Source organism: Echiichthys vipera (genome assembly GCF_963691815.1).
Source record: "Echiichthys vipera genome assembly, chromosome: 20".
NCBI classification, from domain to species: domain Eukaryota; kingdom Metazoa; phylum Chordata; class Actinopteri; order Perciformes; family Trachinidae; genus Echiichthys; species Echiichthys vipera.
The window spans coordinates 22449987-22521234 of NC_139845.1; the positions used below are offsets into that span (position 1 = coordinate 22449987).

The window sequence follows — 71248 nt, forward strand, 5'->3', positions numbered from 1 at the left end:
AGAGAGCAGCCCTGCCTCACCCCTCTCTGGATCTCAAACGGTGCGCCCAGTCCGCCGTTAATTTTCAGAACACTTGCAATGTCACTATAGAGAACCCGGACCATGGCTATGAAACCAGGGTTGAACCCAAAAGCAGCCAGAGTCTGCCACAGGTACTGGTGTTCAACCCGGTCAAAAGCCTTTTCCTGGTCTATTGAAATCAGACCAGTCTCTATACCCAATGAACTGGAGAGCTCCAAAATGTCTCGAATTAAAGTGACGTTGTCACTGATGAGCCTGCCGGGCACACAGTAGGTCTGGTCAGGGTGGATGATGGACGCCATCACCTCCCTCAGTCTAAGGGCCAGAGCTTTGGACAGGATCTTATAATCCGTGCACAGCAGCGAGACCGGCCTCCAGTTTTTAAGCTCCTGCAGGTCTCCCTTTTTTGGCAGCAGGGTTATTGCGGCCCTCCTGCAGCTCAGAGGCAGTCTGCCGGTCTTTAGACTTTCGTTTAGGACCTCTAGCAGATCTGGTCCTAGGGTGGACCAGAAGGACTTGTAAAAATCTGCAGGAAGGCCGTCCATGCCTGGAGCTCTGCCGCTCTGCAGGCTCATGGTGGCAGTGTGGAGCTCCTGCAGCGTCACCTCTGCTGCCAACTCCCTGTTGTCAGCCTCGCTGACCTGAGGGAGACCGCTGAGGAAGCTGCTGCACACATTTGGATTATTTGTCCACTCACTCTTAAAGAGGTCTCTGTAGAAACCGGCAGCATACTTCCTAATCTCAGATGAGTCTGAGACTTGGGAGCAGCTACCCGTACGTAAAGAGTGAATGGTCTTCCTTTGTCCATTTTTCCGCTCCAGCCCAAAGAAGAAGCGAGATGGGGCGTCCATCTGTGTGATGTTCATGAACCTAGATCTGACCAGAGCCCCCTGTGCTGAGACTCCCAGCAGGTTGGCTATGGCCGACTTTTTTGACTTGAGGGAGTCTAAAAGCCCTCGGTTTGCTGTGGAGTCTGCTAAGGTCTGCAGCTCCACCACCTGCGACTCCAGATCTTTCATGGACCGGGTTAAGTCTGTAGTGACACCACAAGTGAACTGCTGGCAGAGCTGCTTTATCTGGGTCTTACCAAAGTCCCACCACTGTTGTATGTTAGTGAAGGCAGGCCTGCTCTCTCTGTGGGACTCCCAAAAAAACTTAAAAGCAGTTCTAAAAGCCTGGTCATCTAAAAGGGCCGTGTTAAAATGCCAATAGGCGCTCTTAAAACGGATGTTTTTGATAAAAACATGACAGGAGACTAAAAAATGATCACTAAAACCCACAGGCTGAATAAAACACCTCTTAAAAATATTTAAATGGTGTTTAAAACAATAAAAGCGGTCCAGTCTGGCTAGAGATAAAACCCCCTCCCTACTGTGGCTCCAGGTGAACTGTCTGTGCTGACTGTTAAAAGCCCTCCACACATCACTCAGCTCATGGTTCTCCATAAGTTGTCTGAGTGTGCGAGATGAAGGAGGGTGTGGCTCAGGATGGTTCCTGTCCAGGGTTGGATTTATTGTGCAATTAAAATCCCCCCCTAAAAACATAAAACCATCATCCTCACAATTTTTAACACAGTCACTTAAAATGTTTAAAAACGCTACCCTGTCCACTGCATTAGTGGGAGTGTAGACATTTAAAAACACAAGTTTTACGTTTTCAAAGACAGCTTTAACTTTCAATAAAACACCTGGAACGACTTCATCAATAGTAAAAGAAAAAGGTAAAAAGGTCTGAGCAAATAAAATCCCCACTCCTCCACTCAGACTGGACCTGTGACTTAAAACCACCTCCCCTTTAAAAGCCCTCTTCCAGTCACTTTCATTGTCTACAGTGCTGTGAGTTTCTTGAACAAACATGACATCAATTCTTTTAGTCTCCATCAGTTTAAAAAGGGTGGCTCTTTTAAAATCAGACCTGGCACCGTTCAGGTTTAAGGTGCTGATGTTAAAATCACACATGGATAAAAAAAGAACAACAGTAAAAAGAGCAGTCAGTAAAAGATAAAAACATCTAACAATCCTCTTCATCATTGACGATTTGAGCTCTCACCTTCAGTATTAACTTTTTTAATCTGAATATCTCTTGCTCTGTTAAAATTTCCTCTCCATAGCTCTTCCTGGTGAGCGGCTTGGCTGAACTAATAAAAAGGTGCAGGTCGGGAAAGAACTCACCTACATTAGTCAGCCTGGCTCCTTTCGTTTGCTCCAGGAAGGCTTTAATTTTCTCGGGAGAGTAGTGAGACTGAGGGTCCAGCTGAGTCAGGAGGAGATCACTCTCTGACTCAGTGGACCTCTGGGAACTCGTTTTCTTTACTTTACTGTTTATTTTTCCACTTTCAATATTCTTTCTTTTCTGTGACATTTTGAGGAGATCGTCTTCTGACAGATCCTCCTCCATCATTTCTTCACACATATCGTTTGTCGTATTGTTCATTGATTCGTTAGTCGCAACCACGGGGACCGGCGCCGCGGGAGGATTCCCCGCGACGGACGGCCCCACCGGAGCAGAAAAAACCGGCCTTGCGACAACAACTGGGGTGCCCCACACGGTAACCGGGGCAGGGGTGACATCCGCGGGTGGATCTCCCCCCGGAGCCGCAGCCGCAGCAGCAACGGGCGGATCCCCACCCGGAGCCGCAGCAGCAACGGGCGGCCCTCCACCCGGAGCCGTAGCCGCAGCAACGGGTGGACCTCCACCCGGAGCCGCCGCCGCAGCAACGGGCGGACCCCCACCCGGAGCCGCAGCCGCAGCAACGGGCGGATCTCCACCCGGAGCCGCAGCAGCAGCAACGGCCGGACCCCCACCCGGAGCCGCAGCAGCAGCACCGGGCGGACCACCCGCCGGAGCCGCAGCAGCAGCACCGGGCGGACCGCCCGCCGGAGCCGCAGCAGCGGCACCGGGCGGATCTCCCCCCGCAGCAGCCCGCTGCGCTCCGCAGTCCTTCGGACAGGACCGGACCAAGTGCCCCTCGCCCCCACAACCAAAACATTTCATCGTTTCCGATGAAACAAAGACGACATAATTAAAACCATCAATTTTGAAAGAAAAAGACAGGTTCAGATCGGTGTTTCTTTCTTTTAAAACCATATAAACCTGTCTCCTGTGACAAACAACATGTTTTAATTTAAGGGATTTACATCCCAGCGACACCATTCTGATGGGTGAGACTATCTGTCCGTATTTTGACAGTTCTCTCCCCAACAATTCATTTTTTATGAACGGGGGAGCGTTTGAAATCATGATTTTCGTGGCCGGGTTGACGAGAGGGGAGACGGGAGTGAAGGTGTCTCTGATAACCACTCCCCTCTCCACCACCTCGCCAACCTTAGCCGTGCTATCTAAAAACATGACAATGGCCCCGTTCATGCGTGAGGCAGACCTAACACTGTCGTACCCCACCACCTCACCTACAGCCAGTCCAGCTTCCTCCACTGAACACTGCACTGCGGGGAAAAGCTTAATCGCATGTCTGCGAGTAAGCTTTTCAAAGTCGGCAGCCAGAGCCTCAGCGGCCGGCATTATGCCGCAGGCAGCACGCTGCCCCTCCAAACAATTACACACACACGTTCACACACAAACACAAAAACACCCCTTACACCCAAAAAAGACAAACAAACAACTCATAAACACACTCACACCGACGAAAAAGGAAATGTTTTTTTACAAACTTACGAAATTTGAAACAAAAACCAAACGCTCTCAGCTCCACCATTCACTCGCACCCAGCACACTCACTCCCAGCATGCACTCCGAGAGAGAGAGAGATTTTTGATTGATTTTTAAAATCTACTTTATTTGGCATTCATTTTTCAACTGTAAACAATGTACAAGTTAAAAAATTAAAATGCAACCTTGATAAATAAATAAATAAATAAATAAAACATTTAAATGAGGAAATCTGCAAACAATAGTTCTCCAGCTGTGACCGAACACAACACATTTTGGAAACACCATATATCTTTAAAAGAGTCTAGGTCCCCTGCGGTTTTATAAAAACTAAAATCCACCAGCAGTCTGGCCTTAATCATGTTCACACACACAGGGACCGACTCCACCTGCAGGTTTTCCTCCACCATTCTCTTCCTGGTCACATACACTGCCATCTTAGCCTGCCCTAAAACAAAGTTTAAAAGCTGGCTCTTGTGTTTTTGCTGGCGAGTGTATTTAAAACCACAAATAAAAACCTGCTTACTAAAACTCTCTTTAAAACTGGTAAAAACAACTTGTAAAAACAGAAACAGTGCTGACAGACGGTGACACTCATAAAAACAGTGGAAAATTGTCTCTCTTAAGCCACAGAACGGGCATTTGTCCTCCACAGCATCATTTATCATGGACACAAAGGCATTTACCGCTATGATGCCGTGGAGCAGCCTCCACTGTAAGTCTCCGTGTTTTTTGCACAGTGGAGGCTTATAGAGAGACCTCCACTGAGGCCTGGATCCCAGGTCCAGCTCTAAAAAAGTCCTCCAAGGAGTGTCTGTTTGTCCATCGAGTTTATTCCGGTTAAGTGTCTTTACCAATAGTTTATAAAGCGTTTTTCCCGGTGCTCCCTCCAGGGAAACCGGGTGTGCTGCCTGCAACAGAGGCCCCGAGCAGTCTTTTAAGTCCAAAGCCAGAAAGGTGGCAGGAAAAGGGTCCTCCATGCTGGGGGGGGGGGGGGATCTGTGTGTGATATTTTTTAAAAGCAGGGTGTCTTGACTGGTCAGTTTGTTTCTCCAGTGGTCAAGAACTTTTTGTATTACCCTGGTGGATCTCAGGCCCAGCTTAACAGCCAGCCCAGTAGGGTCCTCCAGCTGGGGCCCAGCTAGCTCCACCACCTGACCCAACGTGGAGACGCCTGCAGTCTGCAGCAGCCTGGTCAGGGAGGGTCCTGCCCAGCTTGGGTGGTCCAGCACCGCCCCATACAGGATGGGCTCCTGCAGTAGCCAATAAAGGGAGTCCGCCTGCTGCTGCCTCTCTTTTTTAAGCAGGTTCCAAACACTAAAAACACTTTTATAAAAACCAGGAAGAGATGGTGAAAGGACCTTTCCATCATTCATTAAAAACAAATTAAAATCAAGACCCAGGCTGTTAAAATGTCTCAGGATGCACCGGGATAAAGGTCTCCACAGAGTATCCTCTGGCCCAGTCAGTAACCTTTGTATGAACTGTTGTCTGAAGGCAGCGCCTCTGCTGGCCAGATGGACCAGGCCCTGGCCACCCTCCTCTTTTGGAAGGAAGAGGACACTCTGTGGGACCCAGTGCATCCTGTCCCAAAAGAAATCAACTAAAACACGTTGTACCTCTGCCAGGAGAGAAACTGGGGGATCGACACAGGACAGCCGGTGCCACAGGGCAGACGAGACCAGGTTGTTCAGGATCAGGGTGCGACCTCTGTATGACATTTTTGGTAAAAGCCATTTCCACTTGTTGAGGCGCCCCTTCACCTTCATGACAAGGTTCTCCCAGTTTTTCTTTTTATGGGTCTCGTCTCCCAGAAAGACCCCAAGATACTTGAGTCCTCCTCTTTTCCAGTGTAGGCCCCCGGGCAGCCTGAGCCGACCCCCCAGCTCCTCCCCAACCATCAGAGCCTCGCTCTTCCCCCAGTTCACCTTTGCAGAAGAAATAAAACCAAAATCATTCACAGTATCAGTTAAAACATCAATGTCTCTTTGTGTATTGACCAACACGATAAGGTCATCAGCATAAACAGACAGTTTAAAAGACACATCACACTGGGGGAAACACACACCGTTTAAATTATTCCTAAGTTTATGGAGCAGAGGCTCGATGGCCAGAGAGTACAACATCCCAGAGAGAGAGCAGCCCTGCCTCACCCCTCTCTGGACGCCAAACGGAGCACTCAACCCGCCATTTATCTTCAGGACACTCGCAATGTCATTATAGAGAACCCGGATCATGGCTATAAAGCCTTGGTTGAACCCAAAGGCAGCCAGAGTCTGCCATAAATACTGGTGTTCAACCCGGTCAAAAGCCTTTTCCTGGTCTATGGAAATAAGACCAGTTTCTACAGCCAATGAACTGGAGAGGTCCAAAACATCCCGAATTAAAGTGACATTATCACTTATGAGCCTGCTTGGCACACAGTAAGTCTGGTCAGGGTGGATGATGGACGCCATCACCTCCCTCAGTCTCAGTGCCAGAGCTTTGGACAGGATTTTATAATCCGTGCACAGCAGCGAGACCGGCCTCCAGTTTTTCAGGTCCTGTAGGTCTCCCTTCTTCGGCAGTAGGGTGATGACGGCCCTCCTGCAGCTCAGAGGGAGTCTTCCAGTCAGGAGACTTTTGTTTATAACCTCCAGCAGGTCCTGTCCTATAATGGACCAAAAAGACTTATAAAAGTCAACAGGAAGGCCGTCCATCCCCGGTGCTCTGCCATTTTGTAAGCTGGTCAGCGCAGTGAGGAGCTCCTGCAGAGTCATCTCTGCTGCCAGCTGGGAGTTTGTGTCAGCACTGACCTGAGGGAGACCACTGAGGAAGCTGGTGTGCACATCTGGATTATTTGTCCACTCACTCTTAAATAGGTCTCTGTAGAAACCGGCAGCAAACTTCCTGATCTCAGAAGAGTCTGAGACTTCAGAGCTGCCACCCGTGCGTAAAGAATGAATGGTCTTCCTTTGTCCGTTTTTTTGCTCCAGCCCAAAGAAAAACTGGGAGGGCGCGTCCATCTGTGAGATGTTCATGAAGCGAGACCTGACCAGAGCTCCCTGTGCTGAGACACCCAGCAGGTTGGCTATGGCCGATTTTTTTAACTTGAGGGAGTCTAAATGCCCTCGATCTCCTGTAGAAGCTGCTAAAGACTGCAGTTCTCCGACCTGTCTCTCCAGATCCTTCATTGACCGGGTTAAATCTCTCGTGACATTGCGAGTGAACTGCTGGCAAAGTTGTTTGATTTGGGTTTTCCCAAAGTCCCACCACTGCTGAATGCTGGGGAAGGCAGGCCTGCTCTCTCTGTGGGAAAACCAGAACAACTTAAAAGCAGTTCTAAAAGCCTGGTCTTTTAAAAGGTTCGTGTTAAAATGCCAATAGGCGCTCTTTAAACGAACATTTTTAATAAGAACAGAGCAGGAGACAAGACAGTGATCAGTAAAACCCACAGGCTGAATAAAACACCTTTTAAAAATATTAAAATGGTGTTTAAAACAATAGAGGCGGTCCAGTCTGGCCAGAGATAAAAGGTTTCCCCTTGTGTGACTCCAGGTATACTGTCTGTGATTACTGTTAAAAACCCTCCACAGGTCAGACAGCTCGTGCTCTTCTATCAGCTGTCTGAACCTGTGGGATAAAGCAGGGTGTGGTTCCGGATGATTCCTGTCTAAGGTTGGATTAACCTACAGATAAAATCCCCCCTTAAAATCATAAAATCATCACTACCACCAGCTCTAACAGTATCGCTTAAAATGTTTAAAAATGCCACCCTATCCACCCCACTGGTGGGCGCGTAGACATTTAAAAACACAAGCTTCACACTATCAAAAACAGCAGTGACCTTTAATAAAACACCTGGGATGATTTCCTCAGTCACACACGAAACAGGTAAAAAACTTCTGGCAAATAAAATCCCCACCCCTCCACTAAGACTGGACTTATGACTTAAAATCACCTCCCCATTAAAAGCCATCCTCCAGTCACTCTCGTTATCTGCTGTGCTGTGGGTTTCCTGTACAAGCATCACATCAATTCTCCTCATCTCCATCAGTTTAAAAAGAGCAGCTCTTTTAAAATCAGCCCTGGCTCCGTTCAGGTTTAAAATGCTGATGTTAAAATCACACATTGGTGGAGAAAAGTTTAAAAAGAACAAAACTGTGATAAAAAACGTCAAGTAAAAGCACCTATGTTTAAAAATCATCTTCATCATCAATGATTTTTGCTTTCACTCTGACTAATAATTTTCTTAAACGATAGATTTCCTTGTCTGTGAGCACTTCTTCCGACTTTCCAGACTTCCTGGTGAGAGGCCGAGCTGACTGAATGAACAGTCTCAGGTCATCAAAGTGATCCTCCACTGCAGGAAGTCTGGCACCTTTTGTAATCTCTAAAAACTTTTTTATATTGTCAGGAGTGTACAGGTGAGTGTGCTCCTCCTCCTGAGTGAGGCAGAAGTCACTCTCTGCCTCTGCTGCAGCCTTCACCTCCTTCCCCACTCTCCTGTTCTTTGATGCAGAGGCTACACACTCAAGACTTTTTCTTTTTTGTGAGATTTTAAAAATCTCCTCATCAGACATTTCCTCATCATTAAATTCCATAATTGTTGTGTCATTATCACTGTTTTCAATACAACTATCAGTTTGTTTGTTTTCTTCACTTGTTATTTGTTTTTCACTTTCGGACTTTTCATTTGAAGCAAGATCAGCGCTCATGGAGTCCACCTCGACCGGGGCAGCCTCCGCGGGCGTCGGGGCAGACTCCGCTACCGCCGCGGGCAGCGGAGCGCCCCCCGGCTCCCCGGTAGCCACCGCGGCCGGCGCCGCCGTCTCAGACGGCGGAGCACTCGGCGCGGCAGCCCCGGGTGCCGGCCGGCGCTCCGCTCCCGCAGCGGCAGCCGCAGGCCGCCGCCCCGCCCCTCCAGCCGGACAAGAGCGGACTAAATGCCCCTCCGCTCCGCAACCAAAACATTTCATGGTCTCCGACGAAGCGAAGACCATGTAGTTAAAGCCCTCCACTTTAAAAGAAAAGCTCAGGTTGAGATCACTTGTCGTGTCTTTGAGGATCATGTACACCTGTCTCCGGTGACACACGACATGCTTCAGCTGCGGTGACTTGCAGCCCAAAGACACCATTTTTATCGGGGAGACGAGCTGGCCATAGCGAGACAACTCTTTAGCCAGCACTTCATTCTTAATGAACGGCGGAGCATTGGAGATTGTTATCTTCGTGGACGGACTAACGAGGGGGAGAACGGGAGTGAAGGTGTCGTGTAACACTACACCGTTCTCCACCACTTCGCTAACCTTAGCGGTGCTATCCAGGAAGATAACAATGGCTCCGTTCATGCGGGAGGCAGACTTAATACTACTATATCCCACCACTTCTCCCACTGCAAGCCCAGCTTCCTCCACAGAACATTGCACAGCCGGGATGAGTTTGACGGCATGACGACGGGTCAGCCGTTCAAACTCCGAGGCAGCCGTAGCTACCACCGGCATTATATTAAACAAAAATACACCACCACCAAACCACCAAACACCACAAAAAACACCTCTAACTAAAGACAAACTGTGAACACATAAACACACCAAACAAAAAGAAGGAATAAAGTTAGAAAAACTCACTCACACCGCTGAAAAAGTTCAGCACGCACCACGCTCTCAGCACTCACCACGCTCCCAGCACTCCGTCCTCCATTCACACAGAGAGAGAGAGAGAGAGAGAGAGAGAGAGAGAGAGATTCCATGGGAGACAGCAGCAAACAACATGAGCTCCTGAAGATTATCTCTTCTTTTTGTCTTGAAATTAGATAAACTTTCAACTTTTTCTCAAATTCTGAAGAGGAAACACTTCTGGAGGAATTACCTCCCAGAAAGAAGAAAAACTGAACAGGAAAACACCAAAGAAAACTTGAAAAAGCCATCTGAACAGAGGAGAGCATCAGAGAAGTCCAGCCAACTGACCAACTGACAGTTGGCCAAAGTGTCCAGAAGACAACAAACAGGAAGAGGAACACAGCCAGAGCAGGAAGTGAGTGAGGGCACCAGACACAACACAGCCTGCACCAGGACATAGAAGAACAAAAAATACCTACAAACTAATTTAAGTTAGTTTGGAGTTAATGCTAAAAGCTAACAACTAGCTAAAAGCTAACAAACAAGTTTGAAAAGCCTTAGCAACGGTTACTAAGGGATTGGAACAACAGCCATGCAGCCTCAGCATAGTCCTGGAGCCTCAGACACAGCTCACATAGAAGCAGTTCCTCTTATATACCCACAAGAGCTCAAAAATGAAAGTGCCAGGAAGGCACACAAACAGAAGACATTGAAGGAAAGACCAGAGACACTCTTCTCTGACTCCTTCAAGAATGGAGACACCAGCAACCTGATATTCTTCACAGAGCAGCCACTGGCATGGCACTCTGCTATAAAGACCCACTACCCCTCTGTGAAGAAGGAGGGCATCTGTAATGGCTGGAAGCTGAAGGTCAAAGAAGTGAGCTTGAGAGAGAACTGGTCCAGCTGAGAGAACTAACCAGCCATCAGCTGAGCCAGGAGGATGCCTACAACCTCAACACGGAGCTGAGCAGACTGAGACAGGACAGAAAACTGAACCAGACCGCGCTAAACACCCTGAGGTCTGAGATCAGAGAAATACAGCAGCACCAGGCAAACCACGTGGTAGCACTGAGCGCCCTGACAGAGGAGGTGAAGGAGCTGAGACAGGAAAGACAGAGCCACAGGAGAGAACTGGCATCTCTGTCACAGAAACACCAGGAGACAGACAGAGTCACCCCAAACCTATCAGGACAGCAGGACTCACAGCAAGACCACAACCAGGACCCTGGGAGCCCCACCCAGAGACACCAGGACAGAGAGACTCCACCCACTCAGAGACAACAGGACAGAGAGGCTCCACCCACCCAGAGACACTTCGACAGAGAGGCTCCACCCACCCAGAGACACCTGGACAGAGAGACCCCACTCACCCAGAGACACCAGGACAGAGAGACTCCACCCACCCAAAAACACCAGGAAAGAGAGACTCCACCCACCCAGAGACACCAGGACAGAGAGACTCTATCCACCGAGCAGCTCCACCCCAGCCAACTGGTGGAATCCACCCGTCCACCCAGACCGGCACAGCAGCCAGACATAGCCATCCTAATTGACTCCAATGGAAAATTCTTAAATGAAAAAAAACTTTTCCCCAACCACCAAGTGGCCAAACTCTGGTGCCCAACCAGCCAACATGCCATGGAGATGCTGTCAGAGGAGTGTCTGGGTTCTCCCAGTCACATCATCATTCACACCGGCACCAACGAGCTGAGGACGCAGCAGGAGAGAGTGTCAGAGTCACTCAAAGGAGTAATAGAGAAAGCCTCCAACACGTTTCCCAACAGTAGAGTGGTGATATCAACCCTGCTGCCCAGGAAAGACTTCCACCCTGATACCATCCACAGGATCAACAGCAGCGTTTCCAGAGACTGCGCCCTGAGGCCGAATGTCCAGCTGGCCCACCACCCCACCCTGGACATCAGCTGCCTTCATGACCACGTCCATCTGTTAAAAAACACAGTTCCAATCTTCGCCCGTACACTGAAGGACGTCGCTCTCAACCGAGACCAGTCCACCCCCCTCACAAGAAACAGGTCGGTCCGCAGCACCCCAAGACTGCCAACCAGACCATCCAGACCATCCAGACCACCCACACAGAGACCATACCATCTTCATACCTCTACACAACGACCACACCAGGAGAGCTACGGACCCCCTCACACCAGACCAGGGCCCCTCCTGCCCCCAGGAGCCCCATCCCGGCACCGTCACCAGGAGCCACACCCTGCCCCACTGAGCTATGCTCAGGTGGTAAGGAGAGCAGCAGACCCCCCACTTACCCTCCCAACCTCCAACCTCACCCCCACACCTCCACACAGCCAGCTGAGAGACATCCATCACATGCTCAGCCTGCTCAGTAGACAACCCTAGAGTGTTTACCCACATATTTACTAAATTATAGATGTTAAAGGGTTATAATATTATTAGGTCTATTAACAATAAGGATTGGAAGTTTGTCTCATTTTACCACAGAAAGCTACATGTTGAGTTTAATACCTAATGATATCTAAGTCGTTTGTTATCTCACGTTGGAACATCCAGGGTCTGAGGTCTTCTGCTTTTGGCCTTAAGAGCAAGACCCCAGACTTTAAGAAAGAGTTGAAAAACGCAGATATCATTATTTTGCAGGAGACTTGGAATAGAGGAGACATGCCCACTGGTTGTCCTTTAGGATACAGAGAAATAATATTCCCATCAACCAAACTGAGAAGTGTAAGCCAAGGCAGAGATTCAGGAGGGATGTTGATCTGGTACAAGACGAACCTCACCCACTCAATTGAATTGCTCAAAAAAGGAGATTTCTCAATTTGGATCAAAATAAAAAAAGAGGTGGTCTCCACAGACAGAGACATATTCATGTGTACAGCCTATATCCCCCCACCAGAGTCCCCTTACCATAATGAAAACAGCTTCTCCATCCTTGAAGATGACACAGCTTCACAACATTAATTTTAACTTTTCATTTACTGATGTCTCCATGACATCTGAGCAACAGAGTCCCTGAGGGCGGCCCAGGTTGTGATGGAAAGCTTCAGAAACAACAACTTATTTGGAGCTTGTGCAGTGGTGGAAAGTAACTAAGTACATGAACTCAAGTACTGTACTAGGGTAAAATTTTGAAGTACTTGTACTTTACTTGAGTAATTCCATGTTATACTACTTTAAACTTCTACTGAACTATATTTCAGAGCGATTTATTCCACTTCATTTGGTAACTTTAGTTACTTTACTTGTTCCACCTCTGAGTTTGTGTAATTAAATGGTTTGAAACTTTTGTTCCCGAAGTTTAAGATTGAACATTAAAATTAAACGTATATTTTTCTTTTCAATCATTTGTAGAGTTTTCTGAGTAAATATATGTGGCTGGAGTTTAATTTTGAAGCACAGCTAATACGCTGTCCCGGAGGCTTTATTCTTTGCTGTGGCGAACGTCACACATTGAGCAAGATTTAAAGTTTTGAAAAAAACAAAACTTGTCCAGAACAAACTTGTGGCCACTGACTTCTGTGCTGTATTGTATATCAAATTGGAAAGTAAATGGCGCTCTACAAAATTGGAGGAATGTCGCTTAGTTTGGCAAGAAAGTCTAAAAACATATAGGAAGGCCCTCCGTAATGCCAGAGCAGCCTATTACTCATCTTTAATAGAGGAGAATAAGAACAATCCTAGATTTCTTTTCAGCACAGTAGCCAGGCTGACAGAGAGCCAGAGCTCTATTGAGCCATGTATTCCTATAACCATCAGTAGTAACGACTTCATGACCTTCTTTAATGACAAAATAATAACTATTAGAGACAAAATCAACCCGCTTGGCACCAATTCTTCAAACCCAGGAACCTTAGAAACAACTGTACGACCTGATATGTTCTTGGACTGCTTTTCTTCAGTTGACCTTAACAAATGTACCTCTACTATTTCAGCATCAAAGCCTTGTCTCCTAGACTCTATTCCAACTAGGATACTTAAAGAAGTGTTACCTTTAATTAGCACTCCTGTATTAGATATGATTAAAGTGTCTTTATCAGCAGGTTATGTACCACAGTCTTTTAAAATAGCTGTAATTATACCTCTTCTTAAAAAGCCCAGTCTTGATCCAGAGGTACTAGCCAACTATAGACCTATATCTAACCTTCCTTTTCTCTCTAAGATCCTCAAGAAATTAGTCGCCAATCAGTTGTGTGACTTTTTACATAATAATGAGTTATTTGAAGACTTCCAGTCAGGAATTAGAATGAATCATAGCACTGAGACAGCACTGGCAAAAATTACTAACGACCTTCTAATAGCTTCAGACAAAGGACTTGTCTCTGTACTTGTTTAACTAGATCTAAAAGCGCATTCACACTGTCCATCCGTACCGTGCCCAAACAGGCTTTACGGGTAAAGCCTAGTTCTTTTGACCATAGTGAGTGCAACCGCACCGCGCCTAGCGGCAGCCCGCTTGCCAACCACGGACCGTTTAGGAGAGGTGGGCTTTTGTAAAGCACATTTGCACGTGTACGAGCACGGGCGTGCGCACGTGTACGTGCACCAGCACGAGGCCTACAGCAGCTCTAATGTCATTTTATGTGCACCTGTTCGGACATAGAAAAAAAAAAAAGACGGACCATGCGCGGACATTTAAAACAATGGCGGCGAAAGGTTCATGTTGGTGTGATGTGGAGGAGGAGTGTTTACTGCAGAATTGGTCGGATGAAAATATTCAAAAACAGTCGGAAAAGACGCAAAAAAACTCTGAGGTCTATGGAAAGATTTGTAAACAAAGCGGCGCATCGCGATGACGTTGATCATTGCGTGTGCGTGTTACGACATGATGACGTATAGGCAGCAAGGAAGCATTCGCCGAGGTCCAGGTAGTGTGAGTACAAACGGGCCTGTCCCTGGGGGGGAGAGGGAGGGGGGGGACAAGTACCCAAAAGCCCGGGGCATGGTACGGACGGACAGTGTGAGTGCGCCCTTAGTGCTGCCTTCGACACTATTGACCATCGCATCCTGCTACAGAGACTGGTGCATCTAACTGGCATTAAAGGAGTAGCATTAAGCTGGTTTAAGTCATATTTATCAGATAGATCTCAGTTTGTACATGTTAATGACAAATCCTCCATGCACACCAAAGTCAGTCATGGAGTCCCACAGGGTTCTGTCCTTGGACCAATTCTATTCACCTTATATATGCTTCCCTTAGGCAATATTAAAAGGAAGCACTCATAATACTTACTAATGTCTTTCTATTTATTCTTTGTATTCATACTTTTGATATTAGTAGCCTTAAGCTCTTCTTTACTTATTGTGTAAATTCTATAATATAGCATATCCTTCTGCCATTTAAACTATTCATTTTGAAAAATACAAAAACATTTCCCCATAATTAGGCATTAAATGACTAAAATAGACCCACTGTTTTGTTCATATATCAAAAACACAACATTTTATTTATTATTCTATTTCTTTTACCCTCCTGTTGTCCTCATTTTCTGTATACACCCTGTGTCCTCCGGGTCAAAATGACCCGTCTTCACTAAACCCCTAATATAAGCAGCTTAATTGAATTTAAACACCAAATTTCATCCTGCTTGAAGAAACAACTTGTCATTCACCACAAAATGTGTGAATAACTGCATTTTCCCTCTTCACTTCATTTCTATAGCTTAAGAAAAGAAAAAAAATGTGCAAAAAGGAGTTTTGAATGCATTTTTATTTATTTTATTTATTGTATTTATTTTATTTATTACTGGTCTTCAAACGGTCATCGGTCATCAAATGGTAGCAGTCTTGAGTAGGTGTGAAAGACTTTGAGTGGCATTGTGGCTCGGAAAATTGGCCTTCCACTCTCTGCATACCATAGACTAGCTGCAGCCTCACGTTGGGACCTGCACACCGGCTAAGATTAGCAGCCCTCAGTAGGCCTGCAGGTCAGTCTCATCCATCTTTTTCCAGCTGTCTCCGTATTTGCGAAAACCCTCAAGATTTTTTATCTCCAGGATTATTTTTTCTATTGCTGGTGTGATAAACAGGTAGAATGTAGAGACAAATTCATGGGCATGAGAACAGCATACCTTGTGGGTCCTGGGGTCATCTTTATGACGTTTTGTTCTGTAGCCTGCCGTGTTGGTCATATGCTGCTGAGGACCATGTTATCTTGCCATTTTTTGAAAGGAAAGTCTCTCTTCCAGCTTCAGGGTTTTCTTCTTCTTCTGAAGATGATTCATCATGCTCTGGGTTGTATTCCTCCCCATCTTCTTCTTCTGATACATCCTCCACTTCTTCTTTTGAATCAGAGTTGTCTTGCTGGACATCTGAAAAAATCAGCTCTAGAGCCACTTCAGCGTTATATCGCACACTCATGGCTTCAGCCCAGACAGAGTTTGGGGCCCTGTCATCTGCAGCACCTTTATAATCTCTGGAAATCCACAGAAAAGGAGCTCTGCAGTCTGCGATAACGCCTTTGTGTTGTTTACGTCTGCTACTGTCTTGTTCACGTCTACTACTGATTGATCTGAGACTGATCAAAGGCACAGCAGTCCGCGAGAAGACCACATGATTTGTCTTGTTTACGTCCGCTACTGATTGACTAAAACAACTAAAACATTCTGTGGTTTGTAAATAACTCTGTGACCTTGATTTCAACTCTTTTGCCTCACAGGTCATTTTGACCCGAAGACCACCTTTGTACCTTTTTTTGTACAGTTTACATGGAAATGTGATTGAAAGCAACATTTCACTTTTTCTACTGTTGGTGCCAATCTAGGAAAAGTCATAAAATTTCAGGTTAAAAAAATATCGTTTAGGGGATTTTTTTTTTTTTTTTAACACAGTGGTGGGTCATTTTGACCCGAGGACAACAGGAGGGTTAAGTATTTTCTAATTCCTGCAAAAATATCTGCAATAAAAATCAAGAATTTTGTAGAATTTAGTTCTGGAAATGCTGCACATATTTCATATTTCATTTCATTAGAAAATGCCTTTAAATCTAACATTTAGAAAACGCCTGCTCATTATCGTCTCAGTGTTTTCTTTTTTTCTTTTTTATGCAGATAATATTCTTTAAACTTCACACCAAAGGAAAAAAAAAATCTCATCAGTCCATCTGACTAGAAACCAGTTCATGAACTCTACCACAAGTCAATGAAGTCAGTGGTTGGTTTAAATTCAACAGCATTAGCAGTAACTTGTATTTTTCTGTGGACGTAACTACAAAACTAGTCCTGCTTGAGTTTATCAGCTGCTTGAATCTGACCCCCAATCAGGATAATTTATGTTTGAGGTGATTTCACTGTGATATTAGTGTGATGTTCTTTAATCATAAGTTGCCTAAATTAAGAGTTCCTTACATTTTATACTTAATATTTAAATTTTAGTCTCTTTTTAACCTGGAAATCATTTCAGTTTGCTCACTAGTGTGTGCTTATGTCACATTTTATACTGACTGAGGGGGTTTCCAACAGAACCAATGACCAGCCTTCACCACACGTTTTGGCACCGACCAACATTTTTATTCTTTAGAACTTTCTTTAAAAAAAAACAAAAAAAAAAAAACAGGCCATCAATGTCAAATCTGTACTGTAAAGCCTTTTTTTTTTTTTTAATGACCTTTACTGAATGTATTTTTTAATTTCTAAATGATTTTTCTCAACATCTGGACAGAGATACTCAGCATCTAAAGTTTAGGTTTCAATCCTAGGATGACTTTTTCTTTCTATATAAATCTACAATGATTTGTATTGTGATGACATGGGGAAAATCCTTTTGAAATATAATTTCCCAGTTGTAAATAACACAAAAACATACATCACATAAGTTTATGTAGTCTCAACTAGAAAAACAAACTCGGTTGATATTCAACAATGTAAAGTAACTTAGACTTAGACTTCTCTTTATTGATCCTTTGGGATGAACTCCCACAAGGAAATTGAGTTTCCAGCAGTTTACAAAAACACATAAAATACAGTATAGGATAACCAATAAACTCTTACGGTAGTTTGTTTTATACTTTCTGTATTTATTTAGCTAACAGCCCAGAAGTGAAGTGTGTTGCCGTCCCCCACATCCAGACAATGTGTGACAATGTGCTCATTCAGTGTCAGTATGATTTAAGTGTCAAACGTAATGCACATTCTACAGGTTTAGATTTAGTTAGCCAGAACTCTTTCTGCTGTTACTTGCATAGTTTCCATTAAGAGTCCTTTGAACGTACCATGTTCACCTGTTTAGCATGCAGACCATAATCAGTAGAACTTGCATGTTTACATTCGTCATAAATTAAAATAGTCTGTACTCTGTCAGCCCACAGAGTTCTACCAGTTATACCTGAATGATGTTTTAAACCTTCCTACCTCTATGTTTAATGAAGGTCTGAACAGAGGCTGTATGGGGGAATCTGTCAGACAGTGAACGCACCATAGAAACTACTATTCACCCACATGCCCTTCTAATGCAGCACAATAGTCGACCTAAATGAAGGCGCTCTTCTTTAGAAATGCTCCACAAGTTGAACACAAATGAAAAAGCTCAACAGTCGAGTTTTAGAGTGATCACTTCTTACTGTCCTCTGAAGTGTTGATTCATTTCATTCAAAGACATTAAACATAGTTTACAACCATTTATGTCAGAACCAGACTGGCAAAGCCAGACTGGCAAAGCTATAAATATAACATTCATACATGAACAAACATCATTACAATAATAAAGCTGATTGTATTTAACATTGTCATAATAATGGAAGTAAAATCAAAGTACAGCAGAGCCTCTGTTTGATCAGTAACTAGATAGTTTTCCCATGATAACTAGATAGTTAATTTGAGATAATAAATGAAACGTGATAGTCCTGAGATTTCCATCACTCCGGACATGTGATGCCTCCTAAAGACTTCTCAAATCTTGAAGAACACTGAGGAAAACGCTGACACATGATTTCAGACCCAACAATTCCCCCGTAGAGTACTGTGGCAAAGAAAACCTTCCCCTCTAACAGGCAGGAATGTCAGACAGACCCATATCTGTGGAGGACGGACATCTGTCTGCACCGGTTGGGGAGGAAAAAAAGAAGAGAGAAAGAGAGAAAAGAGAGATGGACAGAGAGAGACAAGGACAGACACAAAGACAGAGACAGACACACTTCCAGTAACTATGATAATATCTATAGTACTGTGATTATGACTTATATGTTATGGGAGTTAATACAGCAGAATAGTAGAAACAAGCACAGATAAGGTGATAGAATATAATAATAATTATGGTGGCAAACATGATCAATGATGAGTAGCAGCAACAGCAGCTACGACACAGCGAGACATACCACTGATGGTGCCTCTATGGCTACAAATTCCATAGTTTATTAGACTAGTGATAGTATATATGACTAATAGTTATAAATGAAGCAGGATGTGTCATGCAAGACCACGGCGGCAGCCACCAGCGCAATCAGCAGAGACCGGCGAGACAACAAAGAACAAACAACACCGGGGAAGAAGTTGAATTAGTAACAGGCATTGATAAGACATGAATGAAACAGACAGAGGGGAGAGAAGCTCAGAGTATCAGGAAAAGTATTATCCCCCAGCAGACTAGGCCTATAGCAGCAGAATTAAGCAGAACAAAATCATTTAAAGAATAACAACATAGCTGAGGGCTCGTGAATTTTATCTAAAAGGAAAGTTTTAAGTTTACTCTTAAATAAGGGGACAGTGTCTGCCTCCCGAATAACACTTGGGAGTTGGTTCCACAGGAGAGGAGCTTGGTAGCTGAAGGCCCTGCCTCCCATTCTACTTTTGGAGACTCTAGGAACGACGAGTAGCCCTGCATTCTCAGAGCGCAGCGATCAAGTCGGATAATGCGGTATTCTGAGCTCTTTAAGATACGACGGAGCCTGACCAATAAGCGCTTTGTACGTAAGGAGAAGGATTTTAAATTCTCTTCTAGATTTTACAGGTAGCCAGTGCAGAGAAGCTAATACAGGAGAAATATGTTCTCTTCAATTTGTTCTGGTTAGTACACGAGCTGCAGCATTTTGGACCAACTGGAGACTCTTAACAGACTTATTGGAGCAGCCTGATAATAAGGGGTGCAGTAGTCCAGCCTAGAAGTAACAAATGCATGGACTAGTTTTTCTGCATCTTTCTGAGACACATTAAATATATCTATATCACCATATAGATTTGTGATGGTGATCCATATTCTCCTGCTCCTCTGACATTGTTACACTGAACAATGTTTCCTGCTGATGATTGATGAATGATTTAAAAGACTACACTGTTGTTGGTTTTTATCAAGATCTGAAATGTTATCACGAGATAATAGATAAAATAAAATGGATGTGATGTTTGACCCTTTAGGGCTACCGTAGTTTACTGAACATCTGAATCGTGTTATATTTTGGTTTGAATCTAATAAAATCTTTACTTCTCCTAATGGATGACAGAACATCTTCATTTCTACACGTTTGTGAAACGATATAACTGATAGAAAGAATAATAGTTGAAGGGGAATCTACTGTAAGATCCTACAAAGTAAAGTCACAAGTATTTAAGGAGAACGGAGCAAACACTGGACAAAATCTAAGGAACAAACATTAATGAGACCAATTCATCTTTCACTGTTTCAAGTAGTTATGTGTGATTAATTATATTTTTTCTTATGAGCCTAGTAATCAAAACCTTAACTTTCTGTGTCTAATGATCTACTCTCACTGCAAAACCCTAATTTTCCCTATTGACACCAATACTTATTCTTACTAAATGTTCCTATATGTACTGTATATGCAAGTGTATGTATGTGTTGAACATTATCATCATGTTCATTCTAAGTTCAATTAACGGTGTCATCTAGTGTGGATGTTTTTATCTTTAATTTCTAATTTGTGATTTTCAAATGCTCTGACCTTCCTCCGCTGTCTTTATGGCCTGTTCATGGGGGAACCATGAAAAAACCCCAAGCAGAAACACGCAACCAGGACTTCTCTGGATCTTGTCCCAGTCTCCTTCTTTCTCTCCTTCTGCTGTTGTCTTGATGAGGCCATCTTTGTCCAGGATTCTGTGCCCCATTCTGCTGGTATAGCGAACCAAATGGCCAGTCGAATGTTGCGTTCACACCTCTCCAGCTCCCACCTCCTTGCAATCTTTTAGTTCCTCTGGCTGCCATGTCCTGAACACAAGCTCTTCAGCGTTCAATTCAACTGAACATCTGGTGCCGTGGACATCTGTTTCCTTTTCTTCAGGCCAGTAGTCAAAAAAGAAGTTGCTGTTTGGAGAGAGAACTTTTCTGGAGAAGCAATGCTAACTTTTTCCTTGTTTCAGTCTGTTTTCCTTCTTTACTGGTTTTGTGACAACTGACACAACAGATGCGGGTTCAGTCTCCCCTCCCCCTCATTGTCAGAGTCCTTCTGGGAATATGCATATGGGCTTGATGGAGGGGCTGCATGGCTTGGACACATTAGGAGGAGGCCCTGTCTTTTATCCCTAATCTCTGCTCCTCATCATTCATTCACTTCTCTTTCTGTCACACATACTTATTTCTTTAATTTCTTGTCTTTCTATAACTGAGTTTGCTTTCCTCCTATCTTTCCCTACTCACTGTCCCTTTCTCTCTCATCACTTTACCCTCTTCACTATATATATACCTAAACATGTGCCTCATAAAAGAAGAAAAAACAAACAAACCAAAAAAAAAACTCTTAGTCTAGTAATGCCAAAATGGAAGCTCTCAACCACATTAACCCATTTATCTGCTATAAATTTAGCAGGATCTGTAAAAATGTTAACTTTCCCATTTGTTTCCCATTTTTTTATTGACTCACTGGGATGTGCTTTTACTTTCAATGGGCTTATTGTTCACTCAGACAGATTTCACACATGCTGATCTTTCCATCCGAACATGGTTAGATCTTATCACACATACAATTACTTTGGATAATCTTTCAGCCAGGTGGTTTGTACGACACATTCGTTCAGAGCAACGCACCCTTTAATATCCAAACTGGATATTTAGACACTGAAATGAGTTACCCCAAAGTTTATTTTTCTTACCACATTCATACGCCCATTTTATTGTAGTTGGGAATCCCTACACTCATGCAAATTATATTTGCATTTTAAAAATTTCTACTCCTTTAAAGAATTGATTGATCATTCATTTTCTCCCTAAATGCTTGCATGTATTTTCCAAAACACTTCTCTGTTCTCGTCAACAGGGGTCAATGCCGGTAATGCCGTTCTAGTAAAGGAAGCTTCTACACAGACTCAAGTCTGTGCGCCTTCACTCTCAGGGTTACCCCAGAACGTGCATCACTTTTCCCATTTCACTTAAAAACAGCTACAGAACTAAACCGCCCTATGTTGTCCCACAGAAATGTGTATTCCTCAGAATACAGTCTGATGTCAAAGTGGATATAAACATGAACCTTCCACACTTCTTTAAACACACATATGAGTCCCAGACCTGACTTATAGCAATATTGCGATGCCTCTACATATGACTCCCAGACTCGGCTTATAGAATTCGGGGTATCCTCAGTTCCCCGGGCCTCTAACCCAGTAACCTCCTAGGTTTTGTCCGTATCCTCGTCAGAATAACGGTGGGGTCAACCAGGACCATTCTCAGTTTACCATTCTCTCAATTTAAATAGTCACTGTGGCGCAGGCAAGACACAATGTTTTAGAATGCCCAATGGGCTGAGTTTCGATTAAACAGGTTCTGCTTACCTTTACTAATGTGCCGGATTGTGTCTCACGCTGTTCCCTGTGAAGAAACCTTTTTGGGTCGAATTTACCTTCTCCTCCTTCCGATCCCGGACGAGCCCCCAAATTGTTGAGATCAACCTGCAGTTACCTCCCCCGGTCCGTTGATCAGAGGATAGAAGAAGAGATTTTGAGACGATGGCTTGAGATCACACCAATATCTTTATTGGAGCACTTTGCAAAGCGGAGACAAGTTCTGATACAACTCAAACCAGGTCATACATCAGACGAGTCTGTTGTGGTCTAAGAGTAGCGGCTTTATATACCCTGGTGGGCTGATGGTAACGCCGTAAAGGTAAAAAAGGCGGCAATGGGCGTTAATCTGCCTGGCAACACATTATAACAGTAAAAGCTGAGTCAAGGAAATTAGTGCATGTCCCTATATGGCTATCTAGAGAGACAGATGTATCTGTGTTTGCAACACACAAAATTGTTAGTTAATGAGTATGTGTGTGTGTGCCTAAAATTAAGAAATGAGCATTCCTCTGTTTTTTAGAATCTTAACGAGGTGATGGGTGAGTGGGCACGAGATCTCTATCGTGCACACTCTACAGCTCTGAACTCTCTTTTCTGTGAGGCTCTGTGATGCAAGTTATTATCTACTCAACCAGCAAGGACTAGTCTCATTCCAGGGGTTTATGTACCATGACCCCACTGTGCACAAACTTCAGTTTAGCCATTTCAAAAGCCATATGACGGAGCAGCTCATTTCTCTATCTTCCACAATATCTAATAAAATATAGAAATAATAATAATAAAATATAGAAAGCACCTCAGCGTTAGAGACACATGAAAGTGTTTTCTGTATTTCCTTCTTCACTTTTCCAGCCAGAGAGCCGCAGGTCTCCACAGAAACTGAAGCTGATCACATCGATTTCACTCAGAATGTGACTTTATTTACATCTTTATCTCACACATCTTTCATTATGAACCTGTTGAATTGGGCTGGTAAATCTACACAGACACTCAATCTGGAACAGGAGTCTAACTGTCCAACTGGCCGAGGCACGGACCGTGTGTTTACCGAGACCGGAAAAGTCCTTTATTCAAACGAAATAAATCACAATACTGCCGTTTTTTCGGTTTTGTTACATCCAAACACGTCTCTGCTAACTGCGACAACACTGAAACATGTGATACAGATCACTTTTACACCCTTTCAGAGACCAAATGTGCAGTAAACTCGCCGCGAGTTGTCCAAAGTGAGCGTGTATCAGAGAGGTTTGAAGCCTCCTGAGATGAAATCAAAGAGTCCTTGTGATCAAACACGAGCTCAGTTTGAAGAGAAGAACCTTTTCTCGCTGCTACAGTAAAAACCGGGTTTTAAAAAGGTTATTTTATATGAATTTAATCCCCAAACTGTGGCGGAGAAAACACAAAAGTGTCGCCACATTTCGGCAGGGCGGCGGAGCGGCTGTGTGAGTTGACTCTCCACGGTTCTCACGTGCTTTATAACATCCGCCTCCTGCCCTCGGCTCAGTCACTCTCAGACGAACACAGCACACACGAAGATGGCAGAAGAAGCTCCAGCAGCAGCTCCGGCGAAAGCCCCCGCGAAAGCCCCCAAGAAGAAGGCTGCTCCCCGCCCCAAGAGTGACGGACCCTCCCTCCCGAAGCTCATCCTAAGCACCGTGGCTGAGTCCAAGGAGCGGAAAGGCATCTCTCTGTCCGCCATTAAGAAGTTTCTGGCCGCCAAACACATCGACGTTGTTAAGTCCAACAAACGCATCAACTCCGCGGTGACTTCACTGGTGACCAAAGGGACTCTGACGCAGACCAAAGGGACCGGGGCCTCCGGATCCTTCAAGCTCACCAAGGTTGAAAAGGCGGTCGCCAAACCAGCGGCGAAGAAAGTGGTGAAGAAAGCTCCCGTTAAAGCCAAGAAGCCCGCGGCGAAGAAGACCCCGGTGAAGAAACCGGCAGCCAAGAAAGCAGCAGCTAAGAAACCGGCAGCCAAGAAGTCTCCGGTGAAGAAGGCGGTGAAAAAGCCTGCAGCCAAGAAGAGTCCCAAGAAGGTGGTCTCCAAAAAGGTGGTGAAGAAGACCCCTGTGAAGAAAGCTCCGGCAAAGAAAGCTGCAGCAAAGAAATCCAAGAAGTGAAGCAGCTCCTGAATGCAGCACTCCGGTGCATCTAAAGGCTCTTTTAAGAGCCACCACAGATTCACTCAAGAGCTTTTTCCTTCCAAACAACTTCTCCACTTTCTCTTTTTCTTTATTTACATCACAAGATCTCAGAGTATCAGCATGTGTAGTTTCACATGTTGATGCTTAAACTGAATATTCCTTTACACAGTTAAAGACCCATTATGTGATACATGGTACATGACATCACTGCATGTTGGTGGGAAACACTTGAACACAACACATAAAACAAATGATGGCTCTATAATAACAATAATGATGATGATGATGATGGGTTCTGTGAATGAATCATTTCGACTCTGAAAGGTCCAAAGTCGTCCTTTCTAACTCCACACTGTTCTGACTGAATCTGTTTTTAGAGCCACCATAGAAACAACTGAGCAGTGTTTTCTTCCAAATCACTGACTCAAGGAGAACTCCAGACATTTGTGTCCATTTGGGAAAATGTGTCTTCTTCATCTGCCATCAGTTTGGCTCTGTTGGTGTGTGTCATAATACTACTGGAGCCCTAACAGCTCATGGATCACATACATTTTATTTCATCTGTTTTCCGTGATAACAAGAGAATTAATTTGAGAGTTGGAGAATCAGTGTAACAATGTCAGAGGAGCAGGAGAATATGGATCACCATCACAAATCTCTTCAATCAAGGCCGACACATGAAACAGCTTCATGGCACCTTATTACAGAGAATGTTCATATCAGTGTGCGTCATCTAAGAAGACGGTTGGTACGGCTTCAGCTTCATCAGAGGAGCAAGCGAAGAGAACCTGAGGTCCTCATTAACTACATAGTTTTTGCTGCACATAAATAAACAGATTCCAGTTCAATTTCTTAACAGAAAATCACCTGAAATCATGTGTCAGTGTTTTCCTCAGTGTTCTTCAAGATGTGAGAAATCTTTAGGAGGCATCACATGTCAGGTGTGATGGAAATCTCAGGCCTCTCACGTTTCATTCACTATTAAATGAATAATCCTGTTATCATGGGGAAACAGAGGAAATGAAATGTATGTTATTGATGATCATTCAGGGCTTCTGTGTAATATTATTTTTGGGTTCATATTCTAATTGATCAATAGAAGACTGAAACAAATGTACGACCTTCTTGACTCAATAAGGACGGAAGTGTCCACTTGGCAAAAACTGCTCTGAGATTTTCTGCATAAATCTCTAAAACAATTTCAGCCCTGCTCAGAAAACATTCAGACATTTTTAGGACTCAAACCCTTTAATTATCAGTTTGATTATTTGTTGTTATTCATGAAAAAAAAACACCAAACTGTTATTTTCCATGAAACAAATGTTTGGTTGCTGGGGGATTTTATAAACTCAGTCTTCCATATGTCAGTGATTAGCATTAGATGAGATCAGTTCTCTTGAATCTGTTTATGGGTGATATTTCTAAAAAGTTCTACTTGTATAACTGGATGTATGAGAGAATTTCGGATATTAATGATAATTATGACTTTATATATTAATATTTTGAAACACTAACTTATTGTTTAGAGAAATTTTCTCATTATGAACATACTTTTTGTCACATTAGCAGAAATAGGCTTCCATATGTAAAACCATAAAGATCTATATTTTCATCACCATCTGGTTTGTTTGTGTCGGCGCATGCTCAGTGTCGGTCACACAGCTAAGCCAATCCGAGACGCGCAACAGCACACTGATATTTGCATATAGGAGCGTATAAACAAAGCAGCAGCAGAGCAGAGAATCATCTGTTCTTAGAACAAACCAATCATGCCTGATCCAGCGAAGCCTGCGCCCAAGAAGGGCTCCAAGAAAGCCGTGACAAAGACCGCCGGGAAGGGCGGCAAGAAGAGGAGAAAGAGCAGGAAGGAGAGCTACGCCATCTACGTGTACAAGGTGCTGAAGCAGGTCCACCCCGACACCGGCATCTCCTCCAAGGCGATGGGCATCATGAACTCCTTCGTGAGCGACATTTTTGAGCGCATCGCCGGTGAGGCCTCCCGTCTGGCTCACTACAACAAGCGCTCCACCATCACTTCCAGGGAGATCCAGACCGCCGTCCGCCTGCTGCTGCCCGGGGAGCTGGCCAAGCACGCCGTGTCTGAGGGCACCAAGGCCGTGACCAAGTACACCAGCTCCAAGTAAAACTGCTGCTGGACCAACAACACAAAGGCTCTTTTAAGAGCCACACACTCAGTTCACTGAGAGCAAAGATTTCAATCAGTTACAAGTGCTCATAGTTTAAATATATAGTAGTTCAGTACTTGAAACTTACAGGTCCAACCACCAACAGCGCCATCTCCTGGATGATTGATGTCATATTATTCTCAAAGCATCAGATGAGCATCAGAAACTATTCTAAGTTTCTTGTTAATCTGACTTATAATTGCTGAGATATGATGAATTCTGTATACCAGCACCACCTAGTGGTTTGTTGTTGTGAAATCTAGTAGCCGGCCTCAGTAAGACATAGAAAACTAGATTACTAGATTAGTTTTGTGTCCATTTGACACAATTTTAGGAAGATTCTCAGCACTTCCTCTTTTGACTAATCTACAGGAAGTTGTTCCATTATAACTTCGGCATTCTTTTGATAGCTTATGGTCAGGACCATCCAAACATTACATGTACCAAGTCTCGTCTTGATCGTACGTTCGGCCTAGAGGAGTTTGAAAAAGTGGCTTTTGCATATATCACGATGCTGCAAGAAAGGCGGAAATGGGCGTGGCCTATATCCCGAGATTCAAAAGCCTGAATGTAAACATTTTGAATGTGCGAGGTACGGATGTCGGAGGTAGAGGCAAAAACGCGTTCAACTTGATTATAGCGACACCTGCTGGTGAATATGTGTCCTTCATCTTAGGAGGGCAAGGGCTTAAATTAAATGTTATTTTACTCTATATAATTGACCCAATTCGTCCCTAACAGAGTTGACCGAATTTATGGTTAGTATGATGTTTTTGAGAATGAATCTCTTCAATCATATAAGTTTGAGGTCAGAAGACAATTTGTGTTCTATCAGACTAAAGAAGTTGAATTACAAAAAATAAAAAACAAGTGTTTCCCGTGTTTTTTCAATACCTGAAATGTACCTGCAGTATATATATATATATATATATATATATATATTTAAGAAAAGTAATGACATTTTTTTCCTCTCACACTCTTCAGTCTCATAAGATTCTCTTATTTGTCTAAATTAGAGGTCCAATAGTGAACGCACTGAAATCAAAAGATAATTTGTTATTTTTAAAAAAATGTTCTGACATTTATTAAAAATGTAATTTCCAGCACATCTAAATATATGCATATTTCTTAACAATGGAAGGACATATGTCACCTCACCAATATATATATATATATATATATATATATAATTTCTTTCATACCTAGATTTGACAGTTAAAACCTTTTTACAACTACTATACATTTGTAGATTTAATTAAAATAACATCTAACCGCTAACCGTAACCTATTTACAACCTGAAATATAAAGTTGGCCTGGCTAGCTACTGTTTTTTAAATATTATGTCATATTTTGCTGGCCAGTGGAATCGACTGTTACCTATGCGGCTCATGGTTTTAACAAGATAAACATCCTGTATGATGCCTGGGTACACATCTCCGTCATAACTGAGGGCACACCATTGACCAATGCGCCCCTCATATGAGTCTTGAATGTGCTGCAGACTTCTATTGTGTGATGTGTCAGGATGTGATGTGCTGGTAGAGGGGCAAGCTTCTTCCCATGGCTGAACTAGGTGCAGCCATCAGGTGCTGAGCAAAGCAGTCGCTAAAGTCCTGACACCTTTTAGCTGTTGTCTTTGGTGGCATCTTTAAAACATACAGACATTTGTTTTAATTCAAAATCTAAAATAGAATTACAACGGTCATTGTTTTGTTCCATAATAATAGAGTTTAAATGTAATTTCCACCACTCTCTTGTCTTTTCCACTACAGAGGGGATTGGGGTTGAAATGACATTTCTACAGTATTTCATGAAAAACTTCAAAGTAGCTTTACATATTAGCTTTGATTTGATTGCTAGCATAATATGCACACAAAATCCATGTATTTCACTAAAAACGTATATCCTCTTACAAACTTTCACAGAGTTACAGCGTGTTTGTAAATGATAAACAATAAGTATATATCCTGGTTAAGCAACATTTACCTTGATTTCTCTTTAAACACTCAAGGTGAAAATGCACATGTTATATTTGAAGTGAACGCCACTGTCGCTTTTCACTTCCTGAAAAACAACCAATCATATCTGTGTCTAATACTTTTAGAAGGTAAAATACATTGGTGTGTTGGAAATGACTATGTGACAGCTAGATATGATCCAAAACGTAATGCTGGCAACTGCCAGACAATAAATACTAAAATACTTTTTTATTATATGAGTATTAGTCTATTTAAGTACATTTAAAGTTTTCAGATATGTCATGTTTTTAAACTTTATTCTCATTGTCTAAGTTAGTATATCTTGGTGAGGGACAAGGGCAAAATAGTGATATTAGTCTTTAAGGATGTTAAAAAGTAATTAATGATGAAATAATAATGGACCAATGGTGTAAATATTTAAGATGGTGTTATTCTTAATTTTACAATTTAGGACATGAAAGTGGGTGTAGAATTGCATATACAGTATATGTACTACTACAATTTATCTTAGTGCATTTGGAAAATATTAGAACTGATTGTGTTGTTGTACTGATTAAATGTTCTAGCAGCCAAACAATATCAAATAAAACACATGGCAGGTATTTTAATGAATGACCATGATTGAGCTCAATAGATGTCTTGTTTTTTTTCTCCCCCCTTTCACTCTGATGAGTCCTTTATTAGTGGTATGACAGTCAGTGGTCGAAGTTTTGTTCATCAAATAACATAAGTAAATATTTAACTGTAAAAGTAGGAGCTGTGTCTTTAGTGGTCGTGTGTGGCTCTTAAAAGAGCCGTTGTTGTTGTGTCCCTTGAAGGTTCCGGGTGTTTACTTCTTGGCGGCCTTCTCGGTCTTCTTGGGCAGCAGCACAGCCTGGATGTTGGGCAGCACGCCGCCCTGAGCGATGGTCACTCCGCCCAGCAGCTTGTTGAGCTCCTCGTCGTTGCGGACAGCCAGCTGCAGGTGACGGGGGATGATGCGGGTCTTCTTGTTGTCGCGGGCAGCGTTTCCAGCCAGCTCCAGGATCTCAGCGGTCAGGTACTCCAGCACAGCCGCCAGGTAGACGGGGGCGCCGGCACCCACACGCTGGGCGTAGTTTCCCTTCCTCAGGAGCCTGTGAACACGGCCGACTGGGAACTGGAGCCCGGCACGGGAGGAGCGGGTCTTTGCCTTCGCTCTGGCCTTTCCGCCGGTTTTGCCTCTTCCACTCATCGTTAGCTGCGTCTTCTAGAGTCGATACTAGAAAATGTGACAACGACAGCCCAAACACTCCTTTATATTTCCGCGGAGCGCGGGACACTTGGTGCCAGACCAACCAGAAAAGAGGCTTCGAGCAGAACAGCAGGGGGCGACGCGCGCTCGATTTTGGCGGACACTTTGAAAGGCTTGTCCGCCAATAAGAGCGGAGATTCGGGCGGGGGTCGCCCCTCTAGGCGGTGCTGAGCTCCAGGAGGAACCTCTCACCAATCAGGAGCCGCAGGTCTGAAGCTGCGTCACCACTTTCACAGCCGGTCCCACAGTTTAAGAGCCGCGTGTCTCCTCGTGTTTTCCAGGTTTCTCTTGTGAGTCCAGACCCCCAGAGAAAGAAAGAGTCATGGCCAGAACCAAGCAGACCGCCCGTAAATCCACCGGAGGAAAAGCTCCCAGGAAGCAGCTGGCCACCAAGGCTGCCCGTAAGAGCGCCCCGGCCACCGGCGGAGTGAAGAAGCCTCACCGTTACAGGCCCGGTACCGTGGCTCTGAGAGAGATCCGTCGCTACCAGAAATCCACGGAGCTGCTGATCCGCAAGCTGCCCTTCCAGCGCCTGGTGAGAGAAATCGCTCAGGACTTCAAGACCGACCTGCGCTTCCAGAGCTCCGCTGTCATGGCTCTGCAGGAGTCCAGCGAGGCTTACCTGGTCGGCCTGTTCGAGGACACCAACTTGTGCGCCATCCACGCCAAGAGGGTCACCATCATGCCCAAGGACATCCAGCTGGCCCGTCGCATCCGCGGAGAGAGGGCTTAAAGTGTCCGCTGCTCCACAAACTCCAACGGCTCTTTTAAGAGCCACCTCAGTCCTCACTGAAGGCTTCATTCCTCTGCTGCCAACACATGTCTCTGCATCACTGACAGCTGCACAGGAACGGACCAGCAGTCCAATGGGCCTCTACAGCCCGTTTAATATACGACAGGGTGTTTATTTATTTACAATATGTAACATTCCTTAAGTAAAGACAACACTGAATCTAACAAACTATAAAAAAGAGAAAAGATAAAAGTTAATTTCATTGGTCATTCACATGTGTGAAAGTGAGTAGGAATAACTATATTTAACCCTACCCCTAAACAATCTCTTACAATAATGCTCTCAGATTAAGTTTTGACATACTTCAAACATCAAATCCAAATGTACATATTTGCCGTTTACATATATGTACCATACACACACCTGATTCCACAATTTCACACCATAAACTGAGATTCAATATTTTTTTTCATCGTGTCTGTATAGTTGATTTTTTTAGATTTCATTTCCCCTGAAGTTATAGCACCCCTCTCCATCACAGAACATTTTTTAATATTATCTGGTAGAAGATTATATCTGATGATTTAAACAAAAACAAATACATATATACTGTGTGTATATATATATATAAACTGCTCTTGAACGCACCACTCAGTGAATGCAAAGGTTCTTTTAAGAGCCACCACAGATTCCACTGGAGTGTGTCTTCCTACCAAACTACACTGTTAACATGTTATTCATAAGATCCACTAATATGAAATATCCACATATCCACATCTTCTTAGTGCTGTATTAGAACTACACAACAACCAGTGAAGAAGTCAAGCTGGTAACAAGGTAAAATCAACAGACAAACACACTGACTCTCTAACTGATCAAGTGTCTGAAGCTCACATCATGACTTTTCAAAGCACAGTGGTCCTAAGGGCTGGGGAGAGGGCTTTAACATGGAAGTGGATGAGACAATATAATGCAGGCTCTGTGGGTCCAGAGGAGAGTGGATGACAGAGGAGATCATAGTTCCTGTATTCTGCCATATTTTATATTCAAATGTTATATTTGGATTTTATATGAAAATGTGACAGATGTGTTTTTATAAAGTAAATAAATATAAATACTGTAATAACACAATTAAATATGTCAGTTGATTTTAACATGCATTGTGTTTAATATTTACATGTTTTATACAACAGAAAAACTAAAGCGTTTAAACTCATCCATCAAATCAAAGAGCACTGTTTGTGTCTTTCCTTCGTTACTCTCCACCAGAGAGCAGCTCTCCACACAAACTGCAGCTGCTACATTACAATCATATGTGTGGGATGGACTAAAATAAAGCTTTATTCATGTTCACAGGAGAAATGCACTTGTTGCAGCAGCACAAAGACACAAACAGTTCACATGAATAAAGACAGTGAAGGAAAAACACAACAAGAGAAGCTCACAATAGAAGAAGTCCGAGAAAAAGATTCCAATGTAAAGTGACACTGGAGTGATTATTCAAAAAGCACAAACATTTCAACATAATGTAATAAGAGATAAAAATGTACTAATATAAGAAACGTTCAAAACAGGATTATAACACAGAATATCAAAAATACAGTATAGTATGGGCATAATGTAATAAAGTGTAGCCACAGTTTGTAATAATAATTACAGATACATGAATATGTTTGAAATAGTCATGTGTTTAGTATCATATATGAAACAATCAACAGTGACTATACAATAAAACATCAATAAAAATAAAACAATAATGTGAACACTCGGACATGTATTAATATCTGTGACATAGGAAGCGTCTGTTCTTCTCTTCAAGACCTAAAGTGATTTCTAAAGTCAAACTCAAAAGGTGTTTTTTTCGGTGTGTTGCTTAAAGTCTAAGTGTCATATCTGCACGTGTCCTCTGGATTATCATCACTCTCATGTCATGGAGCCTTTCTCCTCCTGGATCTACAGGAAGAGTCCTTTGTTAACCACATGTTCTCATCATTTCCATACACGGACTTCATCTTACAGCCTGTTGTGATAAATGCTGTTCAAAGGTCAGGAATGTGAGGCTCTGAAGCTTCACTGTGAACCTCACAAACATGAAAGGACACTAAAGAGGCAGGAAGACACGAGGACACCAAGAAAGAAAGAAGAAGCAAAAAGGAAAGAACAAAGGAAAAGAATCGGAGAAGGGCTGCAGACTTTGGCACCGCCCACCGAAGCTCGCGACACATGTCCTCTATCGCGTCCGCAGTTCAGATGTAAATACAGCCGGTCGGACACCATCGACTCATTCGGTTCAAACACACTGAGAAGCACGATGTCTGGCAGAGGAAAAGGCGGGAAAGGACTCGGCAAAGGAGGCGCTAAGCGTCACCGGAAAGTTCTCCGTGATAACATCCAGGGCATCACCAAACCCGCCATCCGCCGTCTGGCTCGCCGCGGCGGAGTGAAGCGTATCTCCGGTCTGATCTACGAGGAGACCCGCGGTGTGCTGAAGGTCTTCCTGGAGAACGTGATCCGTGATGCCGTCACCTACACCGAGCACGCCAAGAGGAAGACGGTGACCGCCATGGATGTGGTGTACGCTCTGAAGAGGCAGGGCCGCACCCTGTACGGCTTCGGAGGTTAAAGCGATGACGACCTGACGGAACAAAACCCAACGGCTCTTTTAAGAGCCACACACTTGATCTGAAGACACGCTTCCTCTCCTCAGTCCCATCCAACTCCGTCACCTCTGGTTCTTCACTGAACCTAAAGTCCCAACTGTTTTTATTATAATATTACATAACACATAACATAGTACAGGCTGAACAGTATGGCATCATGCTTGACAAAGATAGAAGTGTGTGTAAAGAGTCAGTTCTCCTTTCAGTAAACAATACACATTAAATTATAAGGACATTACATAAAAATACATAAATACCTAATAAGATACAAAGGCATAGAGAAAAAAGACAATAAATAAGGCAAAAACAAATCCATGTAAAGGACTTGCATTAATACGTGGACCATACTGTTATACATCTTTAACAAAGGTCATGTAACTTATCTGTGGTGTAATTACATTTGTTATTCATAATTTGGACTGACTCAAAATAGTTACGTAATTCAATTTTGAAGGGATTAAAGTTTGGTGGAGATTTGGAGGATTTAGCTTCATGGATATGATGCTTCCCTTGAAGAGTAGTAAGATTCAAATCACTGTATTGTTTAGTTTTGGTTTTCATAACAGGAAGAAAGTCCAAACTGAAGGATCCAAATGAAACGGGTCATGACGATCACGGGACTAAAAGCCTGAAGTGGAAACAACACAGATCCATTGTCTCACATTTCTGTTCCAAGTGTTGCTGCGTTAGGAACAAAACAGTTTGTTCTGTTTAGTGAAAGATCCATTTGTCTCATTAATGTTTGTTCTTATATTAACATTTGCATATTTAAATAGCATGCACACACACACACAAACACACACACACACACACACACACACACACACACACACACACACACACACACACACACACACACACACACACACACCTGTATTTAGTGAGCATCCATATCTGTATCCTGTCTTTTTAAATGGATAATGTGTGGACACTGCTTGAGTTTGACATGCACACTGTTCCACAATTTCACGCCATACATTGAATTAAATGAGACATTTTTTTTATAATTTCACATGTGTAATCTGTACACTTGACGTTTTTAAATGTAATGATACATTAGATTATATTTAGATTAAATTAACTGTTTGAAATTCCAACAGAACAAATACTTTTAGCATTTTTTACTTTAAAAAATAGAATGGTCAACATGTTTGTGATTATTTATTTAATACGAACATGTCAAATTCATCAACAACATAAAAACAATAGAAAACAAATAACCAACAGACAAAGCAGAATCTACTAAAGAAACTATGAAAAGAAAGAAAATAACAGTTACTTTCATTCTGTGCACAAAATATCAGAACAGATCAAATCCAAGCTCAGGTTCAGCTGAGAGTCTGAGGGTTGAATCTAATCAAATCTGTACTTCTCAACATGGATGAAAGGACGTCTTCATTTCTACACGTTTGTGAAACGATACAACTGATAGAAAGAATAATAGTTGAAGGGGAATCTACTGTAAGATCCTACAAAGTAAAGTCACAAGTATTTAAGGAGAACGGAGCAAACACTGGACAAAATCTAAAGAACAAATATTAATGAGACAAATTCATCTTTCACTGTTTCAAGTAGTTATGTGTAATAATGATATCTAATCAAATCTAGAAATAATAATAATGAAATATAGAAAGCACCTCAGCGTTGGAGACACATGAAAGTGTTTTCTGTATTTCCTTCTTCACTTTTCCAGCCAGAGAGCTGCAGGTCTCCACACAAACTGAAGCTGAGCACATTGATTTCACTCAGAATGTGACTTTATTTACATCTTTATCTCACACATCTTTCATTATGAACCTGTTGAATTGGGCTGGTAAATCTACACAGACACTCAATCTGGAACAGGAGTCTAACTGTCCAACTGGCCGAGGCACGGACCGTGTGTTTACCTCCACCGGAAAAGTCCTTTATTCAAACGAAATAAATCACAAAACTGCCGTTTTTTCGGGTTTGTTACATCCAGACACGTCTCTGCTAACTGGAACAACACTGAAACATGTGATACAGATCACTTTTACACCCTTTCAGAGACCAAATGTGCAGTAAACTCGCCGCGAGTTGTCCAAAGTGAGCGTGTATCAGAGAGGTTTGAAGCCTCCTGAGATGAAATCAAAGAGTCCTTGTGACCAAACACGAGCTCAGTGTGGAGGGAAGGACCTTTTCTCGCTGCTACAGTAAAAACCGCGTTTTAAAAAGGTTATTTTATGTGAATTTAATCCCCAAACTGTGGCGGAGAAAACACAAAAGTGTCGCCACATTTCGGCAGGGCGGCGGAGCGGCTGTGTGAGTTGACTCTCCACGGTTCTCACGTGCTTTATAAATCCGCCTCCTGCCCTCGGCTCAGTCACTCTCAGACGAACACAGCACACACGAAGATGGCAGAAGAAGCTCCAGCAGCAGCTCCGGCGAAAGCCCCCAAGAAGAAGGCTGCTCCCCGCCCCAAGAGTGACGGACCCTCCCTCCCGAAGCTCATCCTCAGCGCCGTGGCTGAGTCCAAGGAGCGGAAAGGCATCTCTCTGTCCGCCATTAAGAAGTTTCTGGCCGCCAAAAACATCGACGTTGTTAAGTCCAACAAACGCATCAACTCCGCGGTGACTTCTCTGGTGACCAAAGGGACTCTGACGCAGACCAAAGGGACCGGGGCCTCCGGATCCTTCAAGCTCACCAAGGTCGAAAAGGCGGTCGCCAAACCAGCGGCGAAGAAAGTGGTGAAGAAGAAATCTCCCGTTAAAGCCAAGAAGCCCGCGGCGAAGAAGACCCCGGTGAAGAAACCTGCAGCCAAGAAAGCAGCAGCTAAGAAACCGGCAGCAAAGAAGTCTCCGGTGAAGAAGGCGGTGAAAAAGCCTGCAGCCAAGAAGAGTCCCAAGAAGGTGGTCCCCAAAAAGGTGGTGAAGAAGACCCCTGTGAAGAAAGCTCCGGCAAAGAAAGCTGCAGCAAAGAAATCCAAGAAGTGAAGCAGCTCCTGAATGCAGCACTCCGGTGCATCTAAAGGCTCTTTTAAGAGCCACCACAGATTCACTCAAGAGCTTTTTCCTTCCAAACAACTTCTCCACTTTCTCTTTTTCTTTATTTACATCACAAGATCTCAGAGTATCAGCATGTGTAGTTTCACATGTTGATGCTTAAACTAAATCTTCCTTTACACAGTTAATGACCCATTATGTGATACATGGTACATGACATCACTACATGTTGGTGGGAAACACTTGAACACAACACATAAAACAAGTGATGGCTCCATAATAACAATAATGATGATGATGATGATGATGATGGGTTCTGTGAATGAATCATTTCGACTCTGAAAGGTCCAAAGTCGTCCTTTCTAACTCCACACTGTTCTGTCTGAATCTGTTTTTAGAGCCACCATAGAAACAACTGAACAGTGTTTTCTTCCAAATCACTGACTCAAGGAGAACCCCAGACATTTGTGTCCATTTGGGAAAATGTGTCTTCATCTGCCATCAGTTTGGCTCTGTTGGTGTGTGTCTTAATACTACTGGAGCCCTAACAGCTCATGGATCACATACATATTTCATCTGTTTTCCGTGATAACAAGAGAATTAATTTGAGAGTTGGAGAATCAGTGTAACAATGTCAGAGGAGCAGGAGAATATGGATCACCATCACAAATCTCTTCAATCAAGGCCGACACATGAAACAGCTTCATGGCACCTTATTACAGAGAATGTTCACATCAGTGTGCGTCATCTAAGAAGACGGTTGGTACGGCTTCAGCTTCATCAGAGGAGCAGGTGAAGAGAACCTGAGGTCCTCATTAACTACATAGTTTTTGCTGCACATAAATAAACAGATTCCAGTTTAATTTCTTAACAGAAAATCACCTGAAATCATGTGTCAGCGTTTTCCTCAGTGTTCTTCAAGATGTGAGAAGTCTTTAGGAGGCATCACATGTCAGGTGTGATGGAAATCTCAGGCCTATCACGTTTCATTCACTATCAAATGAATAATCCTGTTATCATGGGGAAACGGAGGAAATTAAATGTATGTTATTTATGATCATTCAGGGCTTCTGTGTAATATTATTTTTGGGTTCATATTCTAACTGATCAATAGAAGACTGAAACAAATGTACGACCTTCTGGACTCAATAAGGACGGAAGTGTCCACTTGGCAAAAACTGCTCTGAGATTTTCTGCATAAATCTCTAAAACAATTTCAGCCCTGCTCAGAAAACATTCGGTCATTTTTAGGACTCAAACCCTTTAATTATCAGTTTGATTATTTGTTGTTATTCATGAAAAACAAACAAAAAAAAACACACAGTTATTTTCCATGAAACAAATGTTTGGCTGCTGGGGGATTTTATAAACTCAATCTTCCATATGTCAATGATTAGCATTAGATGAGATCAGTTCTCTTGAATCTGTTTATGGGTGATATTTCTAAAAAGTTCTAATTGTATAACTGGATGTATGAGAGAATTTCGTGTCTTAATGATAATTATGACTTTATATATTAATATTTTGAAACACTAACTTATTATTTTGAGAAAGTTTCTCATTATGAACATACTTTTTTAACACATTAGCAGAAATAGGCTTCCATATGTAAAACCATAAAGATCTATATTTTCATCACCATCTGGTTTGTTGGTGTCGGCGCATGCTCAGTGTCGGTCACACAGCTAAGCCAATCCGGGACGCGCAACAGCACACTGATATTTGCATATAGCAGCGTATAAAGAAAGCAGCAGCATAGCAGCAGAAAATCATCTGTTTCCAGAAAAACCCAATCATGCCTGATCCAGCGAAGCCTGCGCCCAAGAAGGGCTCCAAGAAAGCCGTGACAAAGACCGCCGGGAAGGGCGGCAAGAAGAGGAGAAAGAGCAGGAAGGAGAGCTACGCCATCTACGTGTACAAGGTGCTGAAGCAGGTCCACCCCGACACCGGCATCTCCTCCAAGGCCATGGGCATCATGAACTCCTTCGTGAGCGACATATTTGAGCGCATCGCCGGTGAGGCCTCCCGTCTGGCTCACTACAACAAGCGCTCCACCATCACTTCCAGGGAGATCCAGACCGCCGTCCGCCTGCTGCTGCCCGGGGAGCTGGCCAAGCACGCCGTGTCTGAGGGCACCAAGGCCGTGACCAAGTACACCAGCTCCAAGTAAACCTGCTGCTGGACCAACAACACAAAGGCTCTTTTAAGAGCCACACACTCAGTTCACTGAGAGCAAGGATTTTAATCACTTAGAATTGTTAAAATAATATATTTCTTATTTAGTGTCACATTATATTACATATTGAGATGAACTTGTTATAGTGATAAATATCATTGCATTCCACACATTGTAGCTTACTTGGTGACTTAAAACCTGAAGTGCTTGATTTGTACATGAGGTCCCACATTGAAAATATGAAACCTTTTAAATTACATGCAAACACATGTGAAACATATCTACTTTACAACAACTGTCTAAGTTGGGTAAACTACTGAACACATCATGGAATAAGAATCCATTGCTATTGATGCAGTGAAGAGTTTGTGCTGTAATAAATCTGCTTTATTTACTAAAGTAGCAAAGAACCTCGTGTCTTGGAGCGGTGGAATGTATTTGTACTGAACAAATGTTACTGGCAGGTAAATAATCTACCCAGGAGTAAATCAAATATACACCAGGTAATAAAATGAAGATTGATTTTTTTTTTTAAACATGACTTTTTCGTTCTATCTGGCAAAGCTGAGAAGCTTAAACTTGACATTTCCTTTTTACAAGAAGACATGTTTGTATATGATGCAGCACTATACTGCTAATCTAGCCGTCTGTATACAAAGTATCTAAACTTGCTTTCATATTAATCACAATATTAGTCATATGTGTAAAATGTTAGTGATGAATAAGGAATAATATCATATTCTATAATATAACAGTAACCATGTTCAGTGGATTAAATTGTAAATGGTCATGTTTTTATATGAAAAAAAAAATCTTATGTCAGACTAATTAATCCTAATGGAGTACAAAGCACATTTTCCTCCAGATTACAGTAGATTAGAGGCCTAGCAATAACGTGGATCAACTCAATTAAAGAACCCGTTTCTGACTACGAATGAAAAGTTACTACATTTCTTTGTTTTCTTACTTTCTCCTTCAATTCAATTCAAATGCAACATTGTAGTTGAATATATACAAATATAATATTCTTATACTGTACATATTCAACCCCTTGTATATTATCCAATACTAATAAAGTGTATTTATAGCATTTCTTTGTATTTAACTTATATACAGACAACTTTTGTAAACCCTTCGTATTTATATAAGTTGTATTTATTAGTCACAGTAATATGGTTAAAGATTATAATAGTTTTTTTTCCCTTACATTTTCTCTCTCCGTCAATTAAATTGAATCTGAAAATAACTGACACATAGACCTATAAATAAAGTAGAAAAGTGTGAACAGTTCAAATATAAGTGAGAACTGTGCAAACAGGACTTTTCTCTCTCTCGTTTTCCCTGCCGCTGTGCGCGCGCTTTAGTTCAGTCCCTGTTGTCCAATAGCTGATCAGCTACAGCGCGCGAGTCACCCGAGCTGGACCAATCAGCGGATGCCGTATCTCCGGCGGTTCCTTAACAAAGCCGCTGTTCTCAGGCAGACTTCATTCTTTCTTCAGCTGAACGCAGAGAGGAGAAGCCGCCATGGCCAGAACCAAGCAGACCGCCCGTAAATCCACCGGAGGAAAAGCTCCCAGGAAGCAGCTGGCCACCAAGGCTGCCCGTAAGAGCGCCCCGGCCACCGGCGGAGTGAAGAAGCCTCACCGTTACAGGCCCGGTACCGTGGCTCTGAGAGAGATCCGTCGCTACCAGAAATCCACGGAGCTGCTGATCCGCAAGCTGCCCTTCCAGCGCCTGGTGAGAGAAATCGCTCAGGACTTCAAGACCGACCTGCGCTTCCAGAGCTCCGCTGTCATGGCTCTGCAGGAGTCCAGCGAGGCTTACCTGGTCGGTCTGTTCGAGGACACCAACCTGTGCGCCATCCACGCCAAGAGGGTCACCATCATGCCCAAGGACATCCAGCTGGCCCGTCGCATCCGCGGAGAGAGGGCTTAAAGTGTCCGCTGCTCCACAAACTCCAACGGCTCTTTTAAGAGCCACATACACTCAAACTGAGAGCAACAGACCTGAATTATCCCATAACATAGAATCACACTGTTGATCAGTGCAGAACTAAACTTATATTTAACTTACAGAACACATCTACAACTGTGAACATCCGCCGTTTGCTGAATCTGGTATAAAAACAATAGTTAGTCGAACTTACGCTGACTGTAAGTATGAGAGACTTGGGCTTCTTTTTATTGACTCCAGCAGCTTATAAAACACGAGGGAGGTATGAAAAGTATGACTGAAACTCTTGATGGATACAGAATCCAGGTCAAACACAATTCATGATAATCAAATCTGATAAGTTAAATGTAGAGAAAATGTAAAAAATAAAACATGTATGACAGAACTAAACTAACATTAAATTATTACTATTATTAAGATAAGCTAACAGGTGTGAGTGAAATCATGACGTCATATACACACAATAGCTTTTGTGCTGCCAAATGTATAGTACATTTAACTTGAACGTGCTCATCTTTGGTTAGACGCTACACGTGTACCACTGCGGACATCGACGGTTTAATGTTTTTTAATGTGTTTATTGTTTATCAATAAATGAACCTGTCATGATGTGTCATTTCCATGGTGATTTAGGATAAAATCTTGTGTTAGAGATAAGTCAAGTTTAAAGTAATTTGTGGGAAATATTCTGAATCATGGAGAGTACAGTAATGCACTCACCGGCCACTTTATTATATTGGTGCCTAATAACGTGTCAGTGTGGTCGACTGCTGCTGTAGACAACCCGCCCCAAGGTTCTACGTGTTGTCTGTTTACAGATGCTCTCCTGCATTCCTCTGTTGGAACCAGTGGATGTTTGAGTTACTGTTGCCTTTCTTTCAGCTCCAACCAGTCTGGCCATTCTCCTCTGACCAAATCCTATTAAATGAAGGTATGACGTGAAATAGTGGAGCTACAATTTAGAGAAGAATCTATATCGGATGAATCTCCTACTCGCTGATGAATCCCCTTTGTTCTTTATGTTTATGAATTTAGTTTATTTATCTACAATGTTCCCTCAACCATTACGTTTAATTGAAGCTAAAGGTGGGAGGATTGTCTTTAGTGGTAGTTTGTGGCTCTTAAAAGAGCCGTTGTGTGGGTTTCCCAGCAGTCAGCGAGTGTCCACTCTACTTCTTGGCGGCCTTCTCGGTCTTCTTGGGCAGCAGCACAGCCTGGATGTTGGGCAGCACGCCGCCCTGAGCGATGGTCACTCCGCCCAGCAGCTTGTTGAGCTCCTCGTCGTTGCGGACAGCCAGCTGCAGGTGACGGGGGATGATGCGGGTCTTCTTGTTGTCGCGGGCAGCGTTTCCAGCCAGCTCCAGGATCTCAGCGGTCAGGTACTCCAGCACAGCCGCCAGGTAGACGGGGGCGCCGGCACCCACACGCTGGGCGTAGTTTCCCTTCCTCAGGAGCCTGTGAACACGGCCGACTGGGAACTGGAGCCCGGCACGTGAAGAACGAGTCTTCGCCTTTGCTCTGGCCTTTCCTCCGGTTTTCCCGCGTCCAGACATCTTTACGATTTTTCGAGTGAGAGAAGAAATGTTACGGTGAAGCAGAAACCGCTGCTTTATTTACCCAGCTGCTCTCTGATTGGTCAGAGTGAGCGTATCCATGAGCGTCCAATCACAAAGAAGGACAGTGAATTCCTGTATTTACCACAAGACTTCCGGAAATACTGCACGGTGTTTCAAAATAAAGGCTGCAGTTTAAACCGAAAACAGCTGAATGATTTTCCTATTGTTGTTGTTGACCCTGTTCCCTTTCTTCTTGTGTAAGTTTCCCTTGTGTTTGGTAAAAACACGGTAGTAGACCTAAATGAAGGCGCTCTTCTTTAGAAATGGTTAAAAGTTGAACAGCAGTTAAGTTTAAAGTGTTTGATTCCTATGATCATCTGCAATGTTGATACATTTTATGAAAGTTATCTAATCTGTCAGTACAAGAGAATATATAAAATACTTTAAATGATTCCTGTTGATAATAAAGGTGATTATGAGTCATTCTGTCGTATTAATGGAGGCCAAATCAAAGTCCATCAGAGCCTCTGTATGATCCGTCAAGGAACAATATGTCTAATGGACACTTTTTGCACTTTAACAAAAAGTTATATTGGCCGTTTATAAATTGTCTGTAATTGTAAAAAATGTTTTATTTTATTTAAAATGTATTTTACACCACACACCAAGCCGAGTTGCATCTCCAATGTTGTTGCTCTGCCACACAGACAATAAAGACATCTGTTCTAAAGTGCTTTAAATTCAGATCACCTGGAATGGCATATTTACTATTAAGTAAAAAAACAAAGAAATGAGACTGGAAACCAACTTTTCTGACATTTGCATGAAAAATTACTTTCATTTGAGACTTAATTCCTTTTGTAGAGAGTTGTCCTGAAACATAATTGTGGTTGTTTAAAGCACAATTACATCTAATTGAATGTGACGATCAAGTGCATTATTAAGTAAACTGAATATAAAGTATGTTCTGGACACAAACATGTAGTTCACCACAGCTGTGAGGAGCTGCAAACGCACCTTGAAAAGCTTGAAAAGTGCTTAAATTTGAATGTGGAAAAGGTGTAGGAACCTTGATTTTACACCGGTGTGCCAAAATGTAACTTGTATTTTGTTTTTAAATGTTTGAAACTATGTATATAACTAGTGTCCTGTGTTTTTAGTGTAATAAAATCTCCATGGATAGATAAAAAAAAAGAAGTTTATGTTGCAGTCAGATGTTTGGATTTTGTGTTTTCTGAAAACACAACACTGATTATTATTATTATTATATATATACACACACACACACACCGGTAATGACAGGTTCAGGGCCCTGGAATGAGACAGCAGCTCTGTCGGTGTCCGGACACAGACGGACACTAAAGTACTTTAGTGAGTACGAAAGCTTTGACTTCCTCTTTCCTTTAAGCAACAAGTTCTAGGAGCCACGCTGAACATCACAACCATATATTGAATTATATTAAATTCAACATTTTTTCACACTTTTCTGTACACTTGATGTTTTTAAATGTAATAATTAGATTATATCTAGTTTACCTGAATTGTTAGAAATCCCAACAGCACGAAGAGTCTTAGCATTTTTGATTGAAAAAAATATATATTTTAAAATGGTCGATTTGAGAATTCAACATTTTTGTATTTATTCCCAGCATGTAAAATGCATGAACAAAATAAAGACAACAGAAAACAAAAAACACAGAATCTACAAAACCAACTAAAGAGATAGAAGATAACATTTAATTTCATTATGTGCACAAATTATCAGAACAGATCAAATTCAAGCTCAGAGTTCAAATGTATTTAAGGAGAACGGAGCTAAATTAAATGAAAAGATATTAATGAGACAAATGGATCTTTCACTAAACAGAACAAACTGTTTTGTTCCTAACGCAGCAACACTTGGAACAGAAATGTGAGACAATGGATCTGTGTTGTTTCCACTTCAGGCTTTTAGTCCCGTGATCGTCATGACCCGTTTCATTTGGATCCTTCAGTTTGGACTTTCTTCCTGTTATGAAAACCAAAACTAAACAATACAGTGGATTTGAATCTTACTACTCTTCAAGGGAAGCATCATATCCATGAAGCTAAATCCTCCAAATCTCCACCAAACTTTAATCCCTTCAAAGTTGAATTACGTAACTATTTTGAGTCAGTCCAAATTATGAATAACAAATGTAATTACACCACAGATAAGTTACATGACCTTTGTTAAAGATGTATAACAGTATGGTCCACGTATTAATGTAAGTTCTTTACATGGATTTGATTTTGCCTTATTTATTGTCTTTTTTCTCTATGCCTTTGTATCTTATTAGGTATTTATGTATTTTTATGTAATGTCCTTATAATTTAATGTGTATTGTTTACTGAAAGGAGAACTGACCACACACACGCGCGCGTCAAGTATGATGCCATACTGTTCAGCCTGTACTTTGTTATGTAATATTATAATAAAAACAGTTGGGACTTTGGGTCAGTGAAGAACCAGAGGTGACGGAGTTGGATGGGACTGAGGAGAGGAAGCGTGTCTTCAGATCAAGTGTGTGGCTCTTAAAAGAGCCGTTGGGTTTTGTTCCGTCAGGTCGTCATCGCTTTAACCTCCGAAGCCGTACAGGGTGCGGCCCTGCCTCTTCAGAGCGTACACCACATCCATGGCGGTCACCGTCTTCCTCTTGGCGTGCTCGGTGTAGGTGACGGCATCACGGATCACGTTCTCCAGGAAGACCTTCAGCACACCGCGGGTCTCCTCGTAGATCAGACCGGAGATACGCTTCACTCCGCCGCGGCGAGCCAGACGGCGGATGGCGGGTTTGGTGATGCCCTGGATGTTATCACGGAGAACTTTCCGGTGACGCTTAGCGCCTCCTTTGCCGAGTCCTTTCCCGCCTTTTCCTCTGCCAGACATCGTGCTTCTCAGAGTGTTTGAACCGAATGAGGTGATGGGACCGACCGGCTGTATTTACATCTGAACTGCGGACGCGATAGAGGACATGTGTCGCGAGCTTCGGTGGGCGGTGCCAAAGTCTGCAGCCCTTCTCCCATTCTTTTCCTTTGTTCTTTCCTTTTTGCTTCTTCTTTCTTTCTTGGTGTCCTCGTGTCTTCCTGCCTCTTTAGTGTCCTTTCATGTTTGTGAGGTTCACAGTGAAGCTTCAGAGCCTCACATTCCTGACCTTTGAACAGCATTTATCACAACAGGCTGTAAGATGAAGTCCGTGTATGGAAATGATGAGAACATGTGGTTAACAAAGGACTCTTCCTGTAGATCCAGGAGGAGAAAGGCTCCATGACATGAGAGTGATGATAATCCAGAGGACACGTGCAGATATGACACATGGGACTTTAAGCAACACACCGAAAAAAACACCTTTTGAGTTTGACTTTAGAAATCACTTTAGGTCTTGAAGAGAAGAACAAATATTAAACACAATGCATGTTAAAATCAACTGACATATTTAATTGTGTTATTACAGTATTTATATTTATTTACTTTATAAAAACACATCTGTCACATTTTCATATAAAATCCAAATATAACATTTGAATATAAAATATGTCAGAATACAGGAACTATGATCTCCTCTGTCATCCACTCTCCTCTGGACCCACAAAGCCTGCATTATATTGTCTCATCCACTTCCATGTTAAAGCCCTCTCCCCAGCCCTTAGGACCACTGTGCTTTGAAAAGTCATGATGTGAGCTTCAGACACTTGATCAGTTAGAGAGTCAGTGTGTTTGTCTGTTGATTTTACCTTGTTACCAGCTTGACTTCTTCACTGGTTGTTGTGTAGTTCTAATACAGCACTAAGAAGATGTGGATATGTGGATATTTCATATTAGTGGATCTTATGAATAACATGTTAACAGTGTAGTTTGGTAGGAAGACACACTCCAGTGGAATCTGTGGTGGCTCTTAAAAGAACCTTTGCATTCACTGAGTGGTGCGTTCAAGAGCAGTTTATATATATATATATACAGAAAGTATATATGTATTTGTTTTTGTTTAAATCATCAGATATAATCTTCTACCAGATAATATTAAAAAATGTTCTATGATGGAGAGGGGTGCTATAACTTCAGGGGAAATGAAATCTAAAAAAATCAACTATACAGACACGATGAAAAAAAATGTTGAATCTCAGTTTATGGTGTGAAATTGTGGAACAGTTTGCATGTTCAACTTCAGCAGTGTACACACATTATCCATTTAAAGACAGGATAAAGATATGGATGCTCACTAAATACAGGGATGAAGAAGGGCTTTGATCAGGTGTGTGTATGGTACATATATGTAAAACGGCAAATATGTACATTTGGATTTGATGTTTGAAGTATGTCAAAACTTAATCTGAGAGCATTATTGTAAGAGATTATTGTTTAGGGGTAGGGTTAAATATAGTTATTCCTACTCACTTTCACACATGTGAATGACCAATGAAATTAACTTTTATCTTTTCTCTTTTTTATAGTTTGTTAGATTCAGTGTTGTCTTTACTTAAGGAATATTACGTGTTGTAAATAAATAAACACCCTGTCGTATATTAAACGGGCTGTAGAGGCCCATTGGACTGCTGGTCCGTTCCTGAGCAGCTGTCAGTGATGCAGAGACATGTGTTGGCAGCAGAGGAATGAAGCCTTCAGTGAGGACTGAGGTGGCTCTTAAAAGAGCCGTTGGAGTTTGTGGAGCAGCGGACACTTTAAGCCCTCTCTCCGCGGATGCGACGGGCCAGCTGGATGTCCTTGGGCATGATGGTGACCCTCTTGGCGTGGATGGCGCACAGGTTGGTGTCCTCGAACAGGCCGACCAGGTAAGCCTCGCTGGACTCCTGCAGAGCCATGACAGCGGAGCTCTGGAAGCGCAGGTCGGTCTTGAAGTCCTGAGCGATTTCTCTCACCAGGCGCTGGAAGGGCAGCTTGCGGATCAGCAGCTCCGTGGATTTCTGGTAGCGACGGATCTCTCTCAGAGCCACGGTACCGGGCCTGTAACGGTGAGGCTTCTTCACTCCGCCGGTGGCCGGGGCGCTCTTACGGGCAGCCTTGGTGGCCAGCTGCTTCCTAGGAGCTTTTCCTCCGGTGGATTTACGGGCGGTCTGCTTGGTTCTGGCCATGACTCTTTCTTTCTCTGGGGGTCTGGACTCACAAGAGAAACTTGGAAAACACGAGGAGACACGCGGCTCTTAAACTGTGGGACCGGCTGTGAAAGTGGTGACGCAGCTTCAGACCTGCGGCTCCTGATTGGTGAGGGGTTCCTCCTGGAGCTCAGCACCGCCTAGAGGGGCGACCCCCGCCAGAATCTCCGCTCTTATTGGCGGACAAGCCTTTCAAAGTGTCCGCCAAAATCGAGCGCGCGTCGCCCCCTGCTGCTCTGCGGGAAGCCTCTTTTCTGGTTGGTCTGGCACCAAGTGTCCCGCGCTCCGCGGAAATATAAAGGAGTGTTTGGGCTGTCGTTGTCACATTTTCTAGTATCGACTCTAGAAGACGCAGCTAACGATGAGTGGAAGAGGCAAAACCGGCGGAAAGGCCAGAGCGAAGGCAAAGACCCGCTCCTCCCGTGCCGGGCTCCAGTTCCCAGTCGGCCGTGTTCACAGGCTCCTGAGGAAGGGAAACTACGCCCAGCGTGTGGGTGCCGGCGCCCCCGTCTACCTGGCGGCTGTGCTGGAGTACCTGACCGCTGAGATCCTGGAGCTGGCTGGAAACGCTGCCCGCGACAACAAGAAGACCCGCATCATCCCCCGTCACCTGCAGCTGGCTGTCCGCAACGACGAGGAGCTCAACAAGCTGCTGGGCGGAGTGACCATCGCTCAGGGCGGCGTGCTGCCCAACATCCAGGCTGTGCTGCTGCCCAAGAAGACCGAGAAGGCCGCCAAGAAGTAAACACCCGGAACCTTCAAGGGACACAACAACAACAACAACGGCTCTTTTAAGAGCCACACACGACCACTAAAGACACAGCTCCTACTTTAACTGTTAAATGTTTACTTATGTTATTTGATGAACAAAACTTCGACCACTGACTGTCATACCACTAATAAAAGACTCATCAGAGTGAAAGGGGGGAGAAAAAAACAAGACATCTATTGAGCTCAATCATGGTCATTCATTAAAATACCTGCCATGTGTTTTATTTGATATTGTTTGGCTGCTAGAACATTTAATCAGTACAACAACACAATCAGTTCTAATATTTTCCAAATGCACTAAGATAAATTGTAGTAGTCCATATACTGTATATGCAATTCTACACCCACTTTCATGTCCTAAATTGTAAAATTAAGAATAACACCATCTTGAATATTTACACCATTGGTCCATTATTATTTCATTATTAATTACTTTTTAACATCCTTAAAGTCTAATATCACTATTTTGCCCTTGTCCCTCACCAAGATATACTAACTTAGACAATGAGAATAAAGTTTAAAAACATGACATATCTGAAAACTTTAAATGTACTTAAATAGACTAATACTCATATAATAAAAAAGTATTTTAGTATTTATTGTCTGGCAGTTGCCAGCATTACGTTTTGGATCATATCTAGCTGTCACATAGTCATTTCCAACACACCAATGTATTTTAACTTCTAAAAGCATTAGACACAGATATGATTGGTTGTTTTTCAGGAAGTGAAAAGCGACAGTGGCGTTCACTTCAAATATAACATGTGCATTTTCACCTTGAGTGTTTAAAGAGAAATCAAGGTAAATGTTGCTTAACCAGGATATATACTTATTGTTTATCATTTACAAACACGCTGTAACTCTGTGAAAGTTTGGAAGAGGATATACGTTTTTAGTGAAATACATGGATTTTGTGTGCATATTATGCTAGCAATCAAATCAAAGCTAATATGTAAAGCTACTTTGAAGTTTTTCATGAAATACTGTAGAAATGTCATTTCAACCCCAATCCCCTCTGTAGTGGAAAAGACAAGAGAGTGGTGGAAATTACATTTAAACTCTATTATTATGGAACAAAACAATGACCGTTGTAATTCTATTTTAGATTTTGAATTAAAACAAATGTCTGCATGTTTTAAAGATGCCACCAAAGACAACAGCTAAAAGGTGTCAGGACTATAGCGACTGCTTTGCTCAGCACCTGATGGCTGCACCTAGTTCAGCCATGGGAAGAAGCTTGCCCCTCTACCAGCACATCACATCCTGACACATCACACAATAGAAGTCTGCAGCACATTCAAGACTCATATGAGGGACGCATTGGTCAATGGTGTGCCATCAGTTATGACGGAGATGTGTACCCAGGCATCATACAGGATGTTTATCTTGTTAAAACCATGAGCCGCATAGGTAACAGTCGATTCCACTGGCCAGCAAAATATGACCCAATATTTTAAAAACAGTATCTAGCAAGGCCAACATTGTATTTCAGGTTGTAAATAGGTTACGGTTAGCTATTTAGTCCTTTAGATGCTATTTTAATTAAATCTACAAATGTATAGTAGCTGTATAAAGGTTTTAACTGTCAAATCTAGGTATGAAAATAGTTCTATATATATATTTGTGAGGTGACATATGTCCTTCAATTTTTAAGAAATATGCATGTATTTAGATGTGGTGGAAATTACATTTTGAATTAATGTCAGAAAAAATGTAAAAAAATAACAAATTATCTTTTGATTGCAGTGCGTTCACTATTGGACCTCTAATTTAGACAAATAAGAGAATCTTATGAGACTGAAGAGTGTGAGAGGAAAAAAATGTCATTACTTCTCTTAAATATATATACAGTATATATATATATATATATATATATATATATATATATATATATATATATATATACTGCGGGTACATTTCAGGTATTGAAAAAACACGGGAAACACTTGTTTTTTATTTTTTGTAATTCAACTTCTTTAGTCTGATAGAACACAAATTGTCTTCTGACCTCAAACTTATATGATTGAAGAGATTTATTCTCAAAAACATCATACTAACCATAAATTCGGTCAACTCTGTTAGGGACGAATTGGGTCAATTATATAGAGTAAAATAACAACATTTAATTTAAGCCCTTGCCCTCCTAAGATGAAGGACACATATTCACCAGCAGGTGTCGCTATAATCAAGTTGAACGCGTTTTTGCCTCTACCTCCGACATCCGTACCTCGCACATTCAAAATGTTTACATTCAGGCTTTTGAATCTCGGGATATAGGCCACGCCCATTTCCGCCTTTCTTGCAGCATCGTGATATATGCAAAAGCCACTTTTTCAAACTCCTCTAGGCCGAACGTACGATCAAGACGAGACTTGGTACATGTAATGTTTGGATGGGCCTGACCATAAGCTATCAAAAGAATGCCAAAGTTATAATGGAACAACTTCCTGTAGATTACAGTCAAAAGAGGAAGTGCTGAGAATCTTCCTAAAATTGTGTCAGATGGACACAAAACTAATCTAGTAATCTAGTTTTCTATGTTTTACTGAGGCCGGCTACTAGATTTCACAACAACAAACAACTAGGTGGCGCTGGTATACAGAATTCATCATATCTCAGCAATTATAAGTCAGATTAACAAGAAACTTAGAATAGTTTCTGATGCTCATCTGATGCTTTGAGAATAATAGGACATCAATCATCCAGGAGATGGCGCTGTTGGTGGTTGGACCTGTAAGTTTCAAGTACTGAACTACTATATATTTAAACTATGAGCACTTGTAACTGATTGAAATCCTTGCTCTCAGTGAACTGAGTGTGTGGCTCTTAAAAGAGCCTTTGTGTTGTTGGTCCAGCAGCAGTTTTACTTGGAGCTGGTGTACTTGGTCACGGCCTTGGTGCCCTCAGACACGGCGTGCTTGGCCAGCTCCCCGGGCAGCAGCAGGCGGACGGCGGTCTGGATCTCCCTGGAAGTGATGGTGGAGCGCTTGTTGTAGTGAGCCAGACGGGAGGCCTCACCGGCGATGCGCTCAAAGATGTCGCTCACGAAGGAGTTCATGATGCCCATGGCCTTGGAGGAGATGCCGGTGTCGGGGTGGACCTGCTTCAGCACCTTGTACACGTAGATGGCGTAGCTCTCCTTCCTGCTCTTTCTCCTCTTCTTGCCGCCCTTCCCGGCGGTCTTTGTCACGGCTTTCTTGGAGCCCTTCTTGGGCGCAGGCTTCGCTGGATCAGGCATGATTGGGTTTTTCTGGAAACAGATGATTTTCTGCTGCTATGCTGCTGCTTTCTTTATACGCTGCTATATGCAAATATCAGTGTGCTGTTGCGCGTCCCGGATTGGCTTAGCTGTGTGACCGACACTGAGCATGCGCCGACACAAACAAACCAGATGGTGATGAAAATATAGATCTTTATGGTTTTACATATGGAAGCCTATTTCTGCTAATGTGACAAAAAGTATGTTCATAATGAGAAACTTTCTCTAAACAATCAGTTAGTGTTTCAAAATATTAATATATAAAGTCATAATTTTCATTAAGACACGAAATTCTCTCATACATCCAGTTATACAATTAGAACTTTTTAGAAATATCACCCATAAACAGATTCAAGAGAACTGATCTCATCTAATGCTAATCACTGACATATGGAAGACTGAGTTTATAAAATCCCCCAGCAGCCAAACATTTGTTTCATGGAAAATAACTATGTGTTTTTTTTTGTTTGTTTTTCATGAATAACAACAAATAATCAAACTGATAATTAAAGGGTTTGAGTCCTAAAAATGACTTATTATTCATTTAATAGTGAATGAAACGTGAGAGGCCTGAGATTTCCATCACACCTGACATGTGATGCCTCCTAAAGACTTCTCACATCTTGAAGAACACTGAGGAAAACACTGACACATGATTTCAGTTGATTTGCTGTTAAGAAATTAAACTGGAATCTGTTTATTTATGTGCAGCAAAAACTATGTAGTTAATGAGGACCTCAGGTTCTCTTCACTTGCTCCTCTGATGAAGCTGAAGCCGTACCAACCGTCTTCTTAGATGACGCACACTGATGTGAACATTCTCTGTAATAAGGTGCCATGAAGCTGTTTCATGTGTCGGCCTTGATTGAAGAGATTTGTGATGGTGATCCATATTCTCCTGCTCCTCTGACATTGTTACACAGATTCTCCAACTCTCAAATTAATTCTCTTGTTATCACAGAAAACAGATGAAATAAAATGTATGTGATCCATGAGCTGTTAGGGCTCCAGTAGTATTAAGACACACACCAACAGAGCCAAACTGATGGCAGATGAAGAAGACACATTTTCCCAAATGGACACAAATGTCTGGAGTTCTCCTTGAGTCAGTGATTTGGAAGAAAACACTGTTCAGTTGTTTCTATGGTGGCTCTAAAAACAGATTCAGACAGAACAGTGTGGAGTTAGAAAGGACGACTTTGGACCTTTCAGAGTCAAAATGATTCATTCACAGAACCCATCATCATCATGATCATCATCATCATTGTTATTATGGAGCGATCATTTGTTTTATGTGTTGTGTTCAAGTGTTTCCCTATAACATGCAGTGATGTCATGTACCATGTATCACATAATGGGTCATTAACTGTGTAAAGGAATATTCAGTTTAAGCATCAACGTGTGAAACTACACATGCTGATACTCTGAGATCTTGTGATGTAAATAAAGAAAAAGAGAAAGTGGAGAAGTTGTTTGGAAGGAAAAAGCTCTTGAGTGAATCTGTGGTGGCTCTTAAAAGAGCCTTTAGATGCACCGGAGTGCTGCATTCAGGAGCTGCTTCACTTCTTGGATTTCTTTGCTGCAGCTTTCTTTGCCGGAGCTTTCTTCACAGGGGTCTTCTTCACCACCTTTTTGGGGACCACCTTCTTGGGACTCTTCTTGGCTGCAGGCTTTTTCACCGCCTTCTTCACCGGAGACCTCTTGGCTGCCGGTTTCTTAGCTGCTGCTTTCTTGGCTGCAGGTTTCTTCACCGGGGTCTTCTTCGCCGCGGGCTTCTTGGCTTTAACGGGAGATTTCTTCTTCACCACTTTCTTCGCCGCTGGTTTGGCGACCGTCTTTTCGACCTTGGTGAGCTTGAAGGATCCGGAGGCTCCGGTCCCTTTGGTCTGCGTCAGAGTCCCTTTGGTCACCAGAGAAGTCACCGCGGAGTTGATGCGTTTGTTGGACTTAACAACGTCGATGTTTTTGGCGGCCAGAAACTTCTTAATGGCGGACAGAGAGATGCCTTTCCGCTCCTTGGACTCAGGCACGGCGCTGAGGATGAGCTTCGGGAGGGAGGGTCCGTCACTCTTGGGGCGGGGAGCAGCCTTCTTCTTGGCGGCTTTCGCGGGGGCTTTCGCCGGAGCTGCTGCTGGAGCTTCTTCTGCCATCTTCGTGTGTGCTGTGTTCGTCTGAGAGTGACTGAGCCGAGGGCAGGAGGCGGATTTATAAAGCACGTGAGAACCGTGGAGAGTCAACTCACACAGCCGCTCCGCCGCCCTGCCGAAATGTGGCGACACTTTTGTGTTTTCTCCGCCACAGTTTGGGGATTAAATTCACATAAAATAACCTTTTTTAAACACGTTTTTTACTGTAGCAGCGAGAAAAGGTCCTTCCCTCCACACTGAGCTCGTGTTTGGTCACAAGGACTCTTTGAATTCATCTCAGGAGGCTTCAAACCTCTCTGATACACGCTCACTCTGGACAACTCGCGGCGAGTTTACTGCACATTTGGTCTCTGAAAGGGTGTAAAAGTGATCTGTATCACATGTTTCAGAGTTGTTCCAGTTAGCAGAGACGTGTCCGGATGTAACAAACCCGAAAAAACGGCAGTTTTGTGATTTATTTCGTTTGAATAAAGGACTTTTCCGGTGGAGGTAAACACACGGTCCGTGCCTCGGCCAGTTGGACAGTTAGACTCCTGTTCCAGATTGAGTGTGTGTGTAGATTTACCAGCCCAATTCAACAGGTTCATAATGAAAGATGTGTGAGATAAAGATGTAAATAAAGTCACATTCTGAGTGAAATCAATGTGCTCAGCTTCAGTTTGTGTGGAGACCTGCAGCTCTCTGGCTGGAAAAGTGAAGAAGGAAATACAGAAAACACTTTCATGTGTCTCTAACGCTGAGGTGCTTTCTATATTTCATTATTATTATTTCTAGATTTGATTAGATATCATCATTATTACACATAACTACTTGAAACAGTGAAAGATGAATTTGTCCTTAGATTTTGTCCAGTGTTTGCTCCGTTCTCCTTAAATACTTGTGACTTTACTTTGTAGGATCTTACAGTAGATTCCCCTTCAACTATTATTCTTTCTATCACTTGTATCGTTTCACAAACGTGTAGAAATGAAGACGTCCTTTCATCCATGTTGAAGAGTAAAGATTTTATTAGATTCAACCCTCAGACTCTCAGCTGAACGTAGAGAGTTGTCCTGAAACATAATTGTGGTTGTTTAAAGCACAATTACATCTAATTGAATGTGATGATCAAGTGCATTATTAAGTAAACTGAATATAAAGTATGTTCTGGACACAAACATGTAGTTCACCACAGCTGTGAGGAGCTGCAAACGCACCTTGAAAAGCTTGAAAAGTCCTTAAATTTGAATGTGGAAAAGGTGTAGGAACCTTGATTTCACACCGGTGTGCCAAAATGTAACTTGTATTTTGTTTTTAAATGTTTGAAACTATGTATATAACTAGTGTCCTGTGTTTTTAGTGTAATAAAATCTCCATGGATAAATAAAAAAAAAGAAGTTTATGTTGCAGTCAGATGTTTGGATTTTGTGTTTTCTGAAAACACAACACTGTGATTATTATTATTATATACACACACACACACACCGGTAATGACAGGTTAGGGGCCCTGGAATGAGACAGCAGCTCTGTCGGTTTCCGGACACAGACGGACACTAAAGTACTTTAGTGAGTACGAAAGCTTTGACTTCCTCTTTCCTTTAAGCAACAAGTTCTAGGAGCCACGCTGAACATCACAACCATATATTGAATTATATTAAATTCAACATTTTTTCACACTTTTCTGTACACTTGATGTTTTTAAATATAATAAGTAGATTATATCTAGATTACCTGAACTGTTAGAAATCCCAACAGCACGAAGACTCTTAGCATTTTTGATTGAAAAAAAAAAAATATTTTAAAATGGTCGATTTGAGAATTCAACATTTTTGTATTTATTCCCAGCATGTAAAATGCATGAACAAAATAAAGACAACAGAAAACAAAAAACACAGAATCTACAAAACCAACTAAAGAGATAGAAGATAACATTTAATTTCATTATGTGCACAAATTATCAGAACAGATCAAATTCAAGCTCAGAGTTCAAATGTATTTAAGGAGAACGGAGCTAAATTAAATGAAAAGATATTAATGAGACAAATGGATCTTTCACTAAACAGAACAAACTGTTTTGTTCCTAACGCAGCAACACTTGGAACAGAAATGTGAGACAATGGATCTGTGTTGTTTCCACTTCAGGCTTTTAGTCCCGTGATCGTCATGACCCGTTTCATTTGGATCCTTCAGTTTGGACTTTCTTCCTGTTATGAAAACCAAAACTAAACAATACAGTGATTTGAATCTTACTACTCTTCAAGGGAAGCATCATATCCATGAAGCTAAATCCTCCAAATCTCCACCAAACTTTAATCCCTTCAAAGTTGGATTACGTAACTATTTTGAGTCAGTCCAAATTATTAATAACAAATGTAATTACACCACAGATAAGTTACATGACCTTTGTTAAAGATGTATAACAGTATGGTCCACGTATTAATGTAAGTTCTTTACATGGATTTGATTTTGCCTTATTTATTGTCTTTTTTCTCTATGCCTTTGTATCTTATTAGGTTTTTATGCATTTTTATTTAATGTCCTTATAATTTAATGTGTATTGTTTACTGAAAGGAGAACTGACTCTTTACACACACTTCTATCTTTGTCAAGCATGATGCCATACTGTTCAGCCTGTACTTTGTTATGTGTTATGTAATATTATAATAAAAACAGTTGGGACTTTGGGTTCAGTGAAGAACCAGAGGTGACGGAGTTGGGTGGGACTGAGGAGAGGAAGCGTGTCTTCAGATCAAGTGTGTGGCTCTTAAAAGAGCCGTTGGGTTTTGTTCCGTCAGGTCGTCATCGGTTTAACCTCCGAAGCCGTACAGGGTGCGGCCCTGCCTCTTCAGAGCGTACACCACATCCATGGCGGTCACCGTCTTCCTCTTGGCGTGCTCGGTGTAGGTGACGGCATCACGGATCACGTTCTCCAGGAAGACCTTCAGCACACCGCGGGTCTCCTCGTAGATCAGACCGGAGATACGCTTCACTCCGCCGCGGCGAGCCAGACGGCGGATGGCGGGTTTGGTGATGCCCTGGATGTTATCACGGAGAACTTTCCGGTGACGCTTAGCGCCTCCTTTGCCGAGTCCTTTCCCGCCTTTTCCTCTGCCAGACATCGTGCTTCTCAGTGTGTTTGAACCGAATGAGTCGATGGTGTCCGACCGGCTGTATTTACATCTGAACTGCGGACGCGATAGAGGACATGTGTCGCGAGCTTCGGTGGGCGGTGCCAAAGTCTGCAGCCCTTCTCCCATTCTATCATGTTACACACACACACACACAGGTCCGAAATGCACACATGCACAGACAGGACCTATACATGCAATTAAGGAGAGATGTTAGAGCGAGGGGGCTGCCAGTGACCAGCGCCCCGAGCAGTTGGGGGTTCGGTGCCTTGCTCAACAGCAGTTCGGCAGTGCCCAGGAGATGAACTGGCACCTCTCCAGCTACCAGTCCACGCTCCATACATGGTCAACACAGGGACTTGAACCAGCGACCCTACAGTTCACAGCCAAGACACCTAAGGACTGAGCTACTGCCGCCTTTACACGTTATAAACACTCAAAAAAGAACATAGAAAAATAATTACATGTGCAAAGTTTGTTAAAGTGGGTATCAAGTCTATGGGGTTTTATAAAGTGCTGTGTTATAAGTTCAGAGAGCTCCATGGAAGGAGCTGTGTTTTGTCCAGAGTTCGTCTCCTCCGGAGCTCGGTGAGCACCTGTTTGCACACGGAGTCACTGTCAATGACTGTCTGGTGAATGCTCATGAAGCATCGTGTTTTCCAGAGTCTCATGCACACGATGCAGATGATCAGCTGAGTCAGTCCCTTGTGTTTCTCCGTGTGGCACTTTTCTAAGATACAGTACATGACAGATTTATAGGACACCTTAAAGTTTACCCCGTACTGTAGGAGCCAAATGCTTCCTAAGAGAATACATTTTTTGGTGCTTATTCATTTTATCATTTATTTTGGTATTGTTATTGCATATTGCATGCTTAACATGGGCCTGTCACATTAAGAACTGTCTTTTTCGATGTGCCGAAAGTGCCGGTGTGCGAGTGCAGCGTAGAAGGAGAGATAGTGGTAAACTCTTTGGAAAGGTGGAGGCACGCGGTTTTCTGACCGTGTTAACACGTACTTTGGATGCTAGTTTGTGGACCTTTGGATCGTTGTTCTGCCTCAAGAAGCGGATGTATCGGTGTAGCGGTGTTGATCCATTTCATTCAAAGACATTAAAAACAGTTTACAACCATTTATGTCAGAACCAGACTGGCAAAGCTATAAATATGACTTAACATTCATACATGAACAAACACCATTACAACAATAAAGGTGATTGTATTTAATTGTGTCATAATAATGGAAGTAAAATCAAAGTACATCAGAGCCTCTGTTTGATCAGTGAAGGAACAACATGCTGCAGTCAAACGCATGGAAGCCCTAAATAGTCATACATACATTTTAAATCCTCGGTTTTTATAATATCACAATATTTTTCTACGTTTTCCCTTAATAACAAGATTATTAATTGGATAATGAATGAAACGTGAGAGGCCTGAGATTTCCATCACACCTGACATGTGATGCCTCCTAAAGACTTCTCACATCTTGAAGAACACTGAGGAAAACACTGACACATGATTTCAGTTGATTTGCTGTTAAGAAATTAAAGTGAAATCTGTATATTTATGTGCACATTATTAAACTCCTCCCTGTGGTATTTATCTTGTAATATAATAATGTTGACAATAAAAGTTGTTTAAAAAATACACACACGCACACTTATGTGAACATTCTCTGTAATAAGGTGCCATGAAGCTGTTTCATGTGTCGGCCTTGATTGAAGAACACAACACATAAAACAAATGATGGCTCTATAATAACAATAATGATGATGATGATGATGATGATGATGATGGGTTCTGTGAATGAATCATTTTGACTCTGAAAGGTCCAAAGTCGTCCTTTCTAACTCCACACTGTTCTGTCTGAATCTGTTTTTAGAGCCACCATAGAAACAACTGAACAGTGTTTTCTTCCAAATCACTGACTCAAGGAGAACTCCAGACATTTGTGTCCATTTGGGAATATGTGTCTTCTTCATCTGCCATCAGTTTGGCTCTGTTGGTTTATACGGTATAATATTATGTAACAAAGTCTCATGATACATTTTTGGTTCATATTCTAATTGATCAATAGAAGACTGAAACAAATGTACGACCTTCTTGACTCAATAAGGACGGAAGTGTCCACTTGGCAAAAACTGCTCTGAGCTTTTTTCTGCATGAATCTCTAAAACAATTTCAGCCCTGCTCAGAAAACATTCAGACATTTTTAGGACTCAAACCCTTTAAATATCAGTTTGATGATTTGTTGTTATTCATGAAAAAAAAAAACCACACTGAGTTATTTTCCATGAAACAAATGTTTGGTGGCTGGGGGATTTTATAAACTCAGTCTTCCATATGTCAGTGATTAGCATTAGATGAGATCAGTTCTCTTGAATCTGTTTATGGGTGATATTTCTAAAAAGTTCTAATTGTATAACTGGATGTATGAGAGAATTTCGTATCTTAATAATTATGACTTTATATCTTTATTTTGAAATACTAACTTATTATTTTGAGAAACTAGGACTTTATTTTGAGAAAGTTTCTCATTATGAACATACTTATTATTATCACATTAGCAGAAATAGGCTTCCATATTGTTTGAAAGGCTTTTACTTCCCTGAGTAAGTGTCATTTAGGAGCCTCTACCCATACTTCCTCACCAGAGAGAATGGCGTCCCTGAGTTAAGTTTCGTTTTGTCATTGGCTGCTGAGAGTAAGCGCTGGAAAGCAGTGCGCATCATCTTGTGCCTATTATTCCTGTGCCTTCCCCCCCGTGTTTCTCCTGTGAGTGATGCTCCGAGTATTGAGTTCTTGACAGAAAGTAAGTGTTTGCTGCTTTGTTATTACTTTCATGTGAGTTTAATAACGCTCCTGTGCCAGTTCGATGGTAAGATTTGCTAGCGCAGCATGAAGCTAACCTAACGTAGCTCTTTCTCAGCTGCTGTGGAGTTGACTGATGGCTCTTCACGTGAGAGAGGAATGTCCGTCACGTGTTTATGTTGACATTAGGAAGTGATTCAAGATTCAAGAAGCTTTATTTATCCCGAGGGAAGTATTTGTGCAACAGTTTCAATACAAAGATGGGAAAGGGTCAGAGTAACAATAAGCTAACATAATCAAATTAAAATAAAGCTAACGTAAAATAAATCAAACAATTAACTAAGTGTGACAGAGTGCAATAGACATTGGGGTTAAGTGTAGGTATATACAATATACAACAATACGCAGCGTGCAGTTTAGCAGCAGATTGAAATGAAATAAGTACAAACTAAATAAGTATGAAGGAGCGATAAGTAATAATAATAGTAATAACAGTGTTAAAAATGTAGCAGCATTTCCTACAGAACTAAGTGACAGTAAAGCACAGTGAAGTGTAGCAGCCTTTCTTACTGAAGTAAGTTACAGTAAAGCACAGGGAAGTGTAGCAGCCTTTCTTACTGAAGTAAGTTACAGTAAGTTACAGTAAAGTACAGTGTAGCAGCATTTTTTTACTGTGATACGTTGCAGTAAAGCACAGTAAAGTGTAGCAGCAGTAAGTTACAGTACCACTAAATAAAGTGATGTAGTGGTGATATAAAGCGACAGTGTAAAGTGTATCAGCATTTCTTACTGAAGTAAGTGACAGTACAACTGAATAAAGTGGTGCGGTGGTGATATAAAGTGAAAAAGTGACATTTTAACAGGATACAGTGTCTCCACTGTTCCTTACCTGACCTGTAGATGAATTAAAGAGTTTGATGGCCACCGGAAGAAAAGACTTCCTCCGGCGTTCAGTATTACACTGGGGGAGAATGAGTCTATGACTGAAGGTGCTTCTGCTAGACGTCAGAAGATGGTGGAGAGGGTGAGAGTTGTTGTCCAGGATGCTGTGCAGTTTAGACAGCATCCGCCTCTCAGACACAGCCACCAAAGAGTCCAGTTTGACCCCCAGAAGCTTTATTTATCTCTTCGGGATAAATAAAGCTTCTTGAATCTTGAATCTTGAGGACGGAGCCATTCTTCCTGATGATCTTACTGATTCTCTTGGTGACCGCTGCCCTCAGTCTGCTGCCCCAGCACACAACAGCAAAGAAGATGGCACTGGCTACAACCGACTGGTAAAACATCCTCAGCAAGGTGTTACATACATTGAATGACCGGAACCTCCTTAGGAAAAAGAGACGACTCTGGCCCTTCTTGTAAACAGCCTCAGTGTTCTTGGAGCAGTCCAGTTTGTTATCCAGGTAAACTCCAAGGTATTTGTAATCCTGGACAACATCCACAGTCACGCCGTTGATGGAGATGGGTGTGGGGGCAGATTTGGTCCTGCGGAAATCCACCACTAGCTCCTTAGTCTTGGTGCCGTTAAGAATCAGGTGATTAGCTGCACACCAGTCGACGAAGGAGTCCACAACACCCCTGTATTCCTCCTCCTTCCTCTCACTGACACAGCCAACAATTGCAGAATCGTCCGCAAACTTCTGCAGGTGGCAGGACTCAGAGAGGAGCTGAAAGTCTAAGGTGTACAGGGTGAACAGAAAGGGGGAAAGAACAGTTCCCTGTGGAGCTCCAGTGCTGTTGACCACAGTGTCAGACACTCCGTCCTGCAGTCTGACATACTGTAGTTGACCCGTGGAGTAATCCGTAATCCAGGAAACCAGGGGAGGCTCCACCTGCATCGCTGTCAGCTTACGTCCCAGCAGAGCAGGCCGGATGGTATTGAGCGCACTGGAGAAGTCCATGAACAAGATTCTCACTGTGGGTTCACAGGTGGCGCAGGCACGGTTGAGGCAGGGAAGATGATAGTGTCATCCACACCTAGTCGCGGCTGGTAGGCAAACTGTAGAGGGTCCAGTGATGAGCTGACCAGGGGCTAAGAAGTGAAAGGACCAGCCTCTCCAGGGACTTCATCAGGTCCAACGTCAGCGTCACCGGTCTGTAGTCTTCGGAGGTGCTGGGACGCACCTTCTTTGGTATTGGTTCCCAGGCAGGATGTCTTCCACAGCACAGGGACCTCTCAAGACAGGAGAACTGGGGACAGGTAGGGCAAAATCAGGAAGGAATTGAGGGGGAGGGGGAGTGTCAGCAGGGCTGGAGGTTTGGAGGTGGATGGTTGTGGAGGAGCAGTGGGGGGGGGGGGGGGGGGGGGGTCCAGAGCCCTTTCATCAAATCTTTGAAGAACAGATTCAGCTCATTGGCACGTTCAGTACCACCTCCTACTGTGGAGAAACCAGATGGTTTGTAGCCAGTGATGCTCCTCATGCCGCTCACACGTCCTTTAAATTGTTCTTGCTGGAGTTTGTGCTCCTGCTTCCTCCTGTAGGTGTCTTTGCCCTTGTTGAATCCTCTCCTTCAGCTCCCTCTGGACTTGCCTCATCTGCTCTCTGTCCCCATCTCTGAAGGCCCTCTTCTTCTCATTCACCAGGACCTTGATGTCTCTGGTGACCCACGGCTTGTTATTTGGGAAACAGAGTACAGTCACTGTAGGAACAACGCTGTCCACACAGAAATGTATGTACCCTGTTATGCAGTCCGTGAGATCGTCAAGGTCCTCTCCATGTGAATCACAGAGCAAAATCCCAGTCTGTAAGTTCAAAGCAGCCCTGTAAAGCTTCATCAGTCTCCTGTGACCATCTCCTCACAGTCCTGGTGGTCACAGGAAGCCGCTGGACTTGGGGATTATACAGGGGCTGCAGGTGGATGAGGTTGTGGTCTGATCTTCCAAGAAGTGCATTTTATGACCTGCGAGTGGAGCCGTCGCACTCGTTTCTGCCTAATATGAACTGTGTAGCATACAGCCATGTTGTTTTGAGTAAAGACTGTATGTAATTTAGGTTACCATTTTCCATTAGATAGATAATTGGAAGTATTTGTTCATGCTGACGAGCATTGTTTGAGTTGATTGTGTATTATACTGTATAGTGAATTGTTTGTAATTTGTACACAGCCTTTAATTTCTTGTTATATGTATTTATGACCTAAGGTGATTATTTTTTTCTAGACTGATGACAATACCGAGTACTGGAGAATTGGAAATAAATACGGCTAGAACAGTCTAAGAAGAATTACATCTTCTCTTCATTCCTGTGTCCTGATTGACACACCATTCTTGTTTACTGTTAATCGCATACAAGTTAGCGCTACTCTGTTACCTTGAAAACACACATATAAAACGCCTGTGAATGTTCTCATTCGTCCAGGTCATCGTTATCCTCAAAGCAATTTCAGTCAAAAACAACTGGACTGGTTGTTTGTCTAGGAAGACGTTTCACCTCTCATCCAAGAGGCTTCATCAGTTCATGTACGCATCTGACCAGGCTGGGACTGGTCCAACAAACTGGTGTGGAGATCCAGGTATTTAACCTCTCACAAGGCCGATGATGTCACTGACACCCTTTGTGCTCCAAGTGCCCACGCCCGTCGCCCATATGTGGCTGGGGTATCGGAGAAACTCAGGAGGATTTTCAACAAACACTGCATCCCGGTGTATTTCAAACCCGGTAACACACTCCGACAGAGACTAGTACATCCGAAGGACATAACACCACACCACCACAAAAGCAACCTGGTTTATGCTTTCCAATGCAACGAGGAATGCAAAGATCTTTACATTGGAGAAACAAAACAACCACTGCATAAACGCATGGCCCAACACAGGAGAGCTAACTCCTCAGGCCTGGACTCCGCTGTCCACTTACACCTCAAGGAGAAAGCCCACTCCTTTGATGACAGCAATGTCCAAATCTTGGACAGAAAGGACAGATGGTTTGAAAGGAGTAAAAGAAGCCATCTATGTAAAAGTGGAGAAACCATCGCTAAACAGAGGAGGGGGTTTGAGACACCACTTATCTCCAATTTACAATGCTGCCCTTTCATCCCTTCCCAGGAGATTCAACAATCTAACCTCAAAGGACAACTGTTCACACATGGCCCGGGTGGACCCAACGACTGTCGTTCAGACTCAATAGAGCACTAACGAAGTCGAAACCAACTGCCCACCAACGACTGTCACTCTAACGACGGGCGTGGGCACTTGGAGCACAAAGGGTGTCAGTGACATCATCGGCCTTGTGAGAGGTTAAATACCTGGACCTCCACACCAGTTAGTTGGACCAGTCCCAGCCTGGTCAGATGCGTACATGAACTGATGAAGCCTCTTGGATGAGAGGTGAAACGTCTTCCTAGACAAACAACCAGTCCAGTTGTTTTTGACTGAAATTGCTTTGAGGATACATATATAAAACCATTACGATCTATATTTTCATCACCATCTGGTTTGTTTGTGTCGGCGCATGCTCAGTGTCAGTCACAAAGCTAAGCCGATCCAAGACGTGATATTTGCATATAGGAGCGTATAAAGAAAGCATCTGGAGCAGCAGAGAGTCATCTGCACCTGAACCAAGCAATCATGCCTGATCCAGCAAAGCCTGCGCCCAAGAAGGGCTCATTCTGATTAGTTGACTTCGGAGCCTTACCTCATTGCGCCCGGCTGGGCAGCAGCCAACATGGCTCCCCCACAATATTCCTCTAAGTTCGGCCAGTTCTTGGGGGCGGTAGTAGCTCAGTCCATATGTGACTGGTGACTGTGTGTGTGTTTGTGTGTGTGTTTCCCGCAAATTTCCCCATTCGCGGGACTGATAAAGGAATTCTTCTTCTGTGTCCATCGCAGGTACAGGGGAGAAGACGAACCTCCTGGCAGAGACTACGTCAGAGAAGTCCTTCTCTTTGATTCATCCTCGATAAACCCTGTTGATGTTTATTCATTCATAGCACTTCCTAACAAAAAGGATTACGAGATCTGCTTCTTTAAGGAAGCTCCTCTGCGTCGGTTCCTCGAGGTTCAGGCATTAAACGCCTCGGACTCGGGCTGGGCCGTTGAATCCTCAATACAAACAGACTTAATTAACTTGGTAGTTAAATTCTGGACAGGCCGCATACCTGACCAAGACATTGAACTGTATCTGCACAGATATGGCAAAATCATACAACCAGTAATTAAGCCTCTGGACAAATTTGGGTTCTGGTACGGTGTACGCAGAATCAAAGTCCGTCTGAAGAGAGATTCAGACAGCCACATACTCCAGATCCTGACTCCATCTCCCTCAGTCAGTACAACGGTCGCATTATATATCCCAGTCAGACTACGTCCTGCTTCATCTGTGGCTCCACGGATCACCAGGTGAGGCAGTGCCCGACCATGAAATGCTGGAGGTGTAGCAGCCTCGGCATATGTAAATAAAACCAAGAGCTCCGCTCAGTGGGGGAACCCTGCCGTCCCTCACTCCGCCCCGCAGGGTGATCCCCGTCTGAGGCACAGCAGCAACCACAGCAGCAGCAGCAACCGCAGCAGAAACAACAGCAGCAGCAGCAACAACACCCACCAGAAGTCTTACAACAGCAGCAGAAAACGCATTCCGGAGACCTGCAGCAGCCTCGAGGCCAGTCCTCGGCAAAAGTGCCTCCACCAGATCCCGGCTCCCGACCTGAGTCCCAGCAGCGGGCCCACTGCTCCTCCACCCGGCAGCCTGCAGACGCCTCTCTGGAGGACTCCAGCCCGTCAGGTGAGGGCAGCTTACAAATTGCAAGCCAGTGTGAAAGCAGCTTCAGCGAGAGCTGCAGCTCTGACATCAGCTCCATCGGGCTGACTGATGGTCAGCGAGCCCGCGGCTCCCCGCTGCACCTGCAGGTTGAAGCAGAGAGCTCCTCTTTCTGCAGCAACTCTGACTCCTTCTCTCCCACTCCTGATTTCCCTCCTCCTGAGCGAAACGATAATAATGATTATGATGATGAAACTCCATTTGTAGAAGTAAAGAAGAAAAGAAGAGCTCGTAGCTCATGTGGTCAAACAGATAATAAGTGTCTCGATGACAAACCCACACCATAGTTTCTCTTCCCCCTCTAAACATCCATGACCCTCCTTAAAGTTTCACCCTGGAATGCCCGTGGCATCCAGTCCAGTTCTTTTAGACAGAGAAACATGAAATATTTATTAAAAACGGACTTTGATATTTTATGTTGTCAGGAACTGAGACTGAGCACCAATACAGACGTAGCCCAGGTATCCAGCATGTGGAACAGATGTGTCAGTGTTATCTCGATTGGGGAAAGTAAAGCTCATGGTGTGGGGATCTTTTTTAAAACTAATGACGTCATTATTATCCGTAAAAGAGAACTAATTCCTGGTAGACTTCTCATGGTAGATTGTTTTTACAAAGGAAAAAAGCATCAAATCATAAATGTGTACACTGCTCCTGAAAAACCAAAAAAAAGTCAAATTTTCAAAAGACTGAGAACTGCTGCTGGTCGGTTACAAAGTCATCTTATGTGGCGACTTCAACACAGTGACTGACGTAAACGACAGAGTGAGTTCTACAGCCTTTAAACTGAGCCATGAAGGTAAACTTTTAAGAGAAATGTGTCAATAATCCAAATTAATAGATGTTTGCAGATATCTTAATCCTGTTGGGATCGAATACACCCGGTTCGATTCTCTGACAAAAACCCGGATCGACCGTATTTATGTGTCTCAGCACTTTAACGTTATACAGTATAAAACAATATTAAATGATCTCTCTGACCACATGTTGATCCAAACGTCCTTGTCTTCTGGAGCCTCAGAAACCAGAGGCTTCTGGAAACTAAACTCCCAATGTCTCAAAGATCCAGACCTATTAATAGAATTAAAACAATAAATCCATAAAACAATACAATTCAAAATATTAACTAAATCAGACATCTTAAACAAAGAAAAGATCAAACTCCGATAATGAGCTTCTGTCAGATATAAAAACACAAATAGATAATTTTAATCAAGAATTATTATTTAACATCTATAAACAGACAAATCTAGATAACAGAGGGAACTTGATACACACCCTGAAGACAGGACAACAACAAATCCAAAATAAATTCATTAAATCCATAAAAAAACTTAGACTGATTTCATATACAAATTTCAACATCTTAAAATAGATTAGACTGGCCTCCCAAGTAAAATGATCTTCAACAAAATCAACGATTACATATACAGAGGGTACATCAGTTACAAAAATATATCAAGGCGGCTCAGAATTTTTTTAATTAAAAAAAAATAGAAACCTGTCAGAGAGCATCCGAGACATGCGCTGGCTTTTATCTGTGAACAGACTGGCAGTCCGCGCTGTTGTGTCTTTGAGTTGTAATGTTAAAACAAAAAAATGCCCGATGGACAAATGCAACCAGAATGAGACATAACAGCACCTTTTAATGGACTGTTACAGAGCGAAGGAGGTGTGGGACAAAATGAAAGTATATGGGGTAAACTTCGATCTGAACTATAGATCTGTAATGTACTGCATTCTGGAAAACTGCCCCACAGCGAAAAACAGAGAACTGACTCAGCTGATCATATGCATCGTGTGCATGAGACTATGGAAGACACAATGCATAATGAGCATCCACCAGACAGTCATTGGCAGCAACACCGTCTGCAGACAGGTGCTTACTGAGCTCCGGAGGAGACGACCCATGGACAAAACACAGCTCCTTCCATGGAGCTCTCTGAACTTGTGAAAACAGCACTTTATAAAACCCCATAGACTCGATACGCACTTTAGCTAGCCTTGCACTATGTTACGGCCTCCAAACAATTAAATAAATTGACTAGTGGCTCAAACTGGAGACCGAAACATAAAAGGACACCAAAGAAGATATAACTTTTAACGTTTTTTATTAAACAACTTCTCCCAACAGGAAACAAACATTCCTGAAGGACAACTAGCAAAATACAAATAAAGATCTTACCAAAAAAGAAATCAGCAAACCCAAAATGGGACCTGGAGATGCCGGCCAAACTCAGCAAAAATGGAGGGGGGACCAGGCCACCCCTTATAGGGACGTCGGAGCTGGCCCCCCTCCCTACCTAACAAAACCAAATTATAAACTAAAAACCAAACGAAGAAAGAAGGCTGCCAGCCATCTCCAGGCCAAAAATAAAGCAACTACTAAAACAAAGATTTTAACAAATCATAATGTGGGCCCAAAGGTGCTGGTGGGTCTGGGTCTCTCAGGGGAATGGTCTTGCTGGCTTCATATAGCAGGTTGGCAATCAGGGAGTTGATCGGCTGCAGGTGTGTCAGCCTGATTGCCAGCCTGCTGAGAAAAGGGAAAACAGGTTAAGGCACATGGAGGAGATCTTTCATGGCCACACGCAACACACTACTTTGCTCATGTCACTTTATCTTCTCCTATAATTTGTACTATTTTGTCTTTGAGTGTATATAATTTGTAAAACTGTAAAACTTCAATAAAGCCCTTTTAAAAACCAAAGCCTGTCAAGATTGTGTGTTGCCTTTGTTAAAAATGTTTCTGCAGCCATCTCCAGGAATGCTCTCTGAGTCGGTGATCTCCCCCTGTGGAGAAAAAGGGGGAGCTCGACATGGCCCAGAGTGCAAACTTATTTATGGAGATTTCACATATGAATATCAACACCTTTAAATAGATTTGACCGGCCTACCGAGTAAAATGATCTTCAACAAAATCCACAATTACAGATAAAGAGGGTACATCAATTAAAAACATATAACACAAAAAGAAGGCACAGCATTTTTTAAACTGTTAAAAAATAGGAACCTGTCAGAGAGCATCAGAAATATGTGCTGGCTTTTATCTGTAAACAGACTGGCAGTCAGAGCCATTGTGTCTTGGAGTTGTCACTTTAAAACAAAACAATGTCCGGTGGACAAATGCAACGATGATGAGACACAACAGCATCTTCTGATGGACTGTTACAGAGCGAAGGAGGTGTGGGACAAAATGAAAGTGTACGGAGTTAACTTTGACCTGACTTATGAATCTGTCATGTACTGTATCTTAGAAAACTGCCCCACAGCAAAACACAAGGAACTGTTACAGCTGATCATCTGCATCATGTGCATGGGACTCATGGGACCATATGCTTATATGGCACGTTTTTGGAATAAAATATTTATTACAAAAATACTAAATATTACACTGCGGTACAGAACGAAATATAATACAAACCAATTGTCTGCTGTCATATTGCGTCAGTAAGAAAATCTTAACATGATTTTTTGGGAGTTCATATTGTAAGATTAAGCCGGTGTGGGAAATAGATAATAATCTGAAGTAGTCAAAGGCTGTCCACAGGAGGTTGTGAGGGACAGAGCCAAAGGCATTCCCAAGATCCAGGAACCCCACGTGTCAACACAGTCTCACTCCCAACGCGTCAAATACTGAAGATTGGTCAGGGCCTTTGGCGTTAGTTACGGACTAAAAAGGTCTCCTTAAACGTACAAACCCGACGCAGAGGGCTTTCAACTCATTCCAATGTAAGCCCGTCCGAGGCGATATTTGAAGCTTAGGGCTATCCTTTAACGTCCATATCTGAAGTTTTGGGCTCTCCTTAAACGTCCATATCTGAAGTTTTAGGAAGTCTTTAAATGAGTTGAAAGCCCCCTGCGTCGGGTTTGAACGTAGGCAGGACGTATGCCTCTTTTCGCATGTGTCCATGGTGCATTGTGGGTCTATTTGATTACATCCTTTTTCATCGCTTGACACACGGACTATTAAAGGTAAGTAGCTAGTAATAAATAGTGCTAAAAACTATTTGAGAACGATCAAATGTGTAAATCATTGCATTCTTTGTCCTTTCGCCGCCTATTAACGTAATAGAAACTAGATTATTATCGGCTGTATAATGTTTTAAGAGCTCAGTTAACATTCATTTAACTAAGCAAGCTAGTCAGCTAGCGCGGACAACCGCTAACGTGATATTTAACTTTGATGATGCTTTGTATAAATATCCGTTTTCACAATAGCTAATATTAATTGAAAGAGATCGCTCATCGTTATTGTTTTAGGTGTTTAACGTTATATGCGTTTACACGCTCCCAATTAGTCTTACGTTACATGAAATGGTAAGCTAAAATGATATGTATTTTATATTTAATCTTTTCTTTTAATCAGGCTGTCTAGTTGAGATTCAAATATATTTTTAGACACCCTAGATTACGTAAAGACACGTACAGGTGCAAAGTCAGGAATACATTAGACAAGGTAGAGGACAGACAAAACAGGTATACCGTCAAATATGTGTGCCATTTACTATGTTTGTGACTATTTGTGCATGTTTTAAGGAAGAATGCATTTGTTAATATACCACCTAACGTATTTTGTTTTCAATAGACCTTTTCAACGGAATTCCATTGCTAGGCAACAGCCTTGTTCCTTGTATTCCTGACAGCTGGTGTCATTCACATACACTGCAACAGGAAATAAACTAGGACTGTTTTGGAATGTTTAAGTTTACATCTTTGAAAAGGTCTATAGGTATTTCTTCATTCATAACAAGCATTTATTGTTACCTTCTAGAGCCCTCAAGAAACTATCACATATACAGTTTTTATAAATTGACTTGGAAAAATACTAATTTGGGGACACAGGTCCTGAGTAGTATTATGCTGTAGCAGTTTTCTTTGAAGGCCAACATGTAAGAGCACTGTATTTATTGTGTTAATTTATTATTCACTGGTAACACAGCATGCAGTGTTCTCATTTCTTATTTCTGTTTCTGTCTCCAGATGCCTACTCAAAAACAATGCATCACATGCAAGGAAACGATTGGTGTGGCCAGCAAGATGTGTAAGCAGTGCGGGGCCAAGCAGCCTTACAAAAAAAATTTGAAAATCAAAAGAAGAAATTTTGGCCACGATTGGAAACACACAAAAAAAACTGCAGCATCAACAAAATGTATGATGCAACAAATTTACTGGTAGGTTTTTTTTTTTCTTTCAGACAGTTGTCATAAATTGCTGATCTTTACATTTACATTGCTATATTTCTCTTACCTTATTTGCTTTTGCAGTAATTTAACACTCATCTTTGTTTTATTGTGCAAGACAATCCTGAATTCTCGATTTACTGTACCACTCCCAATTGTCTTGTCTTGTTGTCTTGTTTTCACTCTACCTAAGGGCGCACTCACACTGTCCTTCCGCACCGGGCCAAAACTGGTTTTTCAGCTATAGCCTAGTGCGTTTGACCAGTGTGAGTGCAACCGCTCCGGGTATAACTGCGGCCAGTGAGCCGTCCACAGCCCGCCTGAGAGAGGTGGGCTTTTGTAGAGCCCGTTTGAACATGTACGAGCCAAGCACGATGCCTAAGGCGGTTCTGACGTCATTTATATGCGCCTGTTCGGACATAGTAAATAGAAGGACGGACCATGCGCGGACATTTAACAACAACAACAATGCCGGTGAAAGGTTCACGTTGGTGTGATGCGGAGGTGGAGTGTTTACTGCAGATTTGGTCGATGAAAAGATTCAAAAACAGTCGACAAGACGGACAAAAACTCCAAGGTCTATGGAAAGATTTGTAAACAAAGAGACGCATGGCGATGACGTCAATCAATGCATGTGACATGTGAAGCATTTGCGCGAGGCCCAGGCAGTGTGAGGGGGGACAAGTATCCTAAAGCCTGAGGTGCGGTGCGGAAGGACAGTGTGAGTGCGCCCTAAGTCATTGGTGAACAGGGTTATGTACTACTAGATCAGGGGCCTGTTTCACAAAGCAGGTTTAGTGAAAACTCTGAGTATGTTAACCCTGAAATGAGGGAAACTCTGAGTTTTCCGTTTCACAAAGGGAGGTAACTCAAACCAGAGACAGAGGGGTAACTCTAGCCTGTTTCACAAAGGGAGGTAACTTAAACTCTCGGTCAGTTACCATGGTAACATGCTCTCTGAAACTAACCTGGTCGGGACCAGGTTTTTCTCAGAAAACCTCGAGTTTCTCTCTGTCTCCGCCCTCTTTCAGCCACACACAGTGTTTGATTTCCTCATTCATTCAGTCAGCGGGCGAGTTTTGGCGAAGTATAGTTCTGCTATAGTTCCGTCTGTTTTTTCAGAAAATCACTGAAAACATCAGTCATTAGAAGTTATATTAGGTGGCGACTATTTCACTACCATGGCGTGTCCTTCTGATAACAATCCCGTGGATGAAGCTGCAGAATTACTGCACAGAGAATTAAATATTCGTCGGGAGATGATTATCAGACTATTGATTATAGATGTTCTTGCATTTCCAGGCAATTCTCTGTTTGAGCGGTACCGTTTCATATCACAGCAGATATTCTGTGTTGCGCTGCGTTTTTTTGCAAACGGGAGTTTTTGTATACAACGTATAAAAGTCATTCAGTAGGCCTACATTAGAAGTTATATTAGGTGGTGAATATTTACACTACC

General features: G+C 42.7%; 14 protein-coding genes across 14 annotated transcripts; 7 read left to right on the forward strand and 7 right to left on the reverse strand.

Moving 5' to 3' along the window:
- Positions 1–23532: 23532 nt before the first annotated feature.
- Positions 23533–35930, forward strand: LOC310962828 (histone H1-like; the record flags this gene model as incomplete). The annotated part of the gene is made up of 2 exons (XM_083935425.1): positions 23533–24036; positions 35664–35930. 2 exons carry the CDS (start codon positions 23533–23535, stop codon positions 35928–35930), a joined length of 771 nt encoding a protein of 256 aa, XP_083791551.1.
- LOC310962838 (histone H2B-like) lies at positions 25914–26288 on the forward strand (the record flags this gene model as incomplete). Its single annotated transcript, XM_083935434.1, has 1 exon — positions 25914–26288. One exon carries the CDS (start codon positions 25914–25916, stop codon positions 26286–26288), a length of 375 nt encoding a protein of 124 aa, XP_083791560.1.
- On the reverse strand, positions 29140–29523 carry LOC310962471 (histone H2A; the record flags this gene model as incomplete). Its single annotated transcript, XM_083934944.1, has 1 exon — positions 29140–29523. One exon carries the CDS (start codon positions 29521–29523, stop codon positions 29140–29142), a length of 384 nt encoding a protein of 127 aa, XP_083791070.1.
- On the forward strand, positions 29906–30316 carry LOC310962414 (histone H3.2; the record flags this gene model as incomplete). Its single annotated transcript, XM_083934880.1, has 1 exon — positions 29906–30316. One exon carries the CDS (start codon positions 29906–29908, stop codon positions 30314–30316), a length of 411 nt encoding a protein of 136 aa, XP_083791006.1.
- Positions 32628–32939, forward strand: LOC310962843 (histone H4; the record flags this gene model as incomplete). Its single annotated transcript, XM_083935440.1, has 1 exon — positions 32628–32939. The coding sequence occupies one exon, from the start codon at positions 32628–32630 to the stop codon at positions 32937–32939; it is 312 nt and encodes a 103-aa protein (XP_083791566.1).
- Positions 35931–37734: 1804 nt separating the features above from the next.
- On the forward strand, positions 37735–38109 carry LOC310962676 (histone H2B-like; the record flags this gene model as incomplete). Its single annotated transcript, XM_083935192.1, has 1 exon — positions 37735–38109. The coding sequence occupies one exon, from the start codon at positions 37735–37737 to the stop codon at positions 38107–38109; it is 375 nt and encodes a 124-aa protein (XP_083791318.1).
- A 1530-nt stretch (positions 38110–39639) lies between these two features.
- Positions 39640–40050, forward strand: LOC310962672 (histone H3.2; the record flags this gene model as incomplete). Its single annotated transcript, XM_083935188.1, has 1 exon — positions 39640–40050. The coding sequence occupies one exon, from the start codon at positions 39640–39642 to the stop codon at positions 40048–40050; it is 411 nt and encodes a 136-aa protein (XP_083791314.1).
- Positions 40051–41237: 1187 nt separating this feature from the next.
- On the reverse strand, positions 41238–41627 carry LOC310962679 (histone H2A; the record flags this gene model as incomplete). The annotated part of the gene is made up of 1 exon (XM_083935195.1): positions 41238–41627. Exon 1 carries the CDS (start codon positions 41619–41621, stop codon positions 41238–41240), a length of 384 nt encoding a protein of 127 aa, XP_083791321.1. The 5' UTR covers positions 41622–41627.
- A 2593-nt stretch (positions 41628–44220) lies between these two features.
- LOC310962678 (histone H4) lies at positions 44221–44532 on the reverse strand (the record flags this gene model as incomplete). Its single annotated transcript, XM_083935194.1, has 1 exon — positions 44221–44532. One exon carries the CDS (start codon positions 44530–44532, stop codon positions 44221–44223), a length of 312 nt encoding a protein of 103 aa, XP_083791320.1.
- Positions 44533–46322: 1790 nt separating this feature from the next.
- On the reverse strand, positions 46323–46733 carry LOC310962674 (histone H3.2; the record flags this gene model as incomplete). Its single annotated transcript, XM_083935190.1, has 1 exon — positions 46323–46733. The coding sequence occupies one exon, from the start codon at positions 46731–46733 to the stop codon at positions 46323–46325; it is 411 nt and encodes a 136-aa protein (XP_083791316.1).
- Positions 46734–47115: 382 nt separating this feature from the next.
- LOC310962675 (histone H2A) lies at positions 47116–47499 on the forward strand (the record flags this gene model as incomplete). Its single annotated transcript, XM_083935191.1, has 1 exon — positions 47116–47499. The coding sequence occupies one exon, from the start codon at positions 47116–47118 to the stop codon at positions 47497–47499; it is 384 nt and encodes a 127-aa protein (XP_083791317.1).
- A 2889-nt stretch (positions 47500–50388) lies between these two features.
- On the reverse strand, positions 50389–50763 carry LOC310962677 (histone H2B-like; the record flags this gene model as incomplete). Its single annotated transcript, XM_083935193.1, has 1 exon — positions 50389–50763. The coding sequence occupies one exon, from the start codon at positions 50761–50763 to the stop codon at positions 50389–50391; it is 375 nt and encodes a 124-aa protein (XP_083791319.1).
- A 1580-nt stretch (positions 50764–52343) lies between these two features.
- LOC310962671 (histone H1-like) lies at positions 52344–52934 on the reverse strand (the record flags this gene model as incomplete). Its single annotated transcript, XM_083935187.1, has 1 exon — positions 52344–52934. One exon carries the CDS (start codon positions 52932–52934, stop codon positions 52344–52346), a length of 591 nt encoding a protein of 196 aa, XP_083791313.1.
- A 2783-nt stretch (positions 52935–55717) lies between these two features.
- LOC310962787 (histone H4) lies at positions 55718–56029 on the reverse strand (the record flags this gene model as incomplete). Its single annotated transcript, XM_083935360.1, has 1 exon — positions 55718–56029. The coding sequence occupies one exon, from the start codon at positions 56027–56029 to the stop codon at positions 55718–55720; it is 312 nt and encodes a 103-aa protein (XP_083791486.1).
- Positions 56030–71248: the final 15219 nt, after the last annotated feature.